This window comes from Ylistrum balloti, unplaced genomic scaffold, assembly GCF_031769215.1.
Source record: "Ylistrum balloti isolate Yb309-2 unplaced genomic scaffold, AGI_CSIRO_Ybal_v1 Utg370124, whole genome shotgun sequence".
NCBI lineage: Eukaryota > Metazoa > Mollusca > Bivalvia > Pectinida > Pectinidae > Ylistrum > Ylistrum balloti.
The window spans coordinates 827,610-899,698 of NW_026782139.1; the positions used below are offsets into that span (position 1 = coordinate 827,610).

The following is a 72,089-nucleotide window of genomic DNA, read 5'->3' on the forward strand; positions in this document are numbered from 1 at the left end:
GCTAGAAAGCGAGATCCTGAGCAGTCAAATGGTAAAAATACATCCATGAAGAGGGGACCAATAGCAGCGAAGAACTGGATAGATACCTGTATAGTCGGCGTCAAGTTATTGGGAAAGGCCACCTTTATATAATATCTATTTTGAATCGAGTCTTGAGGGAAAATATACGGTAAGGCAAATTGTGGCACTTTTTCAGTGAATTTCTATTTGTAATATTCTAGCAATGATGGACTTGATCGATGGGTTGGAAACTCGATTAACCAAAACGCCAGATAAAGTAGACGAAGGTTATTTATCGGGTAGAAACTCATCCGTGTGCAATCGAAAAATAATTCGGAAAAGTTCCAGTACTTCGTCGGTTGCCACAGAGAAACGATCGGCAGGAGGGAAATCTTACAACCTCAGTCGTTACACCAATGTTCTGTCACGTGGGGAGTTCGAAAGGGAAATTACGTGGAGAGATGAAGAGAACGAAATCAGGGGAGAAAGCGAGAGGGGGACGACAGAAAAGAACAAAGAAGCGACAATTGAGTCTAACTGTGAAGAATTGTGTCGACAAAGGACAGACAACACGAGTGGTTTTGGGATGCCATCTATCTCGGATAGTGATGAATATGACACAGATCTGGAAGTCATTCCTCTGAGACCAGACGGTAAGTCTTCAAACAAATGTGATACAAAATAATTAAAAGTACCATATATGACGTCATAGTTATTTCCAATGACATATTGATAGTATTTCAACAGGAAATGTTAAAACAGAAAATAGTTCTAGAATGAACAATATGTGACCTTAGCATGTAAAGATGTGACATAAGATCTAGATCTGTGACCGTTTAAATAACCATTGTTTTAAAATGATTAAAAACTATCTGTAACAGTGCTGGCAAAGTTTGATCGTACTATATGTATTGTTCATGATTTTGATATTTCGGTTTTAAATCTTAACATTTGGTATGCAGAATGCTTAATCACTTCATTTTCGTATTTATTTTAATTTCGTATTAATAACTGTTTGTAGTGTGAAAATATTCGCGGGGAGGCACTTTTACACTCAGAAATGAATAAATTTGAAAACAACACTTTTAAACTACAGCTTTTTTACTGTTAACAATTGTTTGCAAAACTTTCTTGTCTTGTCTACATATAATATTCCACAAAATGTCCCTTAAGCTTGAACTTCGTTTCATATTTCGTCTCGGTTCTTGATCATTCTCCCATTTGAAAAATCAAAATATCTATCACGTGCTACCAACTTAAAGTAGATAACGTAAAGACGATGGCTAACATTAACTATTGGTGTCGACACCAGGTCAGACAACTAGATATGTCTACTTTAATAACATCAATATTCGTAGTATACCTCTATGATCACAGTTTGTTCCGCTTCGATTCCTAGTGGCAGCGTGTCTCGGGCAGACAGACTATCAGTGAACCGTAACTATAGGTACATAGTTACCATTGTACGAGATAACATTAATTCTATAATGTTTTGCCTTAGAACTGATTCTTTGTACGACATGTGCTGTATGGTCACACGTTAAGCTAACTTTGTTAAAAACCCTTATTTTTATGTATGTCATTCGTTGTTCGTTTATCTTCGTATAGACATTTTAGCTTTATTGGGTAAACAAATGTTTTGTGAGCTTTGTTGCATAAGCTTATGCCATGTGGAGAACACGGATGATGTGGCCTCTAAAAGGCGTTTCTATAGTGTCGTTGCACTAGAATGTGAGATATATGGAGATCATCAAATTTATTGGCTCCTAGGTTTCAAAATTTAGATCCGTAGTATCACTGATGATTTATGAAAGGAGGAAAAATGTTCTATAATACAGTTTATTCATTACTTGACCCTACTGTATCGAATTCTATATTTGTATGGGGAAAGTGTTATTTACGTGTGTGTCTATTCTTTTGCACAATTCTACATAAACACAGTAGCATCTGAAAAAACTGGTCACATGATACTGATAATGTTGTAGCCTGTCCTTATGCATATCAGTCAATGTTGAGCTACAAGCAGGGTGCACCAAGTTTATAACTTTGGTGTGCCATTGTCTTTTTTTCGTCTTCTGCAGGAAGGACTATAGTATTTGTCTATGTCTGTTTATCTGCCTGTCTGTATTATAAGGTAATACAGAATGGGATTGAGTTTGGGGTCAAACTGTTAGCTGTGAAGGTCATTGTTGTTAAAAATAGAACTTTGTCATCCAACTTTGGTTTCCAAATGATAACTGCAGAAAGTTATGAAGGTTTTGGTTTAAACTTCATACAATGTTAGCTTATGAGGTAATACAGAGTGGGATTGAGTTTGAGGTTAAAAAAATTTACAACGCCATTTTTACGGTCGAGCATCAAAGATTCGGGAAGCAGTTTGTCAGAATCACACGAGTAGTCAACTGACCAATGTTCAAGGTCACATTGTCAAAAGGTCAAGGTCAAATTTACACCTTTTCATGCGTATACTGACACAGTGACTAGAATGGTTAAATTTTCCCTTAAAGGTTAGTCACTTAGCCGGGTCCTCTATGATATGTCATTCTTTAGTTTGTTCTCCAGATACTCACTTAATTGAATCAGGGATGACATTCTTGATTAAAGCTTCACGTAGTTTATCGCACAAGGGAGTGCGAGTGAAGTTTTTTTCGCGTCATTTTTTGGTTTTTGCCTCCTTCCTGTCAATACACCGGCTTTGGAGGGAATATTTCAGTTGTCAAAATGAGATATCTGTTCACTACTATCAATGTTGTTTATAAAAATTCATGGACGGCAGAGGACGAGTGTTGGATGCAACAATAACTGTAAGCTTGTTGACTTTGGGGGACGCTTGGAGAAAAGGCCTAAGTGAGATCATGTCACAGAGTTATATTAGGAGTACAAACGATTCTTAGAAAAGATAAAAGACGATATCTAAAGTTTAGTCGCATTCTATCATCTTAAATAAAGGAAACAACAAAGTGACGAATATTCCATTAACTTTTATAGCTTAGCTTGAAAAACTGCGTTAATCTTTACAGACTGTCCGCATTGAGGTTCTTTTTCAATATATATTTGACACTACTGTATCTTATTCTTAATTTGTATAAAATAGTGATTCTAAGATGTGTCTGTTGTACAATTTTCAAACTTTCAAACGCATATTTTACTGTTACACTAAGTTATTTGGTTCGGAAATACTGGCTTGAACAAAAGCCTATTACTTTAATGTTGTGATATATGACACTTAGATCAATATAAAACCCCTATTGTTTTACCATAATTTTAAACTCTTCTTCCTTTATATTCATGATTACATTCCGTAACTATTACTTTGTACTTTATAGAAGTATGATGAATTTACATATGAGTAATCTGAAGGAACGTTAATATTTCACTACCTCCAATAACAGAAAGTAGAGATATCATTAAAACACGTTGTTTAGCACATCCGAAACAGTCTGTAATATCGAATTTCAATTACACTGCAATTGTATTGTACAGATTGTTTCGACGGAAATGGCATTTGAAGTTATGAATGTAAAAACATTCACACAAACAAAAAGTGAAACAAAAAATTGAATTAACGTATATCTCGTGAGTTATGTGTCAGGGCATGGTTTTTGTTAACAGACATTCGAGGAAACGAAGTTTTATTGTTGTCTCTCTTTAGAAAGTGACAAGTATGTGTGTCGTGCGGTATACCAGAAGGTGTGTGAAGCGTGTGGAGAGGCTCCACAGAGGACAGTACACAGGGACCTAGGTCGTCGTTGTATCGACCTCTCCCACAGAAACCTTGGTCCAGATGGAATGCAACCCATCTGTGCAGCATTGCTGGTATGATTGAAATATTTTATAACGATTTGCAGAATAAACACTGATCTACTTTTAACCGCTGTCTATGAATGCTTTAATTTTGCTGCGTCAGTTGTGAAAATATGTTAATATTATGAATAGCCTTGGCTCATAGATAACATAATAATTTTGTACGAATACTTGTAGTTTGGTTATAAGCTTTATATATATATCTGATGGTTGTAATCGTTTTTCGACACCGACGTTGTTGCGTGTCTTCGATGACGTAGAGTTTTCAATTACAAATTTGTAATTTTATTCTTTATGGCAAACGATTTTTATATATAAACTTTATGTTCAATCATTGTGTTTGATTTTGATAACGTGAACTTGAATTCATCGATGAACGTTCTAATCAAAATTCATACAATAGTTTGCTCGAAAATGCTAAGTTATTTCATTCACAACAGGAATGATAGAAAAATTTGGACTAATGTTTTTAAGCGCAGAACACCAGGCAAAAAAAAAAAAAAAAAAAAAATGAAAACGAAATTTCTTCAATTTTGAAGTCAAATATTATCTGTTTAATGATTTCAAATATGCGTATACGCATAAAAATAGCCGCATGTATCCATGTTAAAAAGAAGTTATTTTCACTGGTATTAGTCATACTGAACACGAGTTTGTATGAGATCATGAGTATTTTCCGAAGATTTCCGCTTCGTCAAAGTAACCGATCAAAACTTACTGAAAAAGAAAGAGAATGCATCATTCAAAAGGAAATTGTGATAGTAAGCAAAGTCTTTAGCATGTAGGTGGATAATCAGTAACACAATTTTACTATTTATAGGAGAACTTACGAGTTGAGACCTTGTTATTAGAGGGAATGGATATGAAAGACAGGGGCTGTATGTATCTCTCCAATGTCCTCCTGGACAATCTCGTTATCACTCGAATAGTAAGTTATCGCTCTCTTTATGAGTCTTTTTTGTAATATTTGAAATATTTCGCTTTAAAAACATATTTAATCCAAACATTTGTACTTCAGAAATTTGACTTTGATCTTAACATTATCTACTCAATAGCGTAAATGATTGCATGCCTGTTGCATTGTTGTTACCCGTTACTTTATCATCTTGTTACAGCTAGTCATTTCCTTGAGCAATGGAAATTATTGTATTTAATTGTATTAGATATCAGCATTTGCTTGCCGTCATGCAGACATTGTAATTTGTAAATTAGATATATACATATTAACACCAAATTGACAAATACTATCAAGTGTTGGCTTCTATTCTAAAAGACATGGACGGTTGTCTGGATAAGATATGTGATTGTGTCTTCAGAATTTGTCAACGAATGATCTTGGTTATGAAGCTGCTCGATATCTATCTGTCGCATTGGGCAGGTCAAAAACATTGCTCCATCTCAACCTATCAGGTAAATATGTAATACATGTAATTAATAACTAGTGTAGTGGATTGTGACGCTGTCTGGAAGATTTGTTTTTTTTTTGTCATTGTTTTATTTCCAAGATTTTAGGACATATACATTATTCATATACACCCACTCACACCATCACACATCATCCATACCCACACATTCACATTGCTTTTTCTCATTTTTTTCTTCTTTGCCATCATCATCATCATCATCATCATCATCATCATCTCTGGCATATTTACTTTCCAAAACAATGTCAGGATATGGTAAGATTTCAGTCATAAATCAGCGAAAATTAATTATCTTTGCAATACGTTCCAGCTCACAATTAATCGTTCAACTATATTTATTTGTTAGTAACATTTGAATAGGACTTATAGAGTGCATCATCAATTTGTTTTGATAAGGGCATGATTCTAATTGTCATGTCAATTGCTTTATATTGTGGTCAAACAGCTTGCTGTTTAGTCGAGTTGTTGAAAAACTAAAACTGAATTATTGTCTTTATCAACAGATAACAAACTCGGTGATGACGCTGTGATAGCTCTTTCAAAGGGACTAGCAGTGAGTATTTCTCATCCATATAAACCTAAAGCAACGATTCACGGTTTATGTAGTCCTCCTAAATGTAAATGTAAAATACCCTAGCCGCAGTATGTATGGCAAAACAGATAAACTATCAGTGTTAATTCTTTACTATAAATTCTTTAAAAAAATATTGCGCAGACAGAAGAATTGACGTAATCGAGAACCTGACCCTCTTCCCCCCCTAAAAAAAACCCCAACAACAATTAAACCGAAGATAATTTTTTAAAAAAGTCACTATCGAACATTACAAGAAATATGGCGTACTTCCACATGATATGAAATGCAAGTCATATGTATCAAAGGTATAAACTAGCATACCATATTTCTTTCTTGATACCCCAGTAGAGAAAAAATACCAAGTTTTCAGTGATACGTAATAAAAAATATAAATATTGATATGCTCCACTACAACGGAACAGCATAAACATGGCTATCGATATGAAGTTTATTTATACCAACAATGATATTTAATTACTGCTGATAGCGACAATGTTTATGATCCTGCGAGTTTTAATTTCCTCTTACAAGGTAACATCAACGGTAATAAATACTCGTTGTGAAGGTATTGATAAATCCAATTAAAGTTATATTTTGATTTAAAAATAAGAACGTAATAGAATTTCCTTGCAACTTATTCTTTTTGGATACCTGCTTTGATAATAAGCAACATTAGAAGTCTGAGTTTAAATTTCAGCTATGCATCAATGCATCTTTGCTTTTGTAAGTGTGCTTTGACGTTGTTTCGACATTAAGCTTAAACCTCACTAAAAAAGATAGATGAACAATTATTTCAATTTGTTGACACAAAAGAATTAACCTGAACCATGCTTATCGCAGGGAAACATGATATACCAAAAGTACTTATAAGCTTTTCTGAATTATCAACTTTTTCTACATCGAATATACTTAACTTTGTAGAGAAACGAGTCGCTGCTTACTTTGAACCTCAGTAAAAACATTATAGAAGAAGAAGGAGCCAAGGCGCTCGGCGCTGCTATAGGTAAGCATTATCTTTATCCTTTTAATTGCTTCTACTTTTATCTATTAAATTTTCATGCCTTCCAAAGTCCCAGAGAACATAACTATCGAGGCATTCCCAACCAATCAATATATCGTAGTGATCATATTGAGTTTAGCAACACGACACCCATCAAACAGGATGCATTTCCAATAACATGCCGCGATGGCATACGACTCTCTATGATATCAATTATGTCACACTTCAGTGGTTCACTGATAAGTGAAATATGTTTCAATTGTCCTGTAGCTTCATTATCAGGTATACAGGAGAATGTTTGCGATTCCGAAATGCTGATATCGAGTTGCAGTTATATTAAAGTAACTAAGGGTCGAGAGTCATTGTACCACGCACATGAACACGAAATTATTGAAATTTAAGAACTATTGCTTGACATTTCACTTTCATTCGTATACTTTGACAAATTGTACTAATATAAAAAATAAATGTATTAGTATGAAAGCTATTATTTTTTTTCTTGGAGGTGCAGTAACTGCAACACATTTCACAAACAGATGTGTTAGTTAGGTTTTCACTTCACTGTGAAAGGAATTTCACCACAAAATAGTGTTTTGATTAGGGTATTCGTCATCCCCAGTATGGAGAACGTAGCCAAACCTAATTTTTATTCCTGCGAAACTGGGACAATAACAAGTATGATTGGGAAAACAAGGAATTGTTTCCAGGAGGAAGCCAACAATATAATTTGGTAAAATCTCTAAAACAGACACTGAATGTGTAGAATCTGTACTTTAGATTCAAGCTTAGAAGTACTCGCTTCACTGAAATGGCATCTCATAGATTAGTAATAAACTGCTTTTGTTACGGTAATGACTATTTCATGAGAGAATTGATTAATGAAGGTAGTCTATCGATTCCACTCTATTCAATCGGATAAAGCCATGCACACAAAATACATTTACTCTATATATATCGACACACAAGTGAAGAGTACCTTTAAACACAATTTTGAATTGGATACAGGAGAGCCAAATGATGCATTTAACTGCATCAAGCAGCTGTTTCATCCTTTTAGTACTAGTCATTGATGATAAGGGCCTGATATTTGTATCATAACTGGCGAAGGAGGAAAATCAAAGTAACGGGAAAAAAATCAAAATCTAGACGGAGAGATGCACAAACCCCAACAATTCCGTAAAGTTATTAATTTTGGTACGACTAGTAATTTCGGAAAAAATCATTTCATAAACTATAAATAAGAGAATTTCATACCTATTTTTTTTACTGATTCATTTCTCATTGACATATTTAAGATGATCTAAGGTTGAAAAATGAAGAGAAATGCCATGAACTGAAAACAAAATACTATCTGGATTTACAATATAGCTAATATTGAATTAAATTATCAAAATTATACATGTTATATTGCTATCTGTCACATCAAACCAAATTACAAATCAAATCAGTGACACAAAAAACTGATATCTTTAATAAGTGGTCTTTTATTTTCAGCCGAAAACTGTCGCCTAAACGAACTCAATGCTAGTTGGAATTTTATACGAGGAGATGGTGCTGTAGGAATTTGTAAATCATTCAAGGTAACTATATTTATCTACACGGACTCATTTCATGTTCCGTGATCTGCTCTCATTCAATACTGCCAACAATACATCAGCATTGTCTAAGATCAGTCTGCCCAAGGCACCACCACTGGGACTATAGGTTTACACTCTGTTTATCTGTGGAGGAACTACCGACTGTTCAGGCAAATGTAATGTTGAGATCAATTGAAGAATGGCAAACACGAACAAAAGGAAGATATACGTTGATACTTATGATGATTATAGAAAAATAAGACCATGTGTTCCTGAGAAGCAAGCGTTGTCCTTTTCGTCGGTAACACACACTCTGTAACTATAGATTAAATGCCACGTTTTAAAAGCAAGAAACGAGGCAGAGACAACAGAATGGTCAGTTTTCGAATATGTCAAATTTCATACTGCAAACGGAAATATATGATATGATGATTGACGACTATAGATCGTCAAAACTCGTTTTCTTTAAACCTTACATTCAAGTTTGTTCTTCCAGGAAACGTGTACGCTTTTAATGGTAAGAGAAATGAATGAGTTCTTAGTGTTGAAAATTGCTTAGTCTATAAAATTTGCTTATTTTCCAACACATTGCTTTTTAACTATTCTTTTTTCATAGGAAAATACAACTCTACACATCCTACATCTGGCCTGGAATGGACTTGGATATGAGGGTACCGTGGCTGTATCAGACACCTTGAGGACAAATGATTCACTCCGTGAACTTGATATCTCGAATAATCGACTGAATTGGCAATGTGCTGATATCCTCGCTAAAGGACTGAGGGGTAACTCAGACCTAGAAGTGTTAAAGGTATGTTTATAGTGTGTCATTCACACAATTATATGTTTTTATAATCTTTCATGACACGTTTTATCAGTAAAAAAAATAATTTGCTTATGCTCATGAAAGGGGCTCGATAACGGTAACGACATAATATTGGTTAGGTCAACCGCCGTGAAAACAAGATGATACCATCATGTAAACATTATCATCACCCAAACTCCAATTCATTAAAACTATAGGGCAAAATATGAACAAAACAATGATTAACACGGACACTTCTGAAATAGTGCATAAGATAAAGTGCTCTTCTTTATTGCCAACACCCGCCATGATTAATGCCAAGTTCACAAATGAGTACAAGGTATACAGCAACGGAACCAACAGGCAAACTAACGAGCATAAAACATACCCAGTTTCAGATCACAAAACGAAGAAGTTGAACGTTAAGTTACCACTACAGCAAGTCAAACATCCATGTCAAAACACCATATTTGTTTGCTGGACCTGTGATTACGAAGGGTTCTTCTTAAAGTAGCTAAAGACTATTTCACTGATACTCACGCGGAAGGCTCTTAACTAGCATAATAGAGCAATCAAGTTTAAATATCTTGATCTATGACACAATTACGACAGCACATGACGATTAGTGATCTCAGCTTGATTACCTTACATAAGAAATCCTACACCAATCGGAGAAAAAACACTTACTGACATCGGAATTCTTGGAAAGCGATGACCCAACAATTTCATTCAGATATCAACCTAATCAATACATCATTCACTATTATATTGACCAGGACCAAATGAGTATCATACGACTTTAAGACAAGTATTGGTGTCTGAATCCACATATAACATAAACAATATAAGATAATGGTTTTAAAGTTGGTAATGGAAGTTTCTTAAATGCTCTCTAAAAATATCTTACACATTATTGCTCATTACAATTCCTCACTTCTTTGTAGAGATACTGAATAGAGCGTAGGGATAGTTGTTTGATACCGAGTTTCACATTCACCAATGACCGCTGTGTCATATGAAAATAAGCATGCCACCAAATGAAAGTAATCAGTTTACAGTTGAATGTTCATCTTGACATGTTGTTTTTTCCCATTTTTCCCAGGTCGGATACAACCCGATCACTACAACTGGAGCGATGGCGATATTACAAGCAATAGCTAACACCAGGTCTAGCTTACGTTTCCTGGATATGATGGTTAGTACTCGGTCAATATGATTATGTCTTTGGTTTATAAATCTAGGCATTGACCTCAGCCAAAGTACGTGGCTGTATAATCTTGTAAACATCTATGTATTGAAACACAAAGCAATATATACAACTCTGATGTGTAACATATCGGATAATGTCAAGTTAGATGCAAATTCACGAGTTTACGAAAATGATTCAGTTTCTTTTCATTTCATTTATGCATGGATATCTTTCCTGTCTAAAGTAAAACAAAAATGTGTTTTAACATGCTTTTGACTATTAGCGCAGCCCGATTCTCATAGATAGTTTCGTAAAAAAAGCGATGCAGATGAGTTAAGTTATATCATAGTTAAACCACGCTAACAGTTGATGCAGTTGTTAATACCGTATTATCATCAGAATGTGAGTGTTCTTCCGGAGTCTGAACTGTTGGCACTAACCATTGAACAGAATCGGAAATTCAAGTTTATTCATGGTGGAGTAGTTCGGTCACACGACACGCTCGGAGAGAAAAAAGGTAACAATATTCATAATATAAATAGTAAAAAAAAAATAGTATTGGCACGCACAGATAAAAAAATTATTAAAATTATACATGTATCGTTTTCATAACCACATATTATCGTTTATGTGTTCACTTTCACCTGTGCTTTGTTTCCTTATCCCCACTTTAAAATGTTGACAAATGACTTTTGCATTTACAGTCACTGATTGAATGTTCAAAGAGTGTGGTAGTATTTTCCGACGTGTTACAAAGTCGATGAATTTGGCAAAACATGACAAATGACGCCAAATCATTTTTTGAAACTCACTGAAGCTTGTGAAATATACTTCGCAAATCAGTAGTATATATTGTGATGTTTATTTACTAAAATAACATGATTTTACAATACAAAAAATACGCATATCTGAATTTTCACTAGTGGAAATTGTTATCTGGATTATATGCACAATGATTACAACACAGTGAAAACGTTAGATGCTTTTTGTTTTGTTTACTATATATCCGAAGTTTAATTATTATTATTATGTGTACATTACCAGTTCGTGTTTCTTTGATTACGACAGACCAATATTTAAGACTGATTTCATGGATAAGGAGTAAAGCTCTTTACTGTTTTCATATGTTGTTTTCACCTCTACTCTATTTATATTAGAACGTGGAAATCAATGTTCCATGAAAACGTAGTGTATTCAAAAGTCAATTTCTTACGAAAACAAACATAAAGCAACAGTAACTAGGTATTTACCTTACTTGGATTTTAGCTCATTTCTGAAGCAATATTTGAACAAAAAACAAGACACAAAATACCAACAAACCAACAAAAACTTAATTCAAATTAAAATTCGATGAAAAATAAAGCAAAGTATGATCACAATATGAGATTAACACGGAAATCTCTGAAAAAATTCAAGGAGATTACGGCCATGTATTTCAAAAATGTAAACGTCCTCAGCTTCATTGACGACGCCACACATGTAAATATTGGTCAATGCATGTAAGTAACGTTATCAAATGAGAACATAGCTCAATAAAACCAAACACCAGGCCTGGCAACCTGTATCAAACACACCCACCTTCATACCGCAAAAGGGAATGATTTATTTCTTATTGCGAAGAAAAGATATGTTTTTAATATTCTTCAACAACATCGATCTCTCAGAACCTTGTGTTTTTGGATATTTGCCATCAATAATTTCGATTCTTCGGTGTGCACACGGTGCTGTTGTGTTTGAAATGCTCCATATGTTGTGTTCATTAATGTATGCACTTTTTTAAATGACTGTCAATAATCAAGCATTGAAACAATGACAAGCTAAATTGGTAAAAAACGTAGTAACTCGGGACTTTAGGACTTTTTCTTAAGATGAAAGGAAGTTGATTATATTTAATCGAAACCTTGGAATGAAAATGTTGATTACATCAACACAAGGTGTAATGCAATTCTGATCGACCATGCATCTTTAATGATTTTACCCGATGATGGACTATTAGGTGGTGTAAACAATGCTCTGTCTATACACATCTTCATTGCTTGCTTCTTCGATCCGATACTGCCTTTGTGGCTATTGACTTAAAAAACTTACACACTTAATCAACTGCTGCTGTAAGTTTATATATAGGTTGTAATTAAGTTTTAATTATTTTACGTCTCAGTTTCCGTGATGCATACAGCTATAAAACAAACAGAAGGTGTTGAAGGATGGAAACACTGGTTCACCAGAGTGGGACGCTAAGAAACACACGTCATTTTTTACTTTATAATTTACTTAATTATTTTTTGAAGATTTTAGGGTTTTACATAACATTGGTTTTTCTTAAAAAATAAATAAAGACAATACTGATTACTGATATATGATAGACCAGTGAATCGTTTGGCTACATTATACAGAAGAGTGAATTGTTTGTCTACAGATAATACACGAGTGAAACGTCTGCTAACCTAAGGTGGACAGGTGAAACGTTTGTCTACATGTTACAGACAAATGAAATGTTTGTCGACGAGTGCTAGACGGATGAAACTTTAGTTTTCCTTTGATAGACTGGTGAAACGTTTGGTTTCGTTTGGTGGATGGATGAAATGTTTGTTTACCTATAGTAGAAGGACGAACCATCTGTCGACCAATGTTATACGGGTAAAACACTAGTCTTCCAATGTTAAACGAATGAAACGTCTAGTAGCCTATATGATAGACGTGTTTAATGTATGTCTTCCTGTGATAGACAGTTGGCATGTCTGTTAGATTTTGAAAGACAAGTGAAACGTCTATAAATTTATCACAGACAGGCGAAACGTGTACCTGTGATAAAACGATGAAACATTTGTTTTCCTAAAATTGACGAAAGAAATATCTGTCTACCTGTAAAAGAAGGCTGCGTCATATTCTGTTCTGCTTTCTTTAGCATGACATGTTTTCGTCGTATTGGCACATTAAGAATCTATTAAGAGTGTGTATGGTAGGCGTAAGGTAGCTCTATTCTTCGTTTAGCACTCTTCTTTCTAAACTCATTGCGCTGAAATATGAATGCGCTGATTATGGTTTCTGTATGTTGATTATATAGTAATTATTGTGGATGCTCAACAATTTCAACATTGTACTAATATTGCGCTAGATTTACTTATTTCTGCTAATCAATTTCTATTTTCTTCTGTCGACCCTTAGGTCTCAAATTTATGCTCTGAACATCACTGTCGATGTCATAGAAGGACGAAACAGCCGTCGATAAATTTTATTTCATTATTTAGCTCTAATCCTAAATTGACAGGTGCAATTTCTTTGTGCGAACACTGCTATCTACAGGCGAGACTTTCTTCACATCATTGCGAGTCTCAATGGTCGATCACCAATCACCACAAATATATTCAAATCAGCATGGTCTAGAATTAAATCACCATTTCAACAAAATATGCAAAACCAGTGGCTTAAAAAGTACATTTTCAGTCTATCAGCAGCTCCGTACTCTTATCTTAAAAAATTGTTATTAGGTTACAGATATGCATGACGATTACAGTTTCCATTCATTATACATGTATCTAGTGTTTAATACAGACATGTATGGTAACATTTTGCTTTTCAGAAAAACCCATTGATGCTATGCAAAGGATACTTGACTACATGAAAACACTAGGCCTACGTCCAGTTGAAATGATTCGGGAGTTCGATAAGACAGCAAACTACCAAATCAGTCAGAAGGACTTCATTGCCAGACTTAAGGTAAACACTTTCATTGCAAATATTGAAATGATATTTCTATGCATAGATAAATACAGGGGGAAAGGAAATATTTCAAATCTATATTTACACGTGTATTTTATTGCTAAAGAAACTTTATTGTTTGCTATAATGTGTGTTTTATGCTGTTGAATTCATCTCGTGTTTTACTAAGTCGTGGCTAAAATGTGTCTGTTTTCTTCTTAAATGATCAATTTCGCTTCCATCAGTCACCTACTAGGTATCAGCAATTAAGGTTCGCATCACTAACGAGACTGAAAGGACAATGTATTTAATTCTAAAGGTTCTCCATCAGAAACAATGGAATTTTACACACGCAACATTGTGTAGCTACCCATGAAATAGGATTACAAAAGGTCCTTAGGGCCTGTCCTACGACCCATTTGGTGTCGAAACCACAGGAGTATGACAGAGTTCAGTTTTTCACCTGAAAAAGTATTTTTGGTGGTAAATATGTATAGAAATATTGCGAATTAAAAATTCATATACATGTAGTTTCAAAATTTGTAAAAAGTATGAATTTTGACATTTTTTCAGCAAAGACAATTTTCAAAGAACAGATACATTTGCTTTTAGTTTGAGTGCAACAAGTTCTTGATATGTTATTTGGCCCTTTATATAAAAAAATGGTGACAATTTTGGGAAAATCGAGAACCGATAAAGGTATCATTTAAACGCCAAAAGATTATTATTCCAGTTTTAGTCAATTTTGTTTAGGTTCGATATGAATACGTATTTCCTCAAAAATCTGTTAAAATAATGATGTACACAGCCATAGGATATACTAATCGTTTGTATGTCTTGTGCACCATTTTATTTACAAGTATCTATGTGACTTTGACTCAGAGTGGTGATAGTGCCATCAACATAGGATGTTACAATAAAAACAGTTGGCACTGGTGTTTCAATTTATTTCAGATAAATCACAAATTTTGATATCTATTTTCTAGCTATGTATATGGAAATATTTGAATGCAACATCAAAACGAAAATGCATCCATAAAATGATAATTCATACCTGCCTTCAGAAAGAAAGCTTACATTTATGCGACTCGAATAAACTCGTATCAGACTGATTGATATTAAAAACCCATCATTGCAGGAAAAGCAATGAAAGCCAACACAAGGTGAATAAAACACTATGAAAGTATAAAATCAAATCGAAAAATTTGAAACATGAAGACAAGGACTTTTTCAAATTTATCTAGTATATTCGTAAAGGGTTTCTATGAGTAATGGTGCTTTTGTTCAACGAACTCAATATATGTTCAAACCAGCACATGGTATGATGTAGCTACATTGTCACCACTAGCAGGGGTATGGTAAGCAGCTTAATCTATTCAGGCATTCAAACACATCTCGATATCTCAACGAACGTTCGAATAATCGATATGTCATAAAATGAGTAAACTGAATTCATAATTAAAATAGAATATTTCTCTGTGGTAATAGCTATTGTTTGGGTTTTGGAGTTACCTTTTACATGCATAATATGCATGTTTATTCTCTCAATACAGTTAAAATGGATTGTTAGAACAGTATATAAACGTTTAAACTACAAGTATTACTGATCACCAGTCAATAATTATTGCCTCAACATTTGACTGGTCGCCGACCACTAGTCACTGGTCATATAGTAATATAGCAAAAATTAATTAAATGACAGTACTATATATATCTTTGCCTACTTTTCTTTCTCTGTTTTGTCTACTTTTATCGAAAGTATTTGTTACAGTCGTTTTTATTTTTTGCCATTTTCCAAAAAAAAAAAAAAAAAAAAAAACAAACAAAAAAACCTTGAATCTAAAACAAATACTTTAATTGTTAATTATGAATGAATTATTTCATTCATTTTTTGGCGCTACTGTTTCTTCTCCTAGTATTTAATTCTTCTACTCATTTGTGTATAATCTGTCATCGTCATTGCAGTACTGTTTCATTTGTAAATGATTCAATGGTATATTCTAGAATGAATTATCTAGAGCTCTCATTTTTTGTCAGTCCAAAGGTATTCCTCTCCACAAATTTGAGATGGAGGATTTGGCTAGACGAATAGCGGGCAAAAATGGAAATACTGTTAACTACAGGTACGTAATTATCAGGTCATATACTTTAATCCCTGTGTGTATCATTACTTGTTGGTACAAATCATTTCTTGACCGTAAGGTTAAAAGATAAAGGGTTGATTTTTTCACAGTCATTTTATTTATTTGTTTTCTTTTCGAATAACTTTGTACAGAAAGAGAATTTAGTCTAAACCTTATCTTTGAGATTTTATATTATATTTATATTGCCATCCACTGTTCGTAGTAGATATATAGTAACAATGAGATGTAAATAATGGGTAAAAATGCACTTAGCTTGCATCCTTGTGCATTTCATATCTATCTATTTAAGAAAACTGGTGGATTCCGTGAAGAATCACGTTGTGAAGGAACGGAATGATAAAATAAAGATTAGAAATAAGAAGCAAAAGAGAGAGGCGTACCACAAGAAATTGCTTGAACTCCGGCTTCCGTCTGAGGTACTTTCAGAGCCAGAGGAAGACCAAATTGGATCGCTGGTAGAGCTTCGATCCTCGTCTGCTGCTCTCACCCAGAGTTACAGCAGCCTCCATTCAATGGTATCATCCCAAAGGAGCTTGAGCAGGCTTCCGTCTCTCGTGTCAAGGTCGAGAGATAGCGACATTCCTCTAAGGACGACACATGGAAGCTCTGCTGTTTTAATGTCCGGACCTCTCAGTGGCGGAACACATCGGACACCAAGGAAGAAGACACACAAGAAGAAGAAAGGGATGGTCGTTTCCCAAGTTTCACTCGGGCAGATGAACGCTTGATAATTATCCAGCTGCTGTTCTTTTCGCTCACGAAAAGCATTACAATAGGAAGTTGACAATACAAATACAGTATTATGTTCAAAACTGTTGTCATCACATGGGGTAAAACAGTGGCAAAGAATAAGTGTCTGACTGAGCATGTGTCCCTTTGTCCGCCATCAAGTAATTTCGAAAGATTTTCTTTAACACTAACGGAATGTGCATATGCAAATCCAATCTCTAACACCTCAGAAGCAAGTGATAACGCTGCATTTCTTAGGCTTTTATCGCGCATGGTTACACGCATTGCCATTCCAGATATAACTTCTCTATTGCCTCATTCCAATAACAGTAGTCAGCATTTGTTGATGAATTTTAACACAAGCAAACACCTGTTTTACTCCGGGTTTCCTCATCCTTCCAATTGAGATTACGATTAAGCATTTGATAGAATAGAAATTCTGTTTTGGAAGGGACTTAAAGCAAATGTGTACTTGACTAAAAAGAAATTTGATACATTTACAACCTATGCTACAATTGAAGGAAAGTGCCTTCATCCCGAGAATCATGTTTGCTACTCCTTGGTCGTGATATACCTATTCCCATTGTAATATTCGAGAACAGTACGTTTGTATACAGTTCACGTGGGCTACGGTATTCGCTGTTATCAATATTCCTCTGACGAAAGTCTTTTAAGTCGACCAAAAGTTTTGAAACAAAAAGTTAAAGTAATTAAACATAACTCACGTGTTCCATATAAAATCGCCCGAATGACAAAATAACAAAAGTATATTCAGAAGAGATTATAGATTACAAAAAGGTTAGTTTCATAATCAATAATGCAAAACTTTGCTTTCAATTGCCAGCTTCTAAATAACTCGTTGCAACTATGTACCTTGTGATTTATTGACGAGAGTTTCTTTAAGAAACGACGGTAGCTTGACTGACACATTTGTTTAAGTGCCGTTGGCTTAGATTCTTCTATGTATATGTTTGCTTGCAGACGTATCCCCAGGACATAATTTGGGGGAACAAAGAATGACTTGATAATTAAACCAATTCCAAGAAATTTAATTCCTTGAAAACGATTGTTTTAACATCATGATTTTCGTATCTTTAGTGCATACACGATTGCGAAATGACGTTCGCAAACTGATCAGGTACAATATAGTTTGGACATGTACACTTTGTTATTTAGGTACAATATAATTCGGTGCTGTCATAATGATAATTAATATGAAATATGATACTATGTTTCGGCTGCCATGTTGACGTGAAGGACTTGTTAAAACTTAACAAGAAGTACAGTTTCTCTAAACGAACTGTATGAACTATCATGGTGCTCTAAAAATATTAAAAAACGATAAAAAAAACTCTATGAGGTATTTTCAGTGGAACACTGATGAAAATAGAATGGGTAAACACCAATGTTACCAACCCAACTAAAGTAATAGAAATATTGTGCAATTTCAATGTAAGCTTTCGTCATTCGTTTTTTTTACCTTCCTCGTACCGCTCACACCAATGAAACATACCTGTGATATCTTATTAATGTTGCTAGCATTTAACTGTTAACTAGTTTTTCATTATCTAATCTTGAATAAAATTGTTTTCATTCTGAAGATTTTTCTCATGTTTATCTATTTTAATAGTTAACCTTTAAATTTTTCTCTACATATGATAATTCATTTGGTATATCGTTTTCATCTGACACATGAGATATAATCCTTACAAAAGTATAAGTTGAATATCAAAAACTGACAATTGTCAGAACTGCTATAAAACCTTAAAAACATGAGATGCAGTTTTAGCACCTAATAATGGATATAATGTGCCCCTTCCCCTTATAAAGGTGCCCCTCTCCGTATAAAGGAGTCCCTCTCCCGTATAGTAGTGTCCCTTCATCGCATAAAAGTGCTCATTCCCATATAAATGTGCTCATCTTCATATAAAGGTGCTCATCCCCGTATAAATGTGCCCCTTCCAGATATTAAGGTGCCCCTCTCCGATAAAAAGGTGCCCCTCTCCCGTATAAAGGTGCCCCTTCCCGTATAAAGGTGCTCATCCCCGTATACAGGTGCTCCTCCTCCGTATAAAGGTGCCCCTCCTCCGTATCAAGGTGCCCCTCCCCGATATAAAGGTGCTCCTTCCTGTGAAAAGTTGTCCTCTCCCGTATAAAGGTGCCCCTCCCAGTATAAAGGTGCCCGTCTCCAGTATAAAGGTGCCACTCTCCCGTATAAAGGTGTTCATCCCCGTATAAAGGTGCCCCTACCCGTATATAGGTACCCCTCCCATATCAAGGTGCCCCTCCTCCCCATATAAATGTGCCCCTCCCCGTATAAATGTGCCCCTCCTCGTATAAAGGTGCACTTTCCCGTATAAAGGTGCTCCTCTCAACATAATGGTGCCCCTTCACTATATAAAGGTGCCCCTCCCCGTATAAAGGTGCCCCTCATCTCCATATAAATGTGCCCCTCCCCGTATAATAGTGCTTCTCTCCACATAAAAATGTCCCTCCCAGTATAAAGGTGCCCCTCCTCCGTATGAAGGTGCTCCTCCCCATATAAAGGTGTCCCACGCAGTATAAAGGTGCTCCTCCCCATATCAAGGTGCCCCTCCTCCCCATATAAAGGTGCCCCTCCTCCGTATTAAGGTGCCCCTCCCCGTATAAAGATGCTCCTTCCCAAATAAAGGTGCTCCTCTCCACATAAAGTTGCCCCTCCCCATATCAAGGTGCCCCTCCTCCCCATATAAATGTGCCCCTCCCCGTGTAAAAGTGCTTCTCCCCGTATAAAGGTGCCCCTCCTCCCCATATAAAGGTGCTCCTCTCCACATAAAGTTGCCCCTCCCCATATCAAGGTGCCCCTCCTCCCCATATAAAGGTGCCCCTACTCCGTATTTGGTGCCCTTCCCCGTATAAAGATGCCCCCTCCCCATATAAAGGTGCTCCTCTCCACATAAAGTTGCCCCTCCCCATATCAAGATGTCCCTCCTCCCCATATAAAGGTGCCCCTCCTCCGTATTAAGGTGCCCCTCCCCGTATAAAGATGCCCCTCCCCATATCAAGGTGCCCCTCCTCCACATATAAATGTGCCCCTCCCCGTATAAAAGTGCTCCTCCCCGTATAAATGTGCCCCTCCCCGTATAAAGGTGCCCCTTCCCGTATAAAGGTGCTCCTCTCAACATAATGGTGCCCCTTCCCTATATAAAGGTGCCCCTCGTCCCCATATAAATGTGCCCCTCCCCATATAAAGGTGCTCCTCTTCACATAAACATTTCCCTCCTAGTATAAAGGTGCCCCTCCGTATAAAGGTGCTCCTTCTCATATCAAGGTGCCCCTCCTCCCCATATAAAGGTGCCCCTCCGTATAAAGGTGCTCATTCTTATATAAAGGTGCCCCTCCTCCGTATAAAGGTGCCCCATCCCGACATAAAGATGCTCCTCTCCGCATAAAGTTGCCCCTCCCGTATAAAGGTGCTCCTCTCAACATAAAGGTGTCCCTCGCAGTATAAAGGTGCTTCTCTTCACAGAAAGGTGTCCCTCTCAGTATAAAGGTGCTCCTCCCCATATAATGGCGCCCCTCTTCCGTATAAAGGTGCCCCTCCCCGTATAAAGGTGCCTCTCTCCCGTATAAAGGTGCCCCTCCCCGTATAAAGGTGCCCCTCCTCCGTATTAAGGTGACCCTCTCAAATATCAAGGTGCCCCTCCTCCGTATAAAGGTGCCCCATCCCGACATAAAGATGCTCCTCTCCGCATAAAGTTGCCCCGTCCCGTATAAAGGTGCTCCTCTCAACCTAAAGGTGTCCCTCTAAGTATAAACGTGCTCCTCCCCATATAATGGCGCCCCTCTTCCGTATAAAGGTGCCCCTTCCCCATGTAAAGGTTCCCCTCCCCGTATTAAGGTGTTACTCCCCATATAAAGGTGTTTTTCTCCATATATAGGTGCTCTCCCCTATATAAGGGTGTCCCTCTCTCGTATAAAAGTGCCCCTCTCCAATATAAAGATGCTCCTCCCCATATAAAGGTGTCCCTCCTCCGTATAAAGGTGACCCTCTCCCATATATAGGTACCCCTCCCCAAATAGGGGAGACCGTCCCCCGTATAAAGGCGCCCTCTACCATATATAGGTGCCCCTCCACCAAATAGGGGAGACCGTCCCCCGTATAAAGGTGCCCCCTACCATATATAGTTGCCCCTTTCCCATATAGGGGCCCGTCCTCCGTATAAGGGTGCCCCTCTCCCGTAAAATGGTGTCCCTTCTTCGAAGAAAGGTGTCCTTCCCCCATATAAAGGTGCTCCTTCAAAATACAAAGGTGCCCCTCTCCCATATATAGGTGTCCCTCCCCCATATAGGAATAAGTATAGATTGCTTTCACAAAAGATCAGTGGTAGGCAACGACTCGAAAATTAAAAAAAGGAAAATTATTGTCATTATTAATACGTTTTAGACAATTGTATGACGATTTTCATACAATCGACGTATTTTAAGTGGCGTTGGACCACATTATTATATGATAATCTGAAGATGGTGCTATTTAAACATTCATTGTTTCTATTGACGATAGAAGTACGCCTAAAAGTAAGCCTAAATACAGCCATAGAGTTAATGCAAAAAAAAAAAAAAACAACAAAGGCAATACCGACATGTCAACAAAATTTTAATTCAAAAGCAAAATGTGGACGAAAGAAAGAGCGTAAAGTTACAAGGAAAATAAGACCAGATGTTCCGGAAGGGTAAGTGTCTTTTTCATCGACGACATCCACCATGTAGATGTTTGCTAATCCGAGCAAGAAATGCAACAAATATTTACACATAAATAAGGTTCACCGCAATGCGCAATGTATTTTTCATACCAGTGTTATTATCCTTTCACTTTTGAATGAAATTCTGGAAAATAATATCCCCCTCGCCCAATTGTTACCATAACAGTCAATATTGGTCGGAAATATCGACGCATTGAGGACAGTGAAAATTTAAGTTTTATGAATAATATACAGTGTATTCTACTGTTTATACTGCAACAACGTCATAGTTTCATAATGACTGTCTGTACAAAATAAGTTATACCAAATTGTAAATAAACGAGAAGCGACATGTCAGCTACTGCATACTGCCATCTGACGTAGTAAACAACGTGTCGCCATCATTGCAGCAAGGTATCATCAATATATACATATATAAGTAACAAATCAGAGTAAAACATTGTAACTGTAATTGATAGTATCATTCATAGTAAATAAACATCTTTAGAATATTTATCAATACGTGTTACACCGGAACACAATAGTTACAATGGGTACAAACGACGAAGCCTCAACATGGGAATAAAATGATATACTGGAAACGTGATTAAACTTCATCTCATGAAAAGGATGTTAGTAATTATCAAATTGTGGTCAGGGAAGTATGGTCAGGGAAGTATCGATTTTCATGAAATCATACACAGACTGACGTTGGTGGAAACACATTGTAATGACTACAAAACACGATACACAGGATATTCAACGAAATAGGAAATCCTATTTTTATTTGGCTTTAGTATAATTAGTTGCTGTGCCTGTTTTATGTCGACATAAAAAACTGAAAAAAATGAACGAGATTGATTATATAAAGACATCGAAGACATTTTTAAAAAGCATGTATTTTGTCAACACTAGTCTCACATCCTTCTGATACATTAACATTTCTTTCGGTGGTTATACTATCACAAGAGGATTCGAATGATGGCGTACAATATGGCTTTGACTGATCATCGGATCTTACCCAGCACTAATATCCGTTAATGATGCGTGCGGATTCTCCCCGACAATCGTGGATTGTTCTTTTCAACGAATACTGACTCGTTTTTAAACAGTATCCATGCTCTCTGTAGAAAGATACGTCTGTATATATCTAACTGGTATCTACAGCATGCTTCTCAATGTCGTAGCGTTTTTACAAAGCTGTGTACATGGATGACGTCTTTGCGAATGGTAATTGCCAATTACACACAAGGGGTCATTTTCGTTCCGGACTGCATCATTGGAAAAGAAACTGACGAATTTTTGTAGACATAATTATATATTTGGCAGCCTGCATCGCCATCACTGGAGCATATACAGGGTATAAAACACGTCCAAAATCACTCTAGGGAAACGAAAGTTTAAATCTATCGAACAATGCTAACAGGATAAAACCATTTCGATCAATTATGTTAGTCTATCTGCTGATGTAAGTATTAATTTAGTGCTACATGCCATGTAGTGTTGATCTTACTCTACTCTAGACCCGTGCTGCTCTTTTGCAAAGGAAAAATATGCAAGACATTACTTAATTCTTTTTCTTGACAAGTAGCAATAACGATCCCTTATTGTATGCATGGAGATTCCAAGAATGTCGGGTACGAATGTCCAAATTCCTATGCTGGCGTAACAAGCCATACACCTGAGAGCTTAAACACGTCCAAAAGTCACGTGTGCGCTGTTTCCACGGGAAACATTATCTTTGCGTATTGTAAAGATAACCTAAGCTAAGCTCTTTAATTCACTTCACATGACAACAAAGGCAAGTCAGCGAAGAGAGGGACATAGTTTGTGTCCATGCCAATGATCTGTTGAATAAGATATTGTCAACCCAACACCATTACCGTTCTACATTACATCCATGTTTTTCCAAAGCTTTTCGCCCTTTTTTGAAAAATGAAAGTTTTATTTTGATTTAGAATATGATGTGGTAGAGTGTAAAATCATATGGTCTTACTGAGAATGTGCTTTTGAAAAGAGGATGATTTAGATTGGTCAAAAACTAAAAAATGAATGCGTTTCCAGTCGTTTTTTTGTCTTTTATTGTCTATTGTTAAACGTAAGATCAATTTGATTCCCATCTTCGACCCCAGAGACCCGTTTTTGTTGACCCAGTCAGTTAAGTTCACAGGAGTAATTATACTGCCATTGGTTAACGAAAACTGAATTCATACCATATTATTCAGGATAGCTTATTTTTAAGACCCGTAAGATTATAAGTGAAAATAATGAATATACGTGTTGTTACGACCGTTGTCATAGACGCGTGTGTATAATTAAAACAAAGGAGTTCCAAGTCTATATTGCCTAACATACAACGTTTAACCTAGATGGTTGTAGAAGCGGCTGTATCGTGTGTTAAATGAATGAATCGTTCCCTCTGAATTTAAGATTATTCGAGATAATTTCAACAACCATGATAAAATAATAATATGCACCAGTTTCCACACAAGTAGCGCTCCGACATCTGCTGTTACTTACATAATCTAATCTTATTTCACTCTGTCAAGTAATTTAACACGGGTCCCACATTATGTCATTCCGAGGTTGAACGGTGTGGAGTTCGATGCCGATGTTAATGTTGTCCCATATATTTGTCACATAACTTAAGTGAAAAAGGGCAGATGACATATAATGGACACTATGATGTCAGCGTTCAGAAGACTTGTACGGAAAATTATGAATGGTTTTTACTGGGTTTCAACCTTACATGTTATTAGTTTCATTTCATTTTCATTTTTAATTCATGACACTATGAAGTAGATACCAAGATTGAACCGCAATTAATTGCTTTCAAAAACAGATCTACGGGATCGAATATTATATTTTTACCGTAATTGTAATTAAACAAAACTATATGATCAATGACAGGAAATAATCTTTTGTGTCATGTCTGAACGACAATTCTTTTGATGAAACTTGAAAATAACCGCGAAACTATGTTTTTAAAATTCCCCAAGAGTTTTCCTTTTCGAATTTTAAACGAAAGAGCTCCCATAGGGACCACTAATGATCTGAAAACACTTTCGTAGTTGGGACGATCTAAAATATTTAAGAATGCGTTTCAATTTTGAGGACTACTCAATTAAGTACGTACTTAATGGTTGATAAGTTTGGAGCGAAGAATTGAGCTTAAAAAAGTTTTCTATCTCCTATTGATTACTATATGCCTTTTGTTTCTGAATTTCCATTTAGTATTTTATATTTTGGTAGAATTCTTATATTATTAAACTGCAAAGTTAATAAATGGAGAGCATGAACGCCAGGTAAATTTGTAGAAAGTAGTTGAAGTATGTAATACAGAATGACCGTGACCAGCTACATTTACATGTCGACCTTCCAATGTTTTTCCAATAACAACCAGCTTCAAATAAACTGGTAAGTTAATCAAATTCGATTCAACAAGTCATCAAATATACTCATATACTGTGTGCTTCTTTCAAAACGCCCTCTGGGTTATTCAAATGGCCCTCCGTCCGTCGTCCAGACGTTTGTCGTCAGTACTTTTTCTATGACTCAAAATCTTTTTTTCAAATGTGATGCAATCAACCTATTTAGAGTTCTTACGACACAGAAAATGTTGTGACATAACGTAAGAAAAGGTAAGGGACAGTTTAATTTCTTATAAACTTGTTCTTGTTATTATATAAATTGTATTTAAAAACAAATCATACATGTATATTAGCAATAATAAACATCGTTAATATTTTGGTAAATACATGCAAACCAGTAGAAATTTAAATATATGAAGGAAGAGCATATGTTAGTCTTTATGTTTTAAACATTAACTATACGGGTTGATTTATTTAATAATATGAAAATGAAATAGATAAACCTTCCTTTTCATAACTTTAATTGTAATTTCACAACGGCAATTTACTCAAGCCTAATAATACCAGTTTTAGTGTCGATCTACCTACATATGCATATAAATATGTCACACGTATATTGTTAAGATCAGAGACGTAGTTATGTCTGTTAAGATGTACTGATATTCTTATTTCACTGACCGGAGCCTATACAGGGTATCGATTGAAACAAGGATAGAAGAAAGGACAGAAACAGATTAGAATGGAAAGAGAAAAAGAATCAATTTTCAATAAAAAGTAGACAGTAAAAAGATCGAGAGAAGTAGAAAATGCTCTATTACACTAACTAACGGCCATTAAAATGAGATCATTTTAACACAGTAAGGGTAAAGCCGAGTTCACGGTGATGTTAAATTTCATCATATAGATTAATAGTTGGGCTCTGAGTTACAATACCACGTAATTATATATATATATCCACCTACACATGACATGTTACACTGTTCATACGGTAGAGGGGATTCCCGTGTTACTAAAAATAAACCTAAATCCCACTAACAAAGGCGGAATTTGTCGACATGGCCTGAACGACTGACACCATGGAGATTTGAGGTAAATATAATATGTTAGTGGATAGACGAGTATGATGTGTAAACACTAAGAGATCATTGTGTAAGCAAAAGAATATATACAACAGAAGGAGAGATGTGAGGATATGGTGGTGTTGTCTGTAGGCCTTCCTCCGCACCCCAATACCATATTATAATATAGTGAAAATAAAACAGGGCTAGTTGAAATGTAGTTAGTATACAGGTAATTGAACCTATCAAACATTGCGTTAATTGTCGAGTAACATATAAATCTTTATGTATCGTTTTATAACACTGCCAGCCTCGAGTTCATTTCATAATTATTAGGCACGAGTACTGTACCTGTTTGACCAGGGCCCATCCCATTATTTGGTAATGACATTTGTGATATTTTAGGGACGACTTATAAATTTTATACGTATTTGCTTGATTTCTACGCTTTTGTGCTGTCGATAAACACGTATAAGTTGGATTTACCTTCCTCATATATTGCTTCCTTGGTATTTATCGGTTATGCTTTGACACTTTGTTTTTTTCACTTTCGTTTGACTGCTGACGTATACGGCTTCAGTATCAATTGAACGGATGAATTATCGTTATCATGAAGTGGCCAGTTTGACATTTCACTGTGCGGAAATCGTTAAAAAAGAAACATTAAATGGTCCTGTCTTTATAGACATGTTCACACTTGTACTAAGAATGTTGATAAGAATTAACACCCTAAATCAATCTTTAATCATCTGCGACCAGTGCCCTGCGTAACAGCATCGTCTGTCTGTTTTAGGGCATAATACAAAGTGTATCATATACCAAATCAAAGAAAACTTTTCCATCGATTAAGACAAATGCAAGCGAGATATCTCGAACGGTTTAGTGACAAACAAAAGTTCACTCGTTTTGCCTTGTTGTTATGAGTGTTTCGACAGACGCGGCTGGTACTTCTGTTACAACTACTCTACGTTGACCGCGAATCTACGTGATTCACTGTCAGATAATTCCGGAACTTTCTAAATTTATGCCGTAAATATTTTGAGACAGCTGTATAAAAAATGCTAAAAACGATAGCAAAAACAGAACTTGTTATGTGGCAGACATAACCATGTTATCGTCAAGGAGAGTAAATATTTAAATTAAAAGAACATTATAAAACAACATAATTTAGTGTTTCCTAATTACATGCGGCATGTTGACCTTAACCCAGTATTATACGTTATTCCATTGTTTAAACAGAAAGTTTGTAGTAAAATTACACTCCTTATAGGAATTTTCTCCTTATCGCAATAGTGGAAATGTTTCTGTCCTTGATTAAGACTTCAAAATCTTCTTTTCTTTAAAATATCTTATGACGTCATATAATATATATAATATATATATATATTTCAAAAAATCGCAATCTCTGAACGTCTCTTTGTAGGAATAAATGGAAAACATAAATTTAACTGGAGTTGTCTCCCCTACCCCGTGTCTGTAAGAAATATTGTATAATATTTTCATAATTATTTAGGTGCAGGACAGAGCATCAACGAAGACCTTTTCCCTCTCTTGTAATTTGATTTGATTTAAGTCAATCTATGTTATATAAACGTTTGTGTTTACTGGGTACTTATTTAAACAAAGATGTCATTATACCTATGTTTGGAATATTGAATTTCAAAATCATGAATTATATATTTTACCGACATTTCTTAGATCTTTCCTAGCACTTGAATTGGAAAGGAAAAAGATGCATGAAGACACAAGGATTGGCGTACCGATGAAATATTGAAACGAAGCTCAAAATGAAGATACCGGATAAAGAAAAGCTTTCTTCAAACTATAATATTTCCGAGCATGAATCGCAAATCGATTTTTCTGTATCTTTTTATGAATCTGACAGTCCTTTCACCTTATCGAAAGTTGAGAAACATGCAGAGGTTGTGTCCCTACATACAATAGACAGAGAGCGCGCTCCAATATTTACTCTTTCAAACCCAATGAAAAACCTTATGTTGGCCTTCATTTTTTCTTATGAGTTGAAAAATACCATGGCCAGACTAGGCCAACAAGCACAAATGAATCGTAATTATAATGGTGACCATGGATCGAACCACAGTCATAACACAAGTATCAACGATACAGGAGCAGTAGCTGACTTAAAGTCTAAAACGTTACATTTTGAATTACGTTTCGGAAACCCGTTTGAAGACCTAACAATGATTATGGATAAAAGCGCTATTATATTTCGTGGAAGAGGAAGACGATCAAAAGAGGTTTACGTGTTGATGAAGCCAACAATGCCATTTACGTCAAGGCAGTTAGAAAGTTTATCTGACTGCATGAGATCGTATCTTAAGCGTTCATCTTCGCATTTTAAGAATGACTTTCTTGAAGACGAAGTGAGAAAAATATCTGGGCGCACACCACTTGAAATGGACAGATATGAAGAGGTGTACGTCAATAAAAATGACGCGATGAAGTTGGAACAACAGCGTTTGAGTTCTTTTATTTATTGGGATATTTCAGGCGCAAATCACGTACAAAACTTCGTTGAGGCTGGATTTTACTGTAAAGATCCAACTTTGCAAACAGTTGAATGCTTTTCATGTGGTCTGTCTCTGAATGTCTCTGCTCTTAACGGCCGTCATCCTCTTGAAATACATAGGGAAAGATCAAAACATTGCCAATTCTTGCAATCCGAACACATTAGGCAACGGACATTCAAAAATGGTCCAACACAAAGATTCGAGCCGTTTACGATGAGTGGGCCAAACTTTAGTGGAGTTAATATTGATGAAAATGAACCCCTCAATCCGCTTAGTCAGCAATATGAAGAGAAAGGTTGCGTTGGGACAATAGAAGATACACGTCGAAAGCAGCCGGAATCGGAACGAAAACATGCATCCAGGAGTCAACATGAGGAAAAGCTACAATCCCGTCTTAGTGTTACTCAGCCTGAGCATTCACAAATATCTCAGCCATCTGAAGAAAGAGGGAATAAATCGGACGTAGAGACAGATTCAGGAAGTGGACTTTTGGCTATCTGTGACCATCACGTTTCACACACCACAAATGACTACTGTTATATTTCCCGTCGGCAGGAGAGCGCCGGGTACACACAGGAATATAATGGAATTGAAGGAGCGACGGCAGCAACAACAAGTTCATTGACACAAGACTCGTCAACCCCACCTCCACGAAATCCTTTGTATGAACATGAAGCTACCAGAAGAGAAACATTTAACTCCTGGAATGGTCGACATGATATTGATAGCCTGATCGAGGCCGGTCTTTTCTATACTGGTATGCTTGTGTTTAAATGAATGTCCTAATATTCGCCTTACTTAATGTGCCTATTGTAGTAAATGGAGTATTTTGATATTCATCACCTTTGTATCGTCTGTTTGGAATTTTGTATAACTTGATTGAATACGGACATGTTTTCTTGTACTTTTGTAAGGATATGTAATGTTAAAAGCATTAGGAAAAAACGTAGATCATTTATTGGTATACGGTCTATACTCAATCATGATTTTCGGACATTTTCCGCGCATAAATGACATTTAAGAACAAGTGATAATTTTGAATTTAACTGAAAGATGTATTTTACGCAAAGCTTTATTATACTTGTGATTTAAAATATGATATACACTATTTCACACCGAGATGTTATCTCAAGGTAAAAATATGTAAGTATTGTTTAAAAACAGGGGACCAGGATATCGTCAGATGTTTTTATTGTGACATTGGGCTTGCTGAGTGGAACAGAGATGACGATCCTTGGCAGGAACATGCGCGACATAGCCACGAATGTCACTTTCTGTTGCGGGTCAAAGGTCAAGCCTATGTCGACCAAGAACAGAGAGAATGGTCCAAGGTAATTTTGTTAGTAGAAAATTTCTTTTTAAAAGATTTTGTTGTTTTGATAGAGACGCATAGATAATATGATGGTTAATATTGGCATGCTATTTTCAACTTAAAATTATCAGGCAGCTGTTATCAATTTTCTTAGTTCTTTGTGGGTGGTGTGTTGGTCCATTGGGAAAAGTGTCGTAAGTTTCAGTTGTTTATCTGTCAATTTCAGGTGTATTCTCCAAAACGTCCAGAACTCTCAGATGTGAACGAAAGATTTGAAACCTACAACAACTGGCCCAGTGATTTCGTGGTACAGACACCACGTCAGTTAGCCATTGCAGGGTTTTTCTTTACTGGTGAGGATTGTTATAATGAAAATATTATCCAGCATTAAGTAGCTTGTAACACAGATGACGATGGAAGAACATTTTGGCTGTCCATTGAAATGTTACAATGTCCGCATATCAGTAAATAAACACAATGCATCATATACAGTAATGCTGTTGATCCGAAGGTCTCAGATTTGAATTTTCTACCGACGTTGTACTCGAATTTTTTATATATATAAATGACATAAATATACCTTTGTATAAAGTTTCGTTTCATATTAAGTTCGAAGGAAGACCCCCACATGTGTTATATTGTAGTTGTCGTTCCTACAGCAACGTTTTGACTTAACCCTCCTAATGTGTCGGAAGTGGGGAAGCCCGCTAAATTTGATATTTAAAATAAATACGAAAATGAGATATGTAGACTATTGATGTGCTTTCTTTTGCAATAGCGGTATTAACGTTCACCTATGTTTCACTTCACGGATGGAATTTGTGTAATCTTGATTTGGTTTAGTCGTTTACAAAAATATTTAGGCATTGCAATTAATTTTAATGAAAGAAAACTAACATAACATAATACTTACTATGTTAGATAATTAGAATTTAGTTCTCTCTTCCAAGGTGTGACTGATACAGTTCGCTGTCATTATTGTGATGGTGGTCTCCGGGAATGGGAGCCTGGAGATATTCCCTGGGTAGAACACGCGAAGTGGTTTCCTCATTGCAAATTTGTCCTGAAGATCAAAGGCTTGGCGTTCATCCAGCAGTGTGTCGCTAGTAGAAACGTAAGTAAGAAATGTATCACAAGGCCTTTTTCCTTCTACATGTGATAAAGATATTTATATATGACATTATAACAAGGTTTTAGAAACTATTGCAATGTAAATCCTACAAAATCAGTTCCTGATACGAAATATACTTTTTTTTTTACATTAATAGATAGCTGAATATTAATAAACAAATAATAATAGAATGTAAGATATATATATATATATATATATACTAATAATCTTTTTACCTTAATTTATTTTACATATGTAGTTGCCATGGTAGATATAGATGTATATTTACACTAAACATATCCTTCGCTAATTTTGTATATATTTCTACTAATTTGAATGCAGGAAATTCGTGAAGATCCGTTACCAGATAACGCACCGATACAGAATGAAGCTTTGAACAGGTTTATGGGTAGGCATTTATAGAAGTAATACTTCAAAAATTAAATAAATCTGTTTTGTAGTTTTGAAAGTTTAAAATCTAATGAACAAACAAAATAAAATAACTCCATTGAATGAGAATATGGACAAAAATGACTATGAGTGAATTCATAGTTATACTCGCTATTCAAACTGCCCCCTATTAAGATCGCTTAACCCAAAGTAGTCTTCACGGCAATATTGTTGATTCGTTGTACATTAGTTAACAAACGTTCATGCGCATAGGTACTTGCAAAAGAACTGTTTACGTCACTTTCATTTCAACATTTTATATCTTCAGCACCTTTTAGTAACGAGGAGAGATACCGTGCGATGGGAGAGAGAAACCCAATGCAAACCGCAGCCGCTCAGGCGATCCTCGCCATGGGTTACACCACAGCAGTGGTCAGCAAATGTATCAACGAATTCATATCAAAAACTGGTATTTACAATCACCCATAGCAAAGCTTTATTTTTATTAGTGATGCTCGGTGATATTCTAAAGAGTCTCCAAAACAACAATACAGTTTTTGGAGGTTGTAGACATTACTGGTAGACACTCCGTAACTTGCATGTCACTTTTAAATGCAAACGATCAGATACATGAAATCAGAAAATCAATTGATGGGGCATATGCACCTTCCCTCCCCACCTAGATTTTGAAGAATTATTTCGTTTTGTTTTTTTTCTCGGTTGCCTTCTAGGTATAACAAGTATACCCTAGGTATTCATGATGAGTATTAGTGGGCCGATACAGCAGCATGGTTAATTTGCTAAATTACTAGTTTCTACTGTATCAAGCTCTAAAGATGTTATTCACTTGTCTTTTGTACGATTTTCAAGGTGAAATGAACTTTGAAGCAACTGATTTGATGACTGTCATACTGGAGAAAGAGGATGAAAGCGGATTATCAGCAAGTGTTGACACAGATGAAACAGGTCAATATATCAAGATAATTATTGCTACAAAGTTACAAACAGGAACAAAACATTATTACCATCCGAAATGCAAAAAAAAAAAAAAAAAAACTTAGAGACAAATTTTGGTACAAGGACTGTCCTATTCTTGCGCTGTAACGATGTGAAATTTGAATAAATTCAATACGGCACTGATCTTGTATCGGTTCCATATTATCCTAACGTTTGACCGATCTTTGCTCTCATCATAAAAGGTTATACAGAATACTAACCTTCCTTATACTACCAACAGTTACAAACAATACTCAGTATCAGAGCAAGGCGTACATTAATAGCACGTTGTTTGTAAACAAAATGCATTTTGTATTTCAGATGTCGTTGACGATGAATTTCGTTATGGTAAGTAGCTGAGAGCTAACATGTTCTGAAATTAGACAACACCATGATGCTGGTTTAAAGTATTAGCAGGGTGGTGACATATACCTACACCAGCATATATATATATATAACGTTTCAATCAGTTTCACTGGTTAACACTTAAAGAGTGTACTCCTCGCATGTTTTGAACGGAAGTAAGGCATAATTAAATATGAAATTAATTCAAACAAAATATCTTGGACTTTGATTGTCTTATCCGCTATATTTAGAGTTGTAATTGTAACCTAAAAAGGACCATTTTTATGACGTTATGAAGAAATTTCTCTTGTTCACTACTGTTTTTGACGGCGTGATTCTGGTTGCTATGATTCTTCACTTGAGTAGAACTCCGGATAGATGTCAACTTAATTTTGCATGAATCATCACCACAAATCACAGATTTTAAATGCTTGAATATCGACTTGATGGATCACATATCAGGATTTTAGGACCTGAAAAATTCTAGCTTGTGTCTTCATCTTGAAAAACTGTCTTTTTTGGTGAAAAACACATGGAGCACAGTGACCCCCTCGTTTTAATCATGAAAGGTGTCATCGAAATTTTTTTTTATCAAAATATACAGTATTTAAAGTATATTTAAGTGGAATAAAGGATTTATGTCATTTTGGATCATTTTTGCACTGAATTTAAAGCTCGTTAAAGCAAATGAAAACTTTTTCACATTATTTTCTCTCAATATTCAAATATCATACCTTGGTCTTGTAATGAAAGAAATATATATGTTTAAAAAGTTGCCGTGAAAATAACAAGGAATGCCTGTTATTCGGTACAAAAATAAGACCAATATGTGAAAATGAATGATTTCCTGTTAAACATATTCTGACGCCTGTACTGGAAAAGAAGTGCAGCAACATGCTATTTTTTTTTCTTTCAATCTACTTCCTAAAATATAACCTTTCAAAAATGCATCACCAGAAACAAAGTTTGATACTTGAATTTTCTTATTACTCAGAGGAGCACATCCTTAACTCATTTCAAATAAATAAATTATTCAGGCTCAAACGAAAAGAACAATATCTTCACCATTTAGAACTATTCTGATCTAGAAATATTCCAATGATAAATAATATTTTCGTTGGAGATTACTAGAGGGAGGAGAAGACTGTATGCTGTTTTTGTTCATATATCACAATAAGAATTATCGACTCACCAATCATTAAGGTTTGTTATACTATGATGAAAATATTATCTTAACTGTAGATGCTCCAGCATTGCTTAAAGTCAACGAAAAGCTGAAAATGGAACAACAGTGCATCGACTGCAAGACTAGGAGCAGACGAACCCTGTTCCAACCATGTGGGCACTTACTTTTATGTGAGGTGTGCGCTGAGGAATGTACGCGTTGTGTGAGATGTGGTAAACAAATACAGCGCAAGGATAAGGTTTACCTGAGCTGAAAACTGTCAGACCTGCTTTCGTTGCAGTTTGCGTAAACCCTTATTCTATTGTAGATTTTTATGCTTTTGCGGAAAAGTTCCACATCTGAAGTAACACAGCTACATACTCTGGCATATAACTGATGTGCAGACCAATTTTTAGTGCACACACTCCATTAGATATGGAGAAAACTCACAAATTACTGCAGAGACAAAAAACATCCAACTTACCTGGTCAACAGTGACCTTGCCCTTCGTAAAAAAAAAAAAAAAAGACAAAATTGCTGAATTGACAGAAGAATAATTATGTATATATTCCTTAATTTATATCATAATATACATGTATATTTACTATTGTAAACATTGAATAAAAGGAAACAAACAATCCATTTTAAGTTCAATTGGAATTTAACGTTAATTTTGCAACTATTTCACATAAATTTACGAACACATTTACTCAGTATTTGTAACAACTTTAATGAAGTCACTATAAAGTCTTTCAACGCTTCATTTTTCACTTAAATTCGCAAACACATTATCTTTATCAGTGTATCACTCAGTACAACACATTTTTCTTTTTACTTAAAAAAAAGTCCGGAGCACAATATTGCGAAGAGCTACGGATCTGGACAGCCTCCTCTTTCATACGTCCTTTTTACCGATCGCGATAGCACGTTTCGTTTCCGTGGTTTCGTCATTGCTTGATAAAGTTCATCGGAGTTTTGTGACAGAGAAAATGTGTCGTAAAAAAATTGGAACACATACACGTTTTTTTATTGTTCAAACGATATCGAGAGTGTAACATTGCTACAAAAACAGTTAAAAACCCTCCCTCGACAACGTGTGCGCGTGCAAGCCAAGGAATATCGGCCGAAACGACTACATAATTCACTTTTGGGTATGCAGGGCTTCTAAGGTGTTTATATACCTACCGATCTATCAATATATAATTAACAAACAACAGATCGCTATTAAAACGTGTCTAGCACGCGGTTTCGGACGGGTAGGCCAAGTTAATCCGATAATGATGTTTACTTCGTTTAACGCCACCTGGTGACAGGGTCGGTAACCCGTGACGAAAACAATGGTCGTGAACGACACACATGTTCGCGGTTCACTGCCCACCAGGTAAACTTTAATCACTGGTCAGGCCGGTTTAATCCTGTTTGTCCCAAAACTGAAAAATTATAAATCCTGTTTGTCCCGAAATCCCGTGTGTTGTTGTAACAGTAAGGTACTGCAGTGTTGTTTTAACAGGTAAGGGAAGTTGTCCTAAAATTCATACAGGTAAATTAGTATGTGGTATTTTATAGAAACTTATACTGAACTCAAACTCATAATTAATCTATTTTAATGATTAATTAAGAAAATACATATCATGGATCTCATAAAAACCAATTAAGACAATTAAGGTTTTTAAATGAGTAATTAAGAGAACAACTATGATAGATTTGAATGTGAACAGTTAACACCAAACTGAGTTTGAGATGAATACCCAACAATCTTGAAGGATGGCACAGCAAACTCAAGAAGAGGATTCCACATGCGCACCCAAACATCTATCTGTTCATCCGTGTACTGAAAGACATCCAAGCTGCCAATGACATCAACCGGATTCAACGTGCAGCTGGAGGTTTACCTGTGCCAAAGAGACGATCGGAACCTGGATGACCGCTTGATCCAATTGAAGACTCTCCTACAGAACGACGAGATCAACTTCATCAATTATGGAGACAGAGCCACATATCAATTGCATATGGATTGATAAAACTGTGAATATATCCAACAGTGTTATTCTTAGAACTATCTTAAAGTGTTTAATTATACACACAGTAACATACACGGATTGTATATAACTTATACACACAGTAACATACACATACAGCTACACACATTTGATTGTAAAACACACACGGATTGTGTTCAGTGCTTATTATGACATTATACACACAGTAACATACACGGATTGTGTACAGACTTATACACACAGTAACATACACGGATTGTGTACAGACTAATACACACAGTAACATACACGGATTGTGTACACACAGTAACATACACGGATTGTGTATACACACAGTAACATACACGGATTGTTGTATACACACAGTAACATACACGGATTGTGTACAGACTATACACACAGTAACATACACGGATTGTGTACAGACTACTCACACAGTAACATACACGGATTGTGTACAGACTGATACACACAGTAACATACACGGATTGTGTACAGACTTATACACACAGTAACATACACGGATTGTGTACAGACTTATACACACAGTAACATACACGGATTGTGTACAGACTTATACACACAGTAACATACACGGATTGTGTTGTAACATACACGGATTGTGTACAGAATTATACACACAGTAACATACACGGATTGTGTACAGACTTATACACACAGTAACATACACGGATTGTGTACAGACTTATACACACAGTAACATACACGGATTGTGTACAGACTGATACACACAGTAACATACACGGATTGTGTACAGACTTATACACACAGTAACATACACGGATTGTGTTGTATACACACAGTAACATACAGACTTACACACAGTAACATACACGGATTGTGTACAGACTTATACACACAGTAACATACACGGATTGTGTACAGACTTATACACACAGTAACATACACGGATTGTGTACAGACTGATACACACAGTAACATACACGGATTGTGTACAGACTTATACACAGAGTAACATACACGGATTGTGTACAGACTTATACACACAGTAACATACACGGATTGTGTACAGACTTATACACACAGTAACATACACGGATTGTGTACAGACTTATACACACAGTAACATACACGGATTGTGTACAGACTTATACACACAGTAACATACACGGATTGTGTACAGTCTTATACACAGTAACATACACGGATTGTGTACAGACTGATACACAGAGTAACATACACGGATTGTGTACAGTCTTATACACACAGAGTAACATACACGAATTGTGTACAAACTTATACACACAGTAACATACACGGATTGTGTACAGACTTATACACACAGTAACATACACGGATTGTGTACAGACTACTCACACAGTAACATACACGGATTGTGTACAGACTTATACACACAGTAACATACACGGATTGTGTACAGACTTATACACACAGTAACATACACGGATTGTGTACAGACTTATACACACAGTAACATACACGGATTGTGTACAGACTTGTACATACACACTAACATATACACACAGTAACATACACGGATTGTGTACAGACTTATACACACAGTAACATACACGGATTGTGTACAGACTTATACACACACAGTAACATTACTTATACACACAGTAACATACACGGATTGTGTACACACAGTAACATACACGGATTGTGTTATACACACAGTAACATACACGGATTGTGTACAGACTTATACACACAGTAACATACACGGATTGTGTACAGACTTATACACACAGTAACATACACGGATTGTGTACAGACTTATACACACAGTAACATACACGGATTGTGTACAGACTTATACACACAGTAACATACACGGATTGTGTACAGACTTATACACACAGTAACATACACGGATTGTGTACAGACTTATACACACAGTAACATACACGGATTGTGTACAGACTTATACACACAGTAACATACACGGATTGTGTACAGACTGATACACACAGTAACATACACGGATTGTGTACAGACTTATACACACAGTAACATACACGGATTGTGTACAGACTTATACACACAGTAACATACACGGATTGTGTACAGAATTATACACACAGTAACATACACGGATTGTGTACAGACTTATACACACAGTAACATACACGGATTGTGTACAGACTTATACACACAGTAACATACACGGATTGTGTACAGACTTATACACACAGTAACATACACGGATTGTGTACAGACTTATACACACAGTAACATACACGGATTGTGTACAGACTTATACACACAGTAACATACACGGATTGTGTACAGACTTATACACACAGTAACATACACGGATTGTGTACAGACTTATACACACAGTAACATACACGGATTGTGTACAGACTTATACACACAGTAACATACACGGATTGTGTACAGACTTATACACACAGTAACATACACGGATTGTGTACAGACTTATACACACAGTAACATACACGGATTGTGTACAGACTAATACACACAGTAACATACACGGATTGTGTACAGACTGATACACACAGTAACATACACGGATTGTGTACAGACTGATACACACAGTAACATACACGGATTGTGTACAGTCTTATACACAGTAACATACACGGATTGTGTACAGACTTATACACACAGTAACATACACGGATTGTGTACAGACTTATACACACAGTAACATACACGGATTGTGTACAGACTTATACACACAGTAACATACACGGATTGTGTACAGACTTATACACACAGTAACATACACGGATTGTGTACAGACTTATACACACAGTAACATACACGGATTGTGTACAGACTTATACACACAGTAACATACACGGATTGTGTACAGACTTATACACACAGTAACATACACGGATTGTGTACAGAATTATACACACAGTAACATACACGGATTGTGTACAGACTTATACACACAGAGTAACATACACGGATTGTGTACAGACTTATACACACAGTAACATACACGGATTGTGTACAGACTTATACACACAGTAACATACACGGATTGTGTACAGACTTATACACACAGTAACATACACGGATTGTGTACAGACTTATACACACAGTAACATACACGGATTGTGTACAGACTTATACACACAGTAACATACACGGATTGTGTACAGACTTATACACACAGTAACATACACGGATTGTGTACAGACTACTCACACAGTAACATACACGGATTGTGTACAGACTTATACACACAGTAACATACACGGATTGTGTACAGACTGATACACAGAGTAACATACACGGATTGTGTACAGACTTATACACACAGTAACATACACGGATTGTGTACAGACTACTCACACAGTAACATACACGGATTGTGTACAGACTTATACACAGTAACATATACGGATTGTGTACAGACTACTCACACAGTAACATACACGGATTGTGTACAGACTTATACACACAGTAACATACACGGATTGTGTACAGACTTATACACACAGTAACATACACGGATTGTGTACAGACTTATACACACAGTAACATACACGGATTGTGTACAGTATTATACACAGTAACATACACGGATTGTGTACAGACTTATACACACAGTAACATACACGGATTGTGTACAGACTTATACACACAGTAACATACACGGATTGTGTACAGACTTATACACACTTATACACACAGTAACATACACGGATTGTGTACAGACTTATACACACAGTAACATACACGGATTGTGTACAGACTTATACACACAGTAACATACACGGATTGTGTACAGACTTATACACACAGTAACATACACGGATTGTGTACAGACTTATACACACAGTAACATACACGGATTGTGTACAGACTTATACACACAGTAACATACACGGATTGTGTACAGACTGATACACACAGTAACATACACGGATTGTGTACAGAATTATACACACAGTAACATATACGGATTGTGTACAGACTTATACACACAGTAACATACACGGATTGTGTACAGACTGATACACACAGTAACATACACGGATTGTGTACAGACTGATACACAGTAACATACACGGATTGTGTGATATATACACACAGTAACATACAAAGAGTACAGACTGACTTATACACACAGTAACATACACGGATTGTGTACAGTACACACAGTAACATACACGGATTGTGTATATACACAGACATACACACAGTAACACGGATTGTGTACAGAATGAGTACAAGGTATACACACAGTAACATACACCGGATTGTGTACAGAGAATACACACATAACAAAAATAATCATTTGTTAGCATAATACGCATCACTGCTTTTTACATCAACCGTGGCGACTTCATAAAACATTTAATATCTGACATATAATAAATTGAAAATTGACATGCAATGTATTTAAGATAACTTCCTGGACAGATCTAATAAACTATGATTATCTTGTAACCTCGAAGATGGATCCTTGTGGTACAATGAGATTACCTGTTCAACACTATTTAAATAATTATTCTTCTTAATCTATGCCTTAAGAAATTATCATCTTTTATTTGTAACGATCTGTAAAGTGTATTACGTTTTTTTTATTCCTTATAATTAAAATCTGTATTTTTTACTTGTATATAATAATTGACTGACATCAATTTATGATATGATTAATTCTTTACTAAATAGATTATCGAATAACACACGTAAACAAATCAGTTGAAACCTGTATTTGACTCGATCAGCAGAAGACGCATTTACCAGCTGTAAGTACATAGGCATTGTTGAAATATAGAAGAAACTATCGTGTGGACATAGTTTCCGGACCGTTATGTATTTCGGAGCGGCCAGTTTGTCGAACTGTATAGCTTGAACGGTTGTCCCGCTTGACCTCACATCCGGATAATTACGGTGTTGTAACATGTGACGCTCCCACAGAAAAATGAAAATTTGTGATTAAAACCATTCACTATGTTTTTTGAGTATATAATATTTGGCAAATTTGTGTATTTTTTCTGAATACTCATTGTCATGAAACATCCTCCCAGATTTGATGAATTTATCCATCAATTCATCCTCGGATGCCAATGTTTTGTTGCTCTCTATCCAGTGAATGAAAATCGATCAGGAATGATAAGCCACGCCTTCTTGATTTTTTTCGCGAGGAATGCTCTAAATTGGAAAAGCGGTGGTTATTTAGTTATCAATTTTGATGTCTCATCTCTGATTTTTATGAACTAGCGAATTATAGACTGAACGATGAAAAATCAACATCATTTAAATAGTTTGTGTTGTAAGACAGGAGTTTGCCAAGAAACATGGTTCATTTCAGAATAAACAGTCAAAAAATTAAAAAAAAAATTGAATCGAACGCTTTCGACGAGGTTCGAACATCAATACATATATCCATCATTATTTTAATTTGATTTTCATGTTATCATCAGAATTTCATTTCCGTTCAAAGGCTGTTTTTATGTACAGTAAACCTCGGATAAGTCGAAGTCGATGGGACCAAGTAAAATATTCGACTCATCCGAGGCATTCGACTCATGCGTGTTCAACATAAGTGAGTTTTACTCTAATACATGTGAACGTGTCACTGTAAGCTATCTTAAGCGTCTCTGTGGTTTAGTGACGTCATTAGAAACGGAAGTCACATGTCCGATACATCATAGGTCGGTCATTTCAGGTGATTGAATTTGAAGTCGGATCTTTGGAAAAGTAATGTTGTTTTACTGACCAGTTCAGTTGTTTGTTTTTAAAAAGAAATCAGATAGTATGAACACACCACATTTTTTAAATTCGTCGACAAAGCGTTACTAGCGAGAAATGTTTTTTAATGAGTTTGAACTATAATTAGAAAGAAAGCTAGCACAAACGGGGTTATATTTAGGCAAATGTATTCCCATTTATGCCTTAGCCAGGCACGACGTACATAAGAGCAACACAGGGATTCAATATCTGAACAAGACTGGTAAGTACAAGATGTTCACGATTACATTATAGAATGACATGTTCAATGAAATATTGTGCCGTGTTCCCCACGGTTCTTACCAGTCGTCACTGGAGATAAAAATCCGGTACAAATACAAGAAATGGACATTGCAATATCCTATTAAATTTCATTATATACAAATCTGTGCATCTGGCGTAGGGGCACTACCTGTGTTTGAGCAATGGCTGTTTGTATTTATGTATTGTCTGTACCGTGAGAGATACAAGTTAGGAGAACAATACAACAACATAGTCTACATCATGTGATTAATTAACATACAAAACCTTGAGGATTTTTCTAACAACGTTATTGAAAAGATCTAGAGGTGGTATACGTTTTCTTGCAAGCTAATTCAAGAGATCTTCTGCATCAGTTATAATTTCACATTTTTTTAATACAAGATATCACTTAACGATTTACTTATGTTCTTGCAGATTCTGTACGCCTCAATTCACTATAAAAAACAACCATACGATATTTAACCTGTAGACATATTATATAGATTTAGCTTGATCGATTTACAAGCGTTTGATTTAGTGCGACAGTGTTCCGTTATATTAGCCGAACAGTATGAAATATTTGTGGGTTTTTGTTTTTAGATGGCCAAGAAGTGAGCCAAGCGATGCAGTAGAAGAATGACCCCGTTCGAAATAATAATGGAAAACGTACAGACCCGTGTATCAACCCGATAGCTCGCTTAAAATATATGATCCAGTCAGTCATTTAGTTCTGGATTCTCCAACGTGCTGTATTAAAGTCTTATTTCATATTGGTCAGGGGTATATACACCGATCTCAGCTGTCCAAGCTGACATGAAGTAAACTATTCTGCTGCTGACAATAGCAGTATCAGTCATTAGAAAGTGTTCTAAAGAGTATAAAACAGTCACAAATTCTTCACCATGTGCGGAATATCCCTTTACAGGAAGTCAATTTCATTATACAGATCACTGAAGGTGAAGGGAAGGCAACAAAGATGGAACAGTTTGTCTCGCCATCAAGTTCATTGACACAAGATTCGTCCACACCTCCTCCACGAAATCCATTGTATGAACAGAAAGCTGCCAGAAGACAAACATTTCTGGCCTGGAATTGTCGACATGATATCGATAACATGGTCGAGGCTGGTTTTTACTACGCTAATATGCTGGCGATTTTAAATTTGTCGCGTTTTGGATATTCTAACAAATTTAAATCTTGAAAAATCGTCAAAAACGTTTTAATGCCAGGAAGCTGCATATAGACCTTGTTCATAACTTCTTCTGGTTTTATTTACTAGGAGTTTTGATTAGTATTTTGTTAATATGCAAGATGTTTTGTTTTTGTTTTTTTTAAATCCTCTTTATATCATCAATAATTGTTTTATAGGGATCAACCACTTTTTCTTTCCATCAGTCCGTTTGAATGACAACTTGGATATTAATTGGTAATTATTCTTTAAAGTAAAGATGTCAATTGTCCGAAGATGAGGATTGTGTTTGCATTGTAGTGAGATTAGCGAATCATTAATGAAGATAGCATACATTGATGGCTTGAAGGTTTCTGCACATTAATACATGTATAACATATGACGAAAGCTGATTTCGAATTCTATCAATAACTGTATTCAAACAATGGGTTACGAGTAATATTTTAAGAAGAGAGTTCATGTAAACTTTGATTTTAAACAGTGTGATAAAACTCATACACGTTTCCTCTCTTTGCTTAAGGCATTTTTGACTGTAAACTTCTGCAAGGATATAGATATATAGATATATAAATTTGTCATATTTGAAAGAACTTTACGATTTTGGAGCTGGGCCTTTCGAACAGAGATACATGTAGGTAAACAACATTGAAAGCATTTCAACATTTTTTTCTTTATTTTACAAGGTCCATCACTATACAAAACTGACTATTAGATTCTTAAATGTCGAATGTCTTGGTTAGGACCATCATTTTGGCAGAAAAAAAACTTGATAGCCATTCCAAAAATGATACTGACAAGTTGTCATGCCATAAAACCTATTCGTTATTGAGAAAATGTTGATTCAACACTCTAATTTATTTTTATTAAAATTATTTCTGTACCCATAAATTTATAAATGGTTCAAGTCATTCGCCCCTACTTGCCGAATATGATTCTGGATCTATGAGTTATCGCGGAGAATTCCACTGATAATAAATACAGTTGGTTGTAATGGTTACCTTAATTCTGAATCAAAAGGAATTATTAAGGAGTACTTTTTAAATTTTTTTTTAAAATATTGAAATGAAAGTATTGTTTTAAAACAGGAGAAGAGGATATTTTCGGGTGTTTTCATTGTGACATTGGGCTTGCTGAGTGGAACAGAGATGACGATCCTTGGCACAAACATGCGCGACATAGCCACGAATGTCACTTTCTGTTGCAGGTCAAAGGTCAAGACTATACGTTGGCCAAGTACAGCGAGAAGAGGTCAAGGTGATTTTATCATCACAAATTCTTATTATTAATTATTTATCTAATTACTTGTCAGTGAACTGATAATGTCCGCAATTCGATTGTGTTTTATACAGATAAAAAGACATTCATTACTTTTTTTCTTTAATTTTTTTTTCGAGCAAAAAGTGTAACAGAATAATGATAAGATTACATTTTTGACATACACCAAAATGACATCACTTTATACAAAATACTATTTACTTGCTAGAACTTAAATTGATAATATAAACAAAGTCTTGAGGCCAAAAATTGTTTGCACCATTACAAGCTGATCAGGAAGACTGGTCAAAAAAAAAAAAAAAAAAAAAAAAAAAAAAAAAAAAAAAAAAAAAAAACAAAAAAAAACAAAAAACAAAAAAAAAAAACATCAAGGAAAAGATCGAGATAAGCGGCTAATGTAGAAGAGTCTCCCAGGTCTGTGGTTTCCAATTCAGTTGGTTTATACAATGAACGTGGCCATTTAAACAATATATTGAAAGTAAAAACAAGAACTTTGTAAGGTCTTCGCGACTTATTTTGATAAGATTCGATAAATTAAGGTTCGTTCGAAAACAAATGAACTTTGCTGACAGAATATCTTACCACAAAACTTGATGATGATATAACAACTCAGTCATTTAATGATTTCATCTTCTGTATGCTTCTTCTTTCATCTCGACGTATTTTTCACGAACACGAACTGCGCTTCAGTACAGTTCACAACCATATACAAATGTCTATATCGCCGTTCACCTTCCTTGGAAAAAAACTCTCATAACAGTAGAACGAAGTCAAACTTAATTATTCGGTATTTTTCATCAAATTTAAATACTTTGTTTAATATCGCAATCATCTGAAGCTAGGTTGTGAAAAACACCGGTAAAACTAAGGTAAAAGTCCAAGTAAGGAAAATACAGCTTATACGAAACATGATACAATTGCCTTGCCATTGTTTCCTAAAACAACACCATACTGTGGTTAAAAATGTAAGCACTCGGAGAACACCACACATATGTGGTACCTTTTTCGATGAATAGATAGCCAATGCTGTATCAATGTCGTAATAGGTAGTTCTCATTTAAAAACTGATTTACCAATTCTTACCTGTAACATTTAATCCTTGAATTATGTGTTTGGGAAAAATGTTAAACCATAATTCTAGTATGTCCTTAACTAATGCCAATATTTGTATACCAAGGTGTGACTGATACAGTTCGCTGTCATTATTGTGGTGGTGGTCTCCGGGAATGGGAGCCTTGAGATATCCCCTGGGTAGAACACGCGAAGTGGTTTCCTCATTGCAAATTTGTCCTGAAGATCAAAGGCTTGGCGTTCATCCAGCAGTGTGTCGCTAGTAGAAACGTAAGTAAGAAATGCATCACAAAGTCGTTTTCCTTCTACATTAAATGTACATGACATTTTAGCAACACAGTGACCAGAGTAGAATAATTTGATTAATCTACTCTTGGTATTTGTACAAAATTGAAAATAAAGGGAGATAACTCTCACACATCATGCACACTATACACGTGTATACATGTAATAATAAAAATACAACATTTTTATGATATCCTTTATACATTCAGGTGTTATTCCTATTGGTCATTAATAAGGCTTACTAAGTTATGCTTAATAAAAAATCGTGATAAATGATGATTTAATGGTATTTTTAACACATCAATATTTGTATCGCCTGTCAGTACTACATCCAGTGATGTATCAGTAGCTTTGGGCTATGTACTATCTAATTCATTCCAGAAGTCAACATTGCTTTCTGGTCTGTATAAACATCCATGAAGAAATTTGTGATTGCGAACTTGTACTTCAGACCACAATAAGTCAATTCCTCTCTAAATAAATTATATTTAAAAATAAGAAACTTAAAAAAAAAACAATAAGTCTTTTCGCGTTTGGGTAAAAAGCCCTAATAACATAATATGAACAAGATGTAAGCAACAATAGAACCACCAGGTATTTTCACAAGCAGCAGGTAGGTCAGACATCTGTAAATTCAAAATGGATTACGAAACGAATTTCAAACATGGCAAAGATGGAAGGATAAAATAAACATGATTATCGTATCACTATGCTAAAGGGCAACGTACATATAAATAAAAACTATCGCAAAAAAAAGTCATTCATAAAGAAGACCAAGAGCTTCAAGAAAGTTATCCCTAAGTATCACTTACGAAGATAAAAAATACTCTATCCAATTGGTATTGACAAGTATCTGTTATGCACTTACGTGTCTTTTGTTCAATTCCTTATAACATGTTCTGGCTTTGAAAAGTGCTATACTTGTACCTATACATTCAGCCTTCATTCTATATGTATATTGAGTATTGACCAATAATATACTTATATAGATACGTGAAGTAAGATATCTACTGAAACACTCGATATCAATCCAAAGTGTGTTACATTTGTACATACCGTGTATCTATTTACAGTTCTAGTGTGTACGTTATGTATGGTAAGACATCTTTTGAAATAGGAGGATGAAGAAGATACGTTACCAAACAACAAGAAGACACGGAAGGGGCCTTTAGATAGATTAACAGGTAAATATAAACATATTACAGATTAAACTGCTGAAATACTGATCTCTAAAACTGAAGGGAAAGAAATTACACTTAGAAAGGAAAATTGGCCAGTTGTAACTAAGGTTACTGTGGCCTACTTCAACAGGTTTTAGTGGGTTTCTTAGAGAAAATTTCACACCGAAAGTTTGATTGACCTTGACCTGTGAACATTAAACATGAAAAGATTCTACGCGAGTTAGAATTTTATATGTGACGAGTCTAAGGATTGTTAAGTTTTATTTTATCACTTATAAAAAGAAACGAATATATTTACTTTTATTAGATTGTCAATCATTTTGGCTAAACATCTATGCTATTTTCTACATCAAGTCCTCTCAAAGTTACTTAAATGATTTGCGTTGTGACAACTAAATGCAATTTTATGGCTATGATATTCTGTCTTGTATCAATTTTTTCACTGAAGTTTCAATGCATTGCTCTTCTTTTTCTCCCTCTTTGTCCGTAAATATTCAAGAATGATGAGAGCCGGAGTTTTGTCATAGAAAATTGCAGTCAAGTTATCATCATTTTTGCAAGAGTTTTAAGATGTTACATTACTTCGATTTGACATAAAATCACATGGCAAAGGCCGTCTACGAAACAGAATACACTCAAAGATCTAGAACATACTTTTCAATTTTGTAGTTCATGCACCTTTCAATTCTCTTTATGCTAATTTTTTCTGTTGTTTTTATTTTGTGATCGTTTTATCTATTGGATGACACAGTTTATTTTACACAGTAGTTTTCCTTTTTGTATTTTATGGATCATAGATTTTATAGAAATATTGTAAAATCTAAATAGTGATATATATCAAATAATTCCTGTCAGAAACCAGTTGAATAGGGAATGAAAGAACGAGATGCTACGTTGTCTGGCATAAATTCTATTGATTTTTGCTCTACATTTAATATAGATTTATTACTGGATTAACTCGATTTCCAATCAAATAGTCATGATTTTTAAAAGAATTTGGAAAATACATTTACACGGCTCAAGATATGCCAATAATTTTTGAGGAAGCATCTGAGTTCGCAAACTGTGTTCAGCTTTTATTTAGATATTTAAGAAATGTTTATCTCATTACATGACCAACCTCTGAATTTGAGTTGTCTCGCTTCCTGCTGTAAGTTATGGTGATTTATCGTGCAAACGCCCACTTCTTAACACGCATTCCACACTAAAATCTAAAACACTTCATTCTTTCATTAATTCATAACTTATTGTATATTTCATTCATTGTCCATGAATTCATAGAAATAAAATGAAATACAAAGCGTAAAATACGAATTTGCCAAAATGATATCGGAAAATTTTAACAGTTGAAAGACTGATATGTGCTCTGTCAGTCAGATGCTTATGACCCTAACGTTCGAATTTTTATTTCACTGGAAATTAAATTTCTTAAATGTTAGCATTTTTTCAAATTTTAGGGCTTTGAATGGTTACTAAAAATGAGTGATGATTTGTTGTATTCGCACGGCGTGATAGGAAATAGGAAATACATTTGTGATAATTCCTTCATGTACTTCAGTTAGTCTTTTCTAAAGATGTTCAATTTTTTGGAATACACTTTCCCAACGTTTCTGATAAAGTTTAACAGTGTATCCTGACTGCCAAACTACTCTTAGAAAACACTTATGCTAATAGAAATCCTGTCTTAAAACCAGTTGTATGTGTTTTACAAATTTATTCTTTGAAGTTGTTTCAGAAGTTACAAAGTGTTCTGTTGTTGATACGAGTATATATCACGTAACTGTTTTATAGAGAGGTTGGTTAGACGATTTGATTGTAAAATTATGTACATGTACTATGATAGAGTAATTTGAGTAAATTAGATTCAATGAAGCATCAACAATATTGTGATAATTATTAATTTGAATATTTCACAACTGAAGTATTACAACAACAAAAAAATACCAAAGATTCACACACGCCATCAATATCTTATATCATACATTGGTTCGTTTATTTTCACCATTTCGCTAACACACACACACAGTTAAAAAATAGTGTAAATGTATTTAGTTATATATAACAATGTTTAGCTGGTTTTTCATCAACACACACAAACAAATGCACATATTACTGATACCATGCCAACACAAAAACAATAGAAATTAAAATACAGTTAAAAACAATAGTGTAAATGTATTTAGTTATATATAACAAGCTGCAGTCTCTGAGCTGGGTTACCATGCTAACACAAAAACAATAGTGTAAATGTATTTAGTTATATATAACAAGCTGCAGTCTCTGAGCTGGGTTACCATGCTAACACAAAAAACAATAGTGTAAATGTATTTAGTTATATATTACTATAACATCTTTCAGTTTTGCTGTTATAGTAACGTTTGAAATCCAACGTCTCTACGTTTCTATCTCTGCTTTTTTGTAGCAGTTGTTTTATTTATCAAATTATTTATCTAAGCAACATTCGGAAGACAGTTACTAACATAGTTTGTACAGGTATCGTTGTCTGATTTTCTCAGTACTCTCCGTTTGGTTTTCGTTGTGTCTTGTCACCCACAATTGAATCCAGGCCGATTAAATTAGATTTAACTCGGTAATGTATTTCGTATGCATTCGAATGGAATGTCAGACCAAAACCAGTTACTGGATAGACAACCACAAAGGTAAGATACTGAGCTAACAAGATGGATGCTACGGAAATGTGCATATCTGAATGGATAATTCATGAGAGTTGTATGACGAAGATAACATGTGATGTTCTGAATAAAATTATACAATATAATATCATTATATCGTGTTTTCGCGATATTCGATGAAGGTATGTTTTTGTGCTCTGGAAAACAGTGTAAAACCTACAGAGATACATTGACGATGCACTATATTTTTTGTCTCTGTATGAATGCGTTGGAATATTTGGTTCGAATCTATATCTACATAGTCCTACAGCAATTATTGTTAGATCCCGATGGAAGAAAATATAAAAGTGTCACAAAAGAGTTCAACATGTGGAAAAAACACTCAATTATATATACACGAAAAGTAACTTATTATCTGACATGAGTTTCAATAATTTACCTTAAAAACTGGAAAATGACAAATATCAGGCTTATTTCCAGGATATGTTTATCTTTGAGGTCATCTTGTTTTTCAGGGTATGATATTGATTTCAGGTAAAATTAAAACATTGTACAGAGTTTCTTCCATCCCACATTCTGTAGAACAATTGTAAAATTTCGTATTTTACAATAAATGAAATACATTGGCAAACGTTCTAGAAAATGGAACCTTGTAAGATTGATACCAAATATCAATGGAAGATATTATCATTTTATATCTAAATCGTTGGTTTTATAATAACCCCGATGACGCAATGGTGTAAGGACATCATATTCGAAATGGTGGGGCACCTTTAGTCATTCTCAAGTTCGCTGTGTCTTAGTACATACGTTGCCATAGCAAATGTTTTTATTTCACTGATAACAGGGTAGTTATGTGGTTAATATCGTTATGCAATAATGAACTGTGTTCCAATTGTACTTAAAATATTAAGATTTCCCAGATATCTGAATAGACAACTATCATAACAATCGAACCATTTCATATATCGCTATACTATGGAAATGTACACTTTGTTTAAAATTGTATGTATTTCCGTAAGAAGAAATAAGATATGAATGATTTACACGTCGGGATGATCAATATCAAATTGAGAAATAATATTTTGCTGATTTATCTTTAACTCACATTAATGCCAATTTATCAGAAAACATTCATGTTTCGTTTCCAAAAAAATGGATATTGTCAACCTAAATAGTACGTTAAGTCAAATTTGACATGATTTGACATAAAGATTGCATTATGCACGTAATATTGCTATTCTTTCACTATTAACTAATCAAATTCACCATCAATTAATCAAAATGAGATTTTTATAAACCCATTAATTTATCACACCACTGTGTATAGAAATAAGAAGTCGTTTGCAATATAATTTAACAATGTATTGCATAGAATTTAAAAAAAAGAGCACATGATTAAGCATTACCCACAGTTTTATAGAGAGATGTCACTAACGTTATCGTTGCATAGTATAATTCAAAAAGTAAGTTTTGTGTAGCATTGATAAGAACGGCAACACACTGTGACACAATAGAAAACTATATAATGTGGTGAGGGTTTTCTTGGTTGACAGCTTAGCCGAATCGAACAGAACCACCATGCTAAATATGTACATTTGAGCATCTTTTTGCAAGGTATTTCTTTGTGAGGCGCAGAGCTATATAATATTATATACAAATATAGTATTATGCGATAGGTTGACCACAATTGTATAAATTATCTGAAATATCATGGTTATGAAATTATCAGTAATATGCGGAAAATTTCTCAAACCTGAAAAAAGACAGAAAATGTGACAGTTTTGCTGTTATGAAAATTCTAAAAAAACAGATAAATTTTAAAAAATCCATCGTCGTATTTATCTTACAATCAAATTATTTTCCCCATTAATGATCTAACAGTTGTATCAGTCATATAATGATTTTGCGAAATTGAATTTTGAAAGTTTAAGCATAAATGTCAATAGGGAAGAAGGAATATATAATTATAATTTACTAATTGTATGGAATGATTGATGGTGTGTCTTATTGATGTAGGACTAACATGTCGGCCGGTTATCATTTCTATATTGGTTTTGATTATTCCAGATAATCAATTTCACTCCAGTTTTACTCTCATGTACATATTACTGACGCCTCTGAGTACGATTTAATTAAAATCACAAAAGTGTTATTTAAAATCGGAAAGATAAGCAAGTGAAGTATTTTTGACTGTATGGATAGCTGACATAAACATATGTCTGTTCTTTTCTTCACGATTCAGAAAATATGTGATTTAAACTTTCCGAATCGGTCAAAATTCTGTAATTTAAAAGTAATTTATTTTAAAATAGTTTTAAAGCTATTTTTTCTTTAAAAAAGAAGACTCGTGAAATGACAATCTTACATTGGTATGTCAATGAAAAATCTGTCAGTGATATCGTGAGTCTTACATTGGTTTGTCACTGTGACAACTGTCAGTGATATCGTGACAGCCTTACATTGGTTTGTCACTGTGACAACTGTCAGTGATATCGTGACAGCCTTACATTGGTTTGTCACTGTGACAACTGTCAGTGATATCGTGACAGCCTTACATTGGTTTGTCACTGTGACAACTGTCAGTGATATCGTGAGTCTTACATTGGTTTGTCACTGTGACAACTGTCAGTGCTATCGTGACAGTCTTACATTGGTTTGTCACTGTGACAACTGTCAGTGATATCGTGACAGCCTTACATTGGTATGTCACTGTGACAACTGTCAGTGATATCGTGACAGTCTTACATTGGTTTGTCACTGTGACAACTGGTGATATCGTGACAGTATTACATTGGTTTGTCACTGTGACAACTGGTGATATCGTGACAGTCTTACATTGGTTTGTCACTGTGACAACTGTCAGTGATATCGTGACAGTCTTACATTGGTTTGTCAGTGTGACAACTGTCAGTGATATCGTGACAGCCTTACATTGGTATGTCACTGTGACAACTGTCAGTGATATCGTGACAACCTTACATTGGTTTGTCACTGTGACAACTGTCAGTGATATCGTGACAGTCTTACATTGGTTTGTCACTGTGACAACTGGTGATATCGTGACAGTATTACATCGTGAGTCTTACATTGGTATGTCACTGTGACAACTGTCAGTGATATCGTGACAGTCTTACATTGGTTTGTCACTGTGACAACTGTCAGTGATATCGTGACAGTCTTACATTGGTATGTCACTGTGACAACTGTCAGTGATATCGTGACAGTCTTACATTGGTTTGTCACTGTGACAACTCAGTGATATCGTGACAGTATTACATTGGTTTGTCACTGTGACAACTGTCAGTGATATCGTGACAGTCTTACATTGGTTTGTCACTGTGACAACTGTCAGTGATATCGTGACAGTCTTACATTGGTTTGTCAGTGTGACAACTGTCAGTGATATCGTGACAGTCTTACATTGGTTTGTCACTGTGACAACTGTCAGTGATATCGTGACAGCCTTACATTGGTTTGTCACTGTGACAACTGTCAGTGATATCGTGACTGTCTTACATTGGTTTGTCACTGAGAATCTGATAGAAAACATTCAATCTTTCATGTTTTAAAAGTTGAACTAAATAATTTGTTTTATCAGTACGAACTTTACAATTAAAGGTTATAAAATGCCAGTTACGTCATATGAATTATTGTTAGCGGAAACATGTTTAAAACAGTTCGTTAACATAATTAGAGTTTTAAAGATATTACATTTGTAAGAAATGATTACTAATATATCTAGATATTTATTCATCATATCAGACAAATTTGACAGTCACCATGATTCCTCAATTTGGCAATTAAGATGTAATTGAGCAAGAACACAAGGCTTGGCAGTGATTGAGCTTTTACATATGTTGACATTTAAAAAAATATGCTTTTTAATTCGATATAATTAATTAAATATCTTACATTATCACTTTGAATTAAAAAATTGCGTACATTGAAATATACAAGGCATATCAATTTCGATGGAAAGAAGATATATGATTTTTACTTAATGTAATGAAAAGAGATTATAAACATTTGTATAACTTGACTATAGTACTTATTTCATGACAGTTGTTGCTTAAATGAAATATGTACATTTGTCACCTTATAATTAAGCTGAACTAAACATCGTCTTCAATCAAAATGATATTCTCTTAAACTTCAAACTTAAAACAAAATGTGAAACAACGTAAAAAAGACAAATCGTGATCCAAATTTACAAACACGTCTTGTGGATATATACTTCATCGCTAAATGTTACCATCATTTCATGATTAATATTTTAGAAATGTAAGACTATATTATGGCAGATCATTTTCACACAAAAGTATTAAATGTGGCTTCAATATGGCATACAATAAAATAACATTTCTTATATCTAAGTTAAGTGATTCCAATACTCGCGTGCTCTTATTCATATAAAACAACGATATCCACAAACATCAATAATATATATAGTAAGAAAAATAAAAAGATAGGAACATACCACCATGGTGCTTTCTTCTTGTTTTTGTTTACAATTTTATATGGTTGTTTATGTCTCTTTTTTATTGACGAGGTAATATACGGTTGTATTGTTAAATGGCCTGAATGTCATGATTGAGTCTTTTTTAATATTATATTGATATCATATCGATGGGAACTCTTAGTCATTAGTTTAAAGCAGGACATCATTAATTATCAGAGATGAACCTTAAAGTTTTCGTTGTGTGTATGCACAATACAAAAGGCAGACGAAGAGGTTCAGCATCAATCTGAACAGTCGCGAGAAACAAAACGATGACTTCGGTTTGATTAATGTGGTGAACGCAGTAGATTTTCGTCCATATCTGCAGGCAGAACCAGAGGCAAAGCAGAAGTGAGCCGCCTTCAAAAGCCGATTCTTCTACATGTGCCACAAATCCTAGACCTGCACAGTGAAAAAATATCTGCAGGTCTGTGAGTAGTGTTGAGCATTGAAACACCAAGTACCAATTTCACCTACCATGGGTTGATAAATTAACAACAAAAACAGATGATTTGCTGGAATATATATATGTCAAACAGATGTGAGGTGCTCGTCTGTAACAACTGAGTATTTCATTTCCTTTTTATAAATAATAAAGGAATTAACGTAAAGTATTATAAGAGAACGCCTGTGACGTAATGTTGTACTTTAGCCCCACATCTCTCTTTCTCTCTGGAGACGATATCACTTACAAGTACCTTGCGAGCAGAAAAGTGCAACAGGCTCTCGATTTATGCGAGACTATAGAAGCAGATGTCCCTTTCCTAATAGGGTATCGTTATGGTTTTTGCAGCTTCAATGTAAACGTCCACCTGAAATGCAACCTAACTCTATCATGCGATTTTGGAATGTCTAATATTTCTGTGCAATTAAGCTTAAGCATCATGCAATGCCGTAATACGAGAAGGGGAAGGGATGGAGACGGGATAGTCAGAACTTGAGTTACCCCATGATAGAGTCGGACAGGTGACACAGGTGTGGGGTAACATGGACAGGTAAAATAAACAGGTAAATTTATCTTCAGGTGTGTTGTTTAATGGATAAAACATAACGATCGCTCTATTTGTTATACCGAACCCAGAACATAAACCGGTTTGTGCGAGACACAAATGGCGGTCAACACGAAATAAGACTCCCCTATTGAAGCTGTAGTTACGTATTAAAATATTTTCTTCTAGGGAAGAAATTTGTTTCAAATTTCCTTATTTCATGTGTCACACCAGTTTAGGTAATTGCATTTTAATCCGTCCCTATCCGTTTACGTGCCAACGCTCAGGACAGCCCATATTCCGTACAATAGGTTCCACACTTTAATCGGTTTATTATGGTAAAAAGGAATTTGTTTTATTACTATATACGTTAACTTTGGAATAATTATCATGTAAATGGAATTTACGATTATCTACCAATACATTCTGTCCATTTATTTGTAATCTGAAAAATTCAGATAAAAATATGTGTTTTACCTCTTGTCGCCTTTAATTTACTGAATATGAGTTGAATGTTTATTCAGTCTTTGCGACAAGAACTTATTAAACATTCCTATTATCTGGGCATGTACTGGTATTTTATTACCGTTTCTTCTGTCAACAACAAAAAAACTTCACGGAGCCCATGGTACTCACCGATAATGACAGACGACTGCAAAATGGCCATAATAGAAACTGGATGTGTTCTACTCGGAGAATTGTTTACATAAATGTATAGAAAACAAGAAATAAAAGATGATATAAAATAAGCAATTAAACAAATGTCATACCCGATTACAGTTTCATAAGCATCAAACGATTCTAGGTTAGCTGAGCAGCAGAGCGATACTTGGGCTGAGCAGATACAAACAAACTCTCAAATGATATAGGATTTCATCAAATCTGCTTCGTCATCCCTCACCATGTACTGGGAAAATCGAAAATTAATTCATATGATGCAAAATTGTAATTTGATATCGGATTAGAGGAATTAAATAAGTAAATGGATTGGAACATGAAACGCGATTATAATACAACTGCGTGTTTTATAAACATCCAATGATGACGAAGTATTGAATCACGTGACACAGGACAAAAGAGCACAATGTACAGTTCGATATTTCACGTGATGTTGGTCATTAAGGATACTACATATTAAATCTAAACACGAACTAATTTCACGAGATTACAGATTTTAAGCGAGTTGAAATTAAAATTTTGTATCGGGGCATCCAAACATCTATGGATATCATTTGCACGACATCGTCTGTTGCACACTGTTGTTAACTAAAAGGAAATTAATTACAATGGTGAAGTAATTACATTTGTTGTAGTGAATATTGTACATGAAACGGGATACATCTCCCTTTTTGCTTATATAGTCATGAAAGCTTGATAATCTCCCATTGGGCTAGCATCGTTTTTACGCTTTACGACCAATTCTGTTTCATACACAAAATGTACTTAGAAACTTTACAATATGTACGTTGTATTGAGGTGTTTTGTTTTATCAATTTGATTAATATGCAATGTACAAAAGTTACACTTGGTCATCCTTAGACAAAATGATTGTTGAAATGTCCTTAAAAATCAAGGAAATACCAACATGTCAACATATTCATAATCTAAACTCATATTCAATAAAATTAGGGCAAAATATGAACAAAAGAAAGATTTAAGATTTACACGGAGATTCCTTAAAAAGCAAAAGGAGAATAAAACCATATGTTCCGGAAGAGTAAGCGTCTTTTGCTGCATCCATTAGATCCACCATGTAAAGTTTAGTTAATCCAAGTAAGTAATATCACGTTTCCAAATGAGAACAAGCATACAAGACCGGATCCAACAGGCAAACTAACGAACATCAAACAGGTCCAGCTTCATATCACACAAAGATCATTATGAGGACTTTAAAACTTCTCCATAGGATTTTATAAAAGTATATCAAAAGAAAAGCTGATAAGTATTTCGAGGATATTGATTTTTATGACGAATACTGGGGAATTGTTAACTTGTTCTTATTTCTTAGAATACGTGGTTGTCTAATACTGTACCATACAATACAGATTTTAAAGGTTTGAATGTTTGGAACTAGTCAGATTAATGTTTTTTGCAAACCTTTCTTGATTTCGACAGTTTTCGTCTCAAGAAACACTAGAGATGTGATTTTGTTCATTACGTAAGCAGGCTGTCTGCAGACTCGAAGGTTTTCGTCTTTCTACAAAGCGATCATTTGAGAGACAAAAACAGCTGCCTTTACTACAACAGTTGGAATCGTGACAGTTTCTCTTTGTCTTGTCTAGTGTTTTTATCTGTTCTATATTTTCCACCATTGGTGTCCATCTTGACACCCGTCCTCATACGCCCCTGGCGAAGGCGGCAGTAAACCCACGTTTAAATATATTTGTGTGGTTTTTACCTTCAGGTTGAATTGGAATCAAACAAACATGGAATGTTCTAAAAAGTATAAAAACAGTCGAAAGATTTGTCAACAAAATAAATAGAATTTATTCATCGGATAAAGACATAATGAAAATTACATAACGTGACACAGAAGTTTAGATACTTTATAAATCCCACGGATCAATCAACCATATCTTTACCAAAGTTAACTTAGTTTTGCTGTTGGCGTTCACATATCTGATATTCCATTTACTGATCATTAAGTCAAATTAATTGTGTTCAAAGACTGTCGATACTCTTGTTACGATACATCGATCATCTCAGGGATGTCTCCAATTGTCACCTAACAACGTTTCACATTCCTCAGAAAGCCATGTCTATTATCTACTAGTTATGCGCAATATCCGCCGTACATAACCTTGATTTCTGCGATGAAATTTTGTCGAATAAAAAATGTGAAATGAATGATATAATACTCGAAGTTTTTCCGGGTATGTATGTATGTATGTATGTATGTATGTATGTATGTATGTTGTGACCTTGCTTACAAAATACCCTATGCAGGTACATTGTTAACAGTACTATATGGTGCTTTTTTAGTTTAAACATATCTTATTGCCAACAAACAAGCAAACGGATCGGGCACAAGTTACTACAACATTATTTAAGCCCTCTCCACACATTATAACAAGTAAAAATTAAGGCAAATAAGAAGACACAAAACATACATATTTCAAGTCCTGACCTAAGGTCGCTCGCCTCGTTCATTCAAAATGAACATTAATTATTCACTTACATTAAAATCTATTGCTGGTTTTGATGAAGATGTGTACATTTCTAAATATTTCTACACTAAAGTCAACGGGTAAGTGTTGATCTCCACAATGGAAGATATTTAGATTACAATCGATGTTTGTATCCAGTGTGTTTTAGCTACTATATGGTGCCCAAAGTGAGACCCCGACAGAATAAAGTAGTTCATAATATGTTGTAACTTATTATTAAGTGGACCAACATACTCAATTGCAACGCTAGGGACATTCTTTTTTTTTACGGTCTGCACAGTCGCATACAATAGATCCGTCTTCAAATATTTGAAATGAACAAATGATATAACTCAAACTCGAACGGATCAGCTGTTTTTCCTTGAGGTGTGTGTAGTGATGTGACCAGGCGACAGAAGGTTCACCGCCCTTGCCGTTAAAGCATGTAATAGGTAATTTCACGGGTAGATAACTATGTTTATATAAACAAAGGTCTTTCTTGGGCCTGTCGCCGTATGTGCTCGCAATACACACCAAATGAACGGAATTTCACAGATGTTATCGACGTTATACAATGCGTATAGGTGTCGACCCCCATGGAAGACAAGCATTGGTCACGTGATCTTCTCCGATGGCCGCATCATTATTTTTATCGTCCATTGACCTCGTCTTTCTCTTCCTATGTGATACAGTAAACAGATTCCAAAACGGGAAATAGGTTAAAATCAGTTTAGTTTTCCCACTTCAGAGTTGTATTTGGTTCTGCATGGTTGACCGAGTCCCAAGTGTCATCTTTGGTGGGCAAACCACACTGACCAGGTCACGTAAAGGCGAGTGTACTAAAGAGTTCTCAAATCTGCTTGGTATTTGTAGCATGGAAAACAACTTTGATTGATAAAATTTTTTTTTCTAAAAAGACCTAATATGCAAACATTTTGGATCAATCAAATGTCTGAGCATTTCAGCTGCACATGATGATTTTCAGTGAGTATGTTACATCAGTGTTTTATTGGAACGTTATTCTGTAGTGTTAACCGTCACCACACAATTATCCGTTAATTGAAAAAAAACAAGCCCTTGACTATTGGCTTGAAGTGTTTTCTTCTTTTCTTGGTAGCAGGCGTTTGGAGTTAATCCAGGGTTGAAGATTTCAGCAATTGTGTCAGAGTAATCAATTTTCAATAACAGTTCGTTTTTTTAAAATCGGATTTAAAATCATCTTATTAAAACATGTATTTAAAAGACATGACGGGTTAGTGAAGGAGCTTTTTTACCCTATGGTCAGTAAAAACAACCTGCTCTATTGAAAACCTTTTTTCTGGGTATTGAAATATGTATCATGTTTCATTGATAATAAAAGCATGAAAAGTCACATGTACCAATGTGCCCCGCCCCCCGAGCCACGGTACGGCTACGCCCCGGGACAGTTTTGGTCATACTCCCTTACACACGGGCATATTATTTGCCTCTTTTCATTCCTTGATACAAATTCATACCTATTAACGGCAGACTTGTCGTTCACTTTAATAAACGTCCCGTCCGCTGTTTACTCGCCGTGGTGTGATTAAAATGCATCACAAAGGAACAATAATTGAAATCTATATTTAGCGAAGAATGTAGTCCGTCCTCAAATAGAAAGGACCGCGGATAGTTTTGTGGGGATGATGGGTGAGTAGACAGGATGTAAGGCAATGCCACATTTCTATGCGCAGGAAATTGTCAGTTTGCTTGTAATTGGATATGTGTAATTATAGACCCTGGTCTCACATCATTTGCAAATTTAAAAGATGTGGGATTACACATTTTATTTTTGGGATAAAACAATTTTGTTTCTTTGTCGACGGTTATTTTGTTAGCTGGCTAATGCTGACAGAATCTATACAAACAGTATTATGGGAACACCCGGGCATCCTCACCTGGGTTTGCTGTACCTGCATTCAGTATTGTTTGTCAATCAGACATAAATGATATTGCGTTTCATGAAAATGACATTTAGATTTTAATTTTCAGAAATCCATACCATTAAAGTTCTGTTTATTGTCCATTCTTGACAATACTTAAGCTTATAATGAACTTTTGTAGGTATCTCGGATGACCCTTAAATCAGAGGTTATAGTGCCAGCATAAAGTACGAGGTCAACAAAGCATTGTTTGCTTTTTCGATAAAAAAATCTTTTGACATTCAACACTTTTAAAACATAAAGAATATTAAAAAATAGTTGCATGGATGAAGTATTATTTCAAGCTAAATGGAATTTTGAGCATGAGTTAGAGGCGATAAAAACATACGATTTTGGTCTTGATATTTTTTTAGTATAAAAGATCATTTAATTCATAGTGTAAACAAGACTTTGAATGCCGTAGAGTAGCTTTCTGTAGGCTACCTGGCAGGATTTGAGTTACAGATGTACCCATAAGGAAGCATGTGTAACCTATTACAGTGTGTTCTGTGATGGTATTGTTTTTCTGGTTTTACAGAATAATTGTAGCAAGGAAGGATGCATTTTTAAATAATGATTCTGTGATGTTCTATTGATTTCTTTTTTTAAATCCACTTTAAAAATAACACTATTCGATATTAAGGACCTCAGAATGATCTGTGTACAATGATGATGATATCCTACTGTGGATACGTCTCATCTGATTGGTCATTCAGAAAGTCTATTTCGGATTCCGTATTTATACAAAATTTATCAGAAGAAATCAATATGAAATCAATAATAATAATTGAATGTCATTTACATGTAGTTAAGAATGAGATTAAAAAAAATCAGAACATGATGTTCTTATCTGTCTTATATACAGCTTAAATATATTAATAATTATGTTCTAACATTAAATATGTATTTAGAAATACATTTAACAGTTTTATGAATTTTCCTGTGAGTAACGTTTGCTTTGAAATGAGAATAATACCCTTTAACTAAAATAATTCATTGATGTTACTTGATGGAACGGTACAAATGGTTTATTATAGATGCGAATGTACCAGGTAAAAATAAGGCATATCAAATACATATAACCTGATCATATATTTTGTTATATTTTGTTGGCATCGGATGCTTATAGAATTTATATTTTTATTTACTTTTTTGAGATGTATTAATAGTACAAAGTTTTGTCAGTGTGAACAATAATTCGCTATAGTATTACAACGAGTTACAGCAGATTACGACGGTCCCTGAAATCCATTACTGTGTTGTACCGTATTGTTAAAGAACAAGATGTCCAACAAAATATACAAAGATATATCTGTCTTATTCGCAGACCAATAAATTAAAAAAAAACAAAGAAATATAAAAAATCCGCATGTAACCGAAGAACAAGAAGAAATAAACTGAACAATAGAAAGATTAACGCGGGGATCCCTGAAAAGCTTCGTGTCCCGGAAGGGTTAGCGTCTTCTGTATCATCGGTGACACAATAATGGTTCTTCCAGTTTTCAATAAGGAAAAGACAAAAGAGAGAAAACAGTAGCAACTGATAATTGCTTAAGGTACATCATGTACATTCCTGCGTGCTGAAGAATTAAGGAACAAAATAAGAATTTCGAACAGATTAAAGACTGGATACGATTTCAAACATTATGAAAATATAGGAATTCGTATATACAAAATATAAAAATAAAAAATAAAAAACAATCAAACAAAACATCTAGCTTCTTGATTTATGGAGACAAAAAATCTTTTAACTTGTATATAGGCAGTTTTGTAGAAGGAATGGACACTTTTTCATGAAATTAATTGTCTCTTAAAGTCTTATAGTAGTTTTACATAAACCCCTCTGATATCTGTCACGAAGTATGACGTCATTACGCATTGCCACTGAAAACGTTTTATATCAACAAAAGCTTTGTGGTTCTCATATTTGTTTTATATAGATGTCTGTACACTATGTTTTCCAAGGAAGTATTGATTGTTGTAGTCGTCGAGGTGGAAGCTGCGATACAAAACAGAGTTTTCATGCACTTTACCGTAGATAGATGATCGTTCACACATGATAAGAAGAACTTTATCCTTGTGTAAATGTTTATCAAACTAGTTGATTAATAGGATGTGTCACTCACCACAGGGTTCCTGACAAGTGAATTATGAACTACTGTATAAACTTTATAAAATGTTACCCCATTATTATAATTCAAAAGAAATTTTACGATTTTCATCTCAATGTAACTAAAACATCGTCATTTATCTGTCTCTCGTGACAACCATCTCAACTTTCAGACGACACAACAGTTTAATCAAATGACCCTCAGCGGCCTCCATCAAGTCTTTTCAGAATGTTAGTAACAGTATAGGGCAATGATTGCAATGCTTTTCCTTAATTTTCATAAGCAAATGAAACGCATGTGCGTACAAACATGTTCAGAATTTCGTGGCAGTCATCGTGAACGGTTGGGTAGCCAACCAATTAATTCCTAAGTGTCCAAAAATCACTAATGATATCTCATGTTTTCACTCAAAAAAAGGGAAAACTAGTTTATTCTTTCCAGGATTTTTCCTCCTTTAAAAGACTATCTAATATTGCAGAAAAGTCGGGGAAGACGAAACATACGGAAATCCCTGTATCTTTCTTAACAAGGAAATTTTTGAACATAAAACAACCTAATCCTGAGATGAATACCGTTATCATGGCCAGCGGTTAGTTGAACAGAATAACACCGCATAACCACATCTATGTTGTGTATACTTGACCAGGGGCAACTAAAAAAACATTTGATACTGGCACTCCACTATACTTACCCCAGCTTGGACATGACCTAGCACCATGTGGACAGCATCAAGTACCGTTTAAATCACTTTGGTCCATTATGAACCGAGAACAGGACCGATAGATTTCCTTGCCGGATTGAAACATTGAACTCAATGACAAGCAGAAGACGCTTACTCTCTAGGAGCATCTGGTCTTACTTTCCTTGTACTTTTTCAGGAGTCCCCGTTTTATTATTTTTTTTTAGATTTTGATTATGGTGACATTTTGCTATTTACTTGTTGTTTTTGCAAGTACAATTCCGATATTTTACCTGCATGGACAGGTATACGATAAAAGAATGAGACTTTGAGGAGAAAACGCCGCAGACATAAATAATATAACGCCATGTCTACAAAGGACAACATTTTTTTGCCTTGTCAATGACATGCATTGTGAACCATCTGGTTTATTCTTTGCCCATACTTTCGGGAATGAATTATTCATATCACATTTGTACATTACGAAAACACAGAATAACATTTTGATAATGGAATGAATATCAAATTTACTCTTCGATTTTAAGCTGCAAATATAATTTTGATTTTAAAAGTACAACCATTCAGATTGTGGAATCATGAAGCATTCTAAACTAAATTGAATCATAATGTTAGGATAATTTGGATCTAGCGTCAACGATATTTGTTCAATCGTCTCATATTAAATGGTTTATTGGGAAGTAAAAGATCGGCCCGCCACTGTTTTTGGTATTGTGTGAATTTTATTAGGAAGTGTCAAATTACTGTAGATTTCTTGTCCGCATGCGCAACCTTATCAACATAATTAAATGTGAATAAATACGATCGTCTTTTATACCCTTCAAAGCATATATGCCATGGTACATTTATTGCCAACGTTCCAGCCCATTCAGAATAAAGGTCGGTTTCCAGTTTCAGGATCTCGACTTTGGATTTTAAATATCTTATATGCTGTAGACATCAGGCGAAGACATGGATGTATGTCATGAAATTCTAACCTATAGTGAACCAAGTCATAAATCTCAAATGTGACGTGTCCTTAATTTCAGCTCACACAACTTAACCAAAACAAAAAAATTCCAACAAGTATCAATAATGCTATCTAAGATGTTCTATAAATATGATAATTAACAATTTTAAAGCATTTTCTCTGTATGTATATATTTGTTTGAATACAACACTTATATCAGGCAGAAATAGTCAATAAATAAATACTATGAGCAACTATATGTGTATACAAACTAACAATACGTTTAATTATGCGATCTAAGCATCATATTGCATTAGTATGACACCAGTTTTACAATTCATAGATAAAGAAAAAACTATTTTAATATTTGAATTGTTTGTTTTATTTTGTACATAATCAAAGTTGAACATAGTAAGAGAGAGCAACACGCTATATTTATAGTTCATCACTTCAAGACGAAAACGATTCAATTTTTTTTTAAACTTCTTATCAAAAAGTCACTTTGAAAAAAATCAATACTCTATGACGCTATTAACGATAAATGCCAATGATGCTTATATACTTTCCAGCATATCACATTCCATCCATCATAAAAATTAGATTATCGACCTTTTTGGTGTTTAATTAAGAGTTTGACATCCTCGTAACATCTTCTTGCCATATGAGGTATGTCCCTTCAAAACAAAACAGTGGAAAAAGCCAAAATATTTCTTTAAAAGTTTATGCTGCGTTTTAATCCATAGGAATAGTGTCATGATTAAGAATGTACACAGGTGCAGCGAACGATGTTTTCTTTACATTACACAATCTTGTAATCTATGATTTTTTCTTATTATGTGGTAAGTGCGTCTCACCATTTACAAGTTAACAGTTATTTTGACAAATCCACCCAAGATAGCAGACGTTTCAATAGAGACACTGCATGGGAACGAAGATCTCAAGTCAAGTTACATTTTGTATCGCTTAAATTGATGAAAACGGGACAGAATGTGTGATTCTACTTACACCTATTGTAGATTGTGTATTTGTATGCTGTACAACTATAGCATGCTCGTCCTGGGACCTTATCGCCAAGGATTACTCACCTATGTGCCGTTTGTGTAATATTTAATATCAGACGCATGCCATTTAAAGAAAACTTTGTAGCCTGTCTCTGGAATGGGGTGAATGATTTGTCAAAATACTTTGTTAAATACACTTGAGTGATAGTTATCTAATCATAACTTGATTCGTGCCAACCTGACTGACACCTCATCCAGTCTATGTTTACATAATATGGAGTATTCAAAATTTCTTTTATTTTTCAACGTATAGATAATGTAGAAGGAAATGAAAATATGTCTGATTTTAAAATGTTATATATAAACCATTTTTATATGCATCAGTAAATTCAATAATGATTTTTTGATAGTAAATTATTTGTTCGTTGGTCTTAAGGTCATGTTATATGTACATCAACATTTACTTTGCTGTTCAATGTTAGATTAACACAATCTCGTCAAACGTTTTTTTTCTCTCAAACACATTGCATTATCACAAAGTGACTGTACAGGCACATTGTTTATACTACCAATAGATGATTCAATTTTGAGGGCAATATTTGATAAAAAATAAAATGATGATTTTCGATAGAGAAGATAAAGTAAAAATGTGAATTTCGGGAAATGAAGTAAATTGTGGTTAATATAGAGATAACTCGGATCAGATATCTTATTTTGGTAAAGACTGGAGACGGTTAATAACATTGCGTTAAAAGTTATATAGTCTTCTTAATTGGGTAAAGATGATAATTTCCTTCAATAATGAAAAATGGTAAATTTCAATAACCAAGGTAAAATTATAAATTTCGATGAACAGGACAAATCATTACATTTCAATAATTAATTTCTTATCTTAATTGATAAAAAACCTAACGAGGAAATATAATTATTAATTTAATTAGTGATAACAATTGATAGCACGCTCCTCATGGGAGTTCTGATCTTTCCCGCCTTTCCTTTTTGCCGTGTCTAGATCTGTATAATGAATTATCCGGAAATTGATCAGCTTTTTATTTTAATTTTCTATAAAAATTACCACCTGCCATGCTATTTTGTGGTGTGTTTCTTTAGATTGATTGTGGGAAGTTAAGGCAAAAATTACATAACATTAAGATTGAATATGTTGCGTCAATTGTCCTCATTTACGTGTTTTTGTTAATGTCTATTTTACTTTATAAATCTGTTTTTTAATTGCATTTATATTTAACAAGCTCATTTTTCATTATTTTTTTTGTTCTTTTCAGTGTTTTGTTACGGTTTCAATTTATAAATGATAACCTACTGCTAATCTTTCTTGTAATTTCAACTTTTAGAGTATTTTCTTTACATTCATTATACCAACGATTCTTTTATCTATACTGAGTTGTTGCGCCGACTCTTTTAATGCTTTGTGATTTTTATTGTAATGTATTATAAACATTTTATCCTGTGTCCAGTTTGCGCGCGAGTGTGATGGACCGCGTAAGGCGAGGCTGGGATGTTATCTTTTAGGTGCTACAATAATATGCTCCAGGCTCAAGTTAAGTACAACACGTATGATTGATACCGATCAGTCCTTTCCTATCATGTCTTTAATCCTATAGATTTATTTCCTGTGTTGTTGAAGGTGAGATAGTCTTCTTATAACTAATCTGTATCTAATAACATGTAGTCCGGGATCAAAGGGACCGCTTGTCGGTCCGTCGTGTACACGTCGCCAGGGGGCGTGACCTGTGCACGTCACTATGCAACATAAACATTCAACAGGGATTAAAGGTGCATTTTGTCGTCAAGTTCATGTCGTGTTTTCTAGTGTTGTTTAGTGACTTCTGCAGCAGTCAAACACATTCCGGGGTATGATTTCAAGTGTTAACACGAAGTGGTATTGTCCAGGATAGGTCTGTCTGTGTGTCTCAAAAAACAAGATGGATGTTGCCGTATCATCAATGATCCCCTAATCGACAAAATGACACGGGACATTCGTTTGAAGCTCTATAAACACAATCAGCGAGGACGGACTGTTGTGTCCTCACTTTTTATCTGTGTTTTTATCATCTTAATCACGCGTTTGATACTGGAGCGTATTTGCACTTTTGGCTATATTTGGTAGCAAAATCACAAAAACAAAACAGAAAAAAATCATGAAAAAAGGGAAAACAAAACAAATAATATTAAAACAAACAAACTTAAAAAATACATAAAAAATATAGCATCAGTTGAACAGATGCATACAGATACATGTAAAGTTGAAATATCATGGCTAGAACTTCAGAATGTAAAGATACATAGTGTATTGCTGCCAGTTGTTACAACTGTCGATCACTTATTATTATCATTGTTATCTGATGTCAAACGTCGGTACGATATTTGGCTGTGTTCTTCTTGTTACAATGAAAACAATAATAATCCACTGTTATAACTGTTCCTATGTGAAACCGTCAGACACAAATTAGGATTTCCAATTTGATGGCCTTTATTTCGCCCTTCGTACTATAAAGTCCCTGCTATTATATAAGCGTACAATTTGCAGGAGAACAGTTTTGCTGCGATAATTGTATTGTATGTCAGAAGAGATGATGTCCTGTACCCTCCTGGTTACTCCGACGTCAATATATCATAAAGATGAACCTGATAGATAAAGTCGTAGGAAAAAGGTCCAGTAGCCACTACAGATCCGGTCTACACAACGTCTAAAATCAAGAAAAATATATATAGAGAGAGAATGAGTTCGGGAATTAAATATTTTACTGATAATACTTCCGTCGAGTGTGTTTGTAGGATCTTCCAACAGACTGTTGACAAACTTATAGGCACTAAATTAGTACTGGCCGAATTGTTCTGAATTGTCCTGCGAGGCTGGTGATATAGGAGATTCACTCAAAACAGTTCTGAGAATCTTTGCCAAGTCTTTCACCACTTATATATATATCAATTTTATCTAGTCTTTACATGGTGAGAATGTCCATGGTATATGCCTATCAGAAGTTTAAATAAAAAAACATAACAGACTTCTCTAAGTCTTCCTCTTATACCTCAGTATTTCCCTACAACGAAACCAGTAGGGATAGTCTAATGGTAGTTTTCTAGCTTAATGCTACTGACAATCGCTGTATATTTTCATTGGTTCATGTATGTTGATAATGTTGCAATGTCCTCCGCAATCTTGCTGTAATGAAATTGATCATTTTGTAATCCTGTATGCTATTCGCATTTGGAATAAAGGAATTGAATTGTCTGACCTTCAGACGTAGTGTCTTCATTGATTGATCGTTGACACATCCGTATCATTAATAATTGTATTGAATATTACAACCGATGTATTTATGATATTACAATTCTACCTTAGCAGCCGTTACCTGTCATAAGCTGTTACCTTACAACAATGGCCAGTACGATGATAACACCTGTAGGATAATGAGTTCTTTTGCCTGTTCATCTGTATACCTGTACATGACCTCGCAATCAGAAATGCACACGTATATTATTCTTAATTAACATTACAGCGGATATATTAACCCTCTTCGTGCGGACACCAAAGGTCAATTATGTTTGACCAAGGCATCATGTAAATCTGAAATGTTTGACCATCTCAATCCATTAGCACGTGTTTGGCCGCTTTGTCCAGATATCGACCTTTGCGGACCTCCCTTTGATGAACGCATGCATTACCATATAAAGATTGTCCGTCTACACTATGACATGCTAATACAGATATATCAAGCTAAATTATATTCAAATATTCTATTTCATTCGCAGAGATTTCTGACCCTCTTGGTGTGTATGGGTTGAACGATTTTACCTCTGAATTAATATTCCTTTCTTAATTTTTATGTTGTGTGCATCATTCATGAAAAATCAATCAAATATAATATATTATGTACAGCTGCCCTGTCTAAACCAGCTATTTGTAATATCTAACAATTACATCGAAACATACTCCAGTCCGATGTACACTCAGCCGGATATTAATCTTTTCCTGACAAAGATGGGCAATTTAAGATCAAGTCATCTATACAGAATCAAAACAACGTTCACATGCCATACATTCCAGTATTTCAGCTTATATCCGATCACTTTGGGAAACGCCTTTTCATCGTTTTTTTTTTAGCGAGATTTAACATATTAAATTGAAACCCTATATTTCGTAAATGATTTTGGGGGGGATGGTTTGTGCATTGTTATCACTATTCATGGTAAATTAAGTTACTGTGAGAGACAAAGAAATACCGATAGAAAAAAAATGCCCAATTAAAGAAAAACAAACAAATTTCTTATATAAATAATAATATTCAAAGAAAACCAAATAGGTTACAAATCAAATCTGTCGTCACGTGATAGCGCTGCCACGTTTATAATCAAATTGAATTTTATATAAATGTCACTACTGATGATAGCGGCTGAAATTGAAAATTATAAAATTATAAAATCTGTAGAAATCAGTGAGGCCTGTTGGAAGCAAAACAAAATATACTTTAAAATTAACTTAATATTTGCTGTGGAGGCAAGTTTAAAATATCTGTTGGCCGGGCAGATGACCTAATATCATTACATATCCGTTGGTAAAATCGAACTCCGGCCGTCTTGGTGAAGAGTGAACTGGGTAGTCAGAGTGCCATTTGAACATTCAAGTGTACGATGGAATCAAAATCTAGTTTTTCGCCAAAGCAGTTGTAGTCTGCTTTCCAATGACGTTTACAATGTAACTCTATATAAATCTGAGAAATGTCATGAGAGAATTTGAATATATTTTTTATTTCATAACTGGTATATATATATATTTTTTTTTTTCTGAAATGGTCTTATGAAAGGCATGTCGAAGAGATAACAGATAGGCTATGCAAACTTTCATTTACTGCGGAAAATGTATTCTTGCAATTTCAATTGCGAAAAGGTTCGTTACTGTAATATTATTTGCGCATGCGCCTTGATCTCTAATTTCCTCGACAACCTGTCGGTGAAAATCGATAATGTGTTTCGATCTGAATTACATCATCTGTAAACGTAGTATGAGGCAATAATTGTGGCGTATTGATTTCCTTATATATAAGATCAAATGTTTAAATTATGAAACAATTTTGGTATAATTTTCATTATTTTAAAATCTGAATTTATTTTTACACATTTCAAAAAGTTTAAGAAAAACAGAATCCGTTCATATAACAACAAATTTAGGTTCAAAGTAATGTTTCAAAGACTGAATGTTATGTGTACTTAGATATTGGACTGAGGAGATATAACGTTTATACTGATAACAACATCTTCTGTTAGAAAACATTGAATTATGACGGAAGTATACAAAAATGTCCTATTTTTAAGTTAGCGCGTAATTTTCCAAGACTTCGTGTGAAATACTATCCAGGGGTTGATGTTAAAAGTTTGATCATACTTTTGCATGGAGCATTCCGTCGTTTTGTATCTGTTTAAGACAGAAAATGTCATATGAATTATATACCTAATTATAGCGAAAATTACATGGTTTAGATTTGTATGAAATGTTGAAGAAAAAGTTTGTGGAGGTTTGAAAATGTGATCAAATCACCATCTTCCAGGCATTCGGTTATAATTAACCTGACTAATGGACCGGTATAGTTAGTTTAACGAATTCGCAAGCTTCAGCTCTGGTTTGGTAGGATTCACATTTGTGTAGTACATTTATGAATGAAAACCCTCAAGACTACACCAGGCCAGAACTTAAAGTTAGTAATCAAATAGACAGGCCGACATCTAATCCTTAATTACTATAATAAACACGTTCTAAATCCTTAATTACTATAAATAAACACGTACTAAATCTAATCCTTTATACATGTTACGTTTAAAGGTACTGCCGCTTTAAGGATAAGAATTTCATAAAAGCAATTTAAAACAAGTCATAAACTAATTTCATTTTCTAAATATAATAAATTATCAATAAAATAGTATTCGCCCCTATCGCCTTCCTAATGAGAAAAACAAGTATGTAATGAGGTTGACACAGAGAATGTATTTCTGTCACATTTTTATACCCTTTTCTGAATTATTACTGAAATATGTTTGTATTACGAGATGCATGCTTCAGGAATGATTTTGAATTCCTAATGATGAATTAATTGGTGTATATATATGATCGTCCTAGTTTATCATACAACATTCCGCAAATGTTCGAATTATTAATACATGGACATCACATTGTATGTGTAGTAATATATAGGAGTATATCATGCATATTGAGTGAAGGAATATTTTAATAAAAACACTTCAATTCTGATTTGGTCGATTGTCTTGTTTGGAGTATTATACAAACAATTAGGAGCTGCAATGCACGTGCACAAAACGTCATTAAGTCGGGAACGTGGTAAAACATGTTGAATTTCATACACATCTTAAAGATGTTTATTTGTAAACAAGAGTCATTTTTACAATTGTGTTGAATTTATGAATAATTAATTGTATTTTCCATTCGGATTTGAATCTGATTACTAAATATTCTGTAAAACCAATGTAAACAGATATAGTTAAATCTACATGTGTTTATATTGTTCCATGTATATCTGGTGACGTGTATGGAGTCTATTTATCCCCTGACCTTGTAACCTACCCACCATGGAATCGAATATATGATTTACATTGGTCGGAGTATAGTTTCAACCTACTACCCACGCACAGCTGTATTAAAAATTAAATATAAGATGACGCATATGTAGTTAGAATATCCTCTGGCCTTACTACTCACCAAAAACTGTCCTTAAAATTATATATAAGATGAGGCATATGTAGTTCGAGTATCCTCTGGTCTTACTGCTCACCCAAAAATATCCTTAAAATTAAATATAAGATGACGCACATGTAGTTCGAGTATCCTCTGGTCTTACTGCTCACCCAAAAATATCCTTAAAATTAAATATAAGATGACGCACATGTAGTTCGAGTATCCTCTGGCCTTACTACCCACCAAAAACTGTCCTTAAAATTAAATATAAGATGACGCATATGTAGTTCGCGTATCCTCTCGCCTTACTACCCACCCAAAGTTATCCTTAATATAAGATGACGCATATGTAGTTCGAGTATCCTCTGGCCTTACTACTCACCCAGAGCTATCCTTAGAATTGAATATAAGATGACGCATATGTAGTTCGAGTATCCTCTGGTCTTACTGCTCACCCAAAAATATCCTTAAAATTAGATATAAGATGACGCACGTGT

General features: G+C 34.8%; 2 protein-coding genes across 2 annotated transcripts; both read left to right on the forward strand.

Annotated features, from left to right (window-relative positions):
* Positions 1 to 223: 223 nt before the first annotated feature.
* On the forward strand, positions 224 to 16,944 carry LOC132550453 (leucine-rich repeat-containing protein 74B-like). The gene is made up of 13 exons (XM_060214520.1): positions 224 to 653; positions 3,653 to 3,816; positions 4,625 to 4,732; positions 5,121 to 5,214; positions 5,732 to 5,781; positions 6,724 to 6,805; positions 8,297 to 8,382; positions 8,996 to 9,190; positions 10,287 to 10,379; positions 10,773 to 10,890; positions 13,954 to 14,090; positions 16,110 to 16,195; positions 16,506 to 16,944. Exons 1-13 carry the CDS (start codon positions 224 to 226, stop codon positions 16,942 to 16,944), a joined length of 2,082 nt encoding a protein of 693 aa, XP_060070503.1.
* Positions 16,945 to 26,064: 9,120 nt separating this feature from the next.
* On the forward strand, positions 26,065 to 34,847 carry LOC132550425 (uncharacterized). The gene is made up of 10 exons (XM_060214491.1): positions 26,065 to 26,126; positions 27,794 to 29,383; positions 29,791 to 29,957; positions 30,165 to 30,291; positions 30,889 to 31,052; positions 31,392 to 31,458; positions 31,768 to 31,908; positions 32,310 to 32,405; positions 32,757 to 32,783; positions 34,023 to 34,847. Exons 2-10 carry the CDS (start codon positions 27,883 to 27,885, stop codon positions 34,217 to 34,219), a joined length of 2,487 nt encoding a protein of 828 aa, XP_060070474.1. The 5' UTR covers positions 26,065 to 26,126; positions 27,794 to 27,882; the 3' UTR covers positions 34,220 to 34,847.
* Positions 34,848 to 72,089: the final 37,242 nt, after the last annotated feature.

Excerpts from the sequence above, each read along its gene's own strand:
- LOC132550453 (XM_060214520.1), top strand. The coding sequence starts at position 224 with ATGATGGACTTGATCGATGGGTTGGAAACTCGATTAACCAAAACGCCA. Across the intron at positions 3,817-4,624 it reads CCATCTGTGCAGCATTGCTG|GAGAACTTACGAGTTGAGAC; the intron begins GTATGATTGAAA and ends TACTATTTATAG. Across the intron at positions 6,806-8,296 it reads GGCGCTCGGCGCTGCTATAG|CCGAAAACTGTCGCCTAAAC; the intron begins GTAAGCATTATC and ends TTTTATTTTCAG.
- LOC132550425 (XM_060214491.1), top strand. The coding sequence starts at position 27,883 with ATGAAGATACCGGATAAAGAAAAGCTTTCTTCAAACTATAATATTTCC. Across the intron at positions 30,292-30,888 it reads TGCAGGGTTTTTCTTTACTG|GTGTGACTGATACAGTTCGC; the intron begins GTGAGGATTGTT and ends CTCTCTTCCAAG. Across the intron at positions 32,406-32,756 it reads TGTTGACACAGATGAAACAG|ATGTCGTTGACGATGAATTT; the intron begins GTCAATATATCA and ends TTTGTATTTCAG.